We start from the raw sequence: 71,214 nt of genomic DNA, 5'->3' as shown, positions 1-71,214 counted from the left end.
ATCTTTGCGCATAAATCTCTGCTTTTTCTTAGGATACATTCTTAAAATGGGAATTCCCGGGGAGAAAGATTTTTTTAAGGGGAACTCTGATCTCCAATAAAAAATACAAAAGAGTTGACAGTGACTCCATCTCCATTTGAACATTTTAGACTTTTCTCCTTAAGTTCAGACTGCCATATTTAGTACCTCAAAACTATTGGGGGCGCCTGGCTGCCTCAGTCGGTAGAGCGTGTGACTTGATCTTGGGGTTGTAAGTTCGAGTCCCATGTTGGGTGTAGAGATTACGTAAAAATGAAATCCTAAAAAAACCTCCCACAAAACTATTATTGGCCTAGGTCCTCCTACTACGGTGACATCAAGAGCCATCATAAGTGATCATAGAGAACATGTTCAGTTTTGGTCACTCAATGATATAAAGTGAACTCCTCTCCTTATTACCAGTTGTCTAATTATTACAGACTGATTGCTAGAAAAACAATATGAGAAGCTAAATTGCTTTCCCTGGCTTAAATCCATGGGGAATAGAGGCTAATTTTAGTGCAATTTTTGGCAAAAGCAGGAAGTAGTGTTCAGTGGTTTCATCTGCTACCGTTTCATACCACCTTCCCATCTTGCTGACATGAGCTAGAGAAATGCAGCAATAACAAGAGTTATAAGAATAATGATAGCTGCTATTGACTGGTAACTATAAGGTCCTTTTCTGGACAGAAAAGAATCTATCTTCTTGGTTAATTGCGCTGAATGCTAAGAAAGAAATTCACCGAGAAGGACCGTGAAGGAAAAAGCTTGTATTTCCTACCCGTTCTCTAGACCCATCCTCAATCCAAGCCCTTCTTCCAACACCAAAGGTTTAGATGTAGCTGGGTGAACTGATTGATGGTGCTTGATTTAGTAATTTCTAGGACATTAGCAAGAGAAGAGGCTCCCTGCTGTAATGGGAAGTTTATTGGGCTAAGAACAAGAATCCTGGATTTCTGTCCTAACTCTGCCATTTATCTGTTAAATGACATTTGGTAAATTGCACACCTTTTGGGGATGTCAGTTTCCTGTGTCTGGTTGATTTCTTTCTTTTTGTGTGTGTGTGTCTAGTTGATTTCTAAGGGACTTTCCAACTTGGACATGCTACAGATTTAAGGAAATAATAGAATTAGAAGTCTTCTATTAAGCAGTAGGTCAGGGAACAGATTTGGGAGTCGAGATTAGAAGAGAGAAACTGAGTCACATCAAAACCTATTACGATCTAGGATATTTTACATTAGATTCTTAAGGCCGTTATAAAAAATATATTTGAGATTTCACAACTCTGCCTTTACTAAAAGAACCATAGGCACACGATGGTGGATTTTGTAACATGCAGACTCTACTTCAATAAAGCCTTCAAAATATACATTTGATTGGCATTTTATCTCCAAATAATCATGGGTAGGGTGTATGAAATCGTGTGAACGGAGAATCTGCTCATTTACTTGCATGCATGAAAATGAGTGAGAGCAAAGGGACATGTTAATAATCTTGGGAGTTTTGTTGGCTCAGAGAAGCTGCCGGGCTCTGGGGAGATTGATGGAACTAAAATGTCATTGTCACAAGGGAGGCAACTATTGATTTCACTGACAAACCCTGTAATTATGGAACACAATGCCTAGTTACATTAATTAGGAGGGATGAGAGAGTGGAGCTGGAGGCCCTGCTGGCAGGAGAGAGGGCAAGTGTGGATCAGTCTTCTCTAGGTGTGGCTGCTGCATGCAGGGAGTGGGGAAGGGGCAACCAAAAAGTAGGTTGAAGGCAGGGCCCAGCTTGAAGGGCTCTGTGAGAAAGCTGTAAGACTTACTACCTTGGGCAGCCTGTGTATTCAGGAAGATCACATATGTAACAATACTTTAAAAATGACAAAACACTAATATAATTAAAAATACTTGTAACAGGCAATCCAGGCACATGGTAAAAATTCAGATGAGAGGGGCTCCTGGGTGGCTCAGTCGGTTGTGTCAGACTCTTGACTTCAGCTCAGGTCATGATCTCAGGGTCGTGGGATCGAGCCCCGCGTTGGCTCCCTACTGGAGTCTGCTTGCCCCTCTCTCTCTGCTCCTCCCCCCTTTCTTTCTCTCTCTCTCCCTCAAACAAACAAGCAAATAAAATCTTAAAAAATTCAGATGATAGAGGGGTGCCTGGCTAGTTCAGTCAGAGCTCATGACTCTTGATCTTGGGGTTGTGAGTTTGACTCCACATTGGATGTAGAGATTACTTAAAATCTTAAAAAAAATTCAGATAGTATAAAGAAATGGTATAAAGGGATAGAAAGTGAAAAATAAGTCTCCTGGGGCGCCTGGGTGGCACAGCAGTTAAGCGTCTGCCTTCGGCTCAGGGCGTGATCCCGGTGTGATGGGATCGAGCCCCACATCAGGCTCTTCCGCTATGAGCCTGCTTCTTCCTCTCCCACTCCCCCTGCTTGTGTTCCCTCTCGCTGGCTGTCTCTATCTCTGTCAAATAAATAAATAAAATCTTTAAAAAAAAAAAAAAGAAGAAAAATAAGTCTCCTTTCCACCTTTGTCATCCATTTGTCCTCCCCAGGAACATCTACTATCTCAATTTCTTGCGTATCCCTCCAGAGATATTCTATTATTCTATGCATGTACAAATATATGTACACATATATGTATATATACAAATACACACACATATATATGTGTCACAGATGGTAGGATACTATTCACATTGCTTTTTGTCTGTATTTGTTTTCACTTAACAATGTAACTTGGAAATCACTTCTTATATTGATCTGCCTTAACTCTTTTTTAACATCTATGTAGTATTTTCTTGTCCTGCAACTAATTTAAACTCTCCCCTTTGAAGGATATTTGATTTGTTTCAATGGCATCTGGTCTATCTTGTTAAAATTTACCACTGAACAGCAAAAATAGTCCCCAACATGGTGTTACTGATGAAGGTCTTGGATTTTTTTATTTTTTATTTTTTTGCTTAATGTAACTATTTATATTTGTATTTTTTTTGGTAAGAGTAACAATCTCAGTATCTCCAAGACTTTCTTTAAACTATATTTTTTATTAAGTTTTCATTTTAATTCCAGGATAGTTAACATACAGTGTTATATTAGTTTCAGGTGTACAATAGAGTGATTCAGCACTTCCATACATCACTGGTGTTCAACACAAGTACACTCCTTAATCCTCATCACCTATTTCCCCCATCCCTCCCTCCTCCTCCCCTCTGGTAACCATCAGTGTGTTCTCTAGAGTTAAGAGTCTGTTTCTTGGGGGTGCCTGGCTGGCTCGGTGGGTAGAACATGAGACTCTTAATCTCAGGGTCATGAGGTCAAGCCCCATGTGTGGCATAGAGTTTACTTAAAAGAAAAAGTCTGTTTCTTGGTTTGTCTCTCTCTCTCTCTGTTTTTCCTTTGCTCATTTGTTTAGTTTCTTAAATTCCACATAAGAATGAAATCTTCCTCTGATTGACTTATTTTGCTTAGCATTATACCCTCTAGCTCCATCCATATTGCTGCAAATGGCAAGATTTTGTTCTTTTTTATGGCTGAATAATATTCCATTATATATTATATATATATATGTATATATATAAACCATTATATATAATCACATCTTTTTAAAAATTTGTCACAATTGTTATTCATTTATTTATTTTAAAGATTTTATTTATTTGAGAGAGAAAGAGAGCACAAACGGGGGGGGGGGCAAAGGGAAAGGGAGAGGGAGAAGCAGACTCCCACCAAGCAGGGTGCCTGATGTGGGGCTGGATCCCAGGACCATGGGATCATGACCGGAGCCAAAGGCAGACGCTTCACTGACTGAGCCACCCAGGCGCCCCTATAATCACATCTTCTGGATCTATTCATCTATGGATGGACACTGGGGCTGCTTCCATAGTTTGGCTATTGTAAACAATGCTGCAGTAAACATAGGGGTGCATGTATCCCTGGGAATTTGTGTTTTGTTTATTTTTCAAGTAAACACCCAGTAGTGCAATTACTGGATTGTAGGGTAGCTCTATTTTTAACTTTTTGAGCAGCCTCCATACTGTTTTCCACACTGGTTACACCAGTTTGCATTCCCACCACCAGTGCACAAGGGTTCTATTTTCTCCAAGTCCTTGCCAGCACTTGTTGCTTCTCATGTTGTTGATTTTAGCCATTCTGACAGCTGTGAGGTGATAGCTTATCGTGGTTTTGATTTGCGTTTCCCTGATGATGAGTGATGGTGAGCATCTTTTCATGTGTCTGTTGGCCATATGGATGTCTTCTTTGGAGAAATGTCTGTTCTTGTCTTCTGCCCATTGTTCAATTGGATTACTTGTTTTTTCAGTGTTGAGTTGTATCAGTTCTTTCTATAGTTTGGATACAAACCCTTTATCGGATACGTCATTTGCAAATATCCCCTGCCATTCAGTAGGCTGGCTTTTAGTTTTGTTGATTGTTTCCTTCACTGGGCAGAAGCTTTTTATTTTGCCATAGTCCCAATACTTTATTTTTGCTTTTATTTCCCTTGCCTCAGGAGACATATCTAGAAAAATATAGCTACAGCTGATGTCACAGGAATTACTGTCTGTGTTCTCTTCTAGGATTTTTATGGTTTCAGGTTTCACATTTAGGTCCTTAATCCATTTTGAGTTTATTTTTGTGTATGGTGTAAGAAAGTGGTCTGGTTTCATTCTTTTGAATGTTGCTGTGCAGTCTTCCCAAAACCATTTGTTGAAGAGACTTTTTCCCATTGCATGTTCTTGCTTCCTTCGTTGAAGATTAATTGGCCATATAATTGTGGGTTTATTTCTGGGCTTTCTCTTCTGTTCTATTGATTGAGGTGTCTATTTTTGTGCCAGTAGTATGCTGTTTTGATCACTACAGCTTTGTAGTATAACTTGAAGTCTGGAATTTCAATATGTCCACTTTTGTCTTTCTTTTTTGGGATTGTTTTGGCTATTCGGGGTCTTTTGTGGTTCCATACAAATTTTAGGATTGTTTGTTCTAGTTCAGTGAAAAATGCTGTTTGTATTTTGATAGAAATTGCATTAAATGTGTAGATTGTTTTGGGTAGTAAAGACATTTTAACAGTATTTGTTCTTCCAATCCATAAGCATAGAATGTCTTTCCATTTCTTTGTGTCATCTTTAATTTCTTTCATCAGTGTTTTATAGTTTTCAGAGTACAGGTCTTTCACCCCTTTGGTTAAGTTTATTCCTAGGTACCTTATTATTTTTAGTGTAATTGTAAATGGGATTGTTTTCTTAATTTCTCTTTCTGCTGCTTCATTATTAGTGTATAGAAATGCAACAGATTTTTGTACATTGATTTTGTATCCTGTGACTTTACTGAATTCATTGATCAAATCTAGTTTTTTTTGGTGGAGCCTTTAGGGTTTTCTATATATAGTATCATGTCATCTGCAAACAGTGACAGTTTTACTTCTTCCTTACCAATTTGGATACCTTTAATTTCTTTTTGTTGTCTGATTGCTGTGGCTAGGAATTTTGGTACTATACTGAAAAAAGTGGTGAGAGTAGACATCCTTGTCTTGTTCCTGACCTTAGGGGAAATCTCAAGTTTTCCCCATTGAGGATAGTGTTAGCTGCAGGTTTTTCATATATGGCCTTTATTATGTCAAGGTATGTTCCTTCTAAACCTACTTTGTTCAGATGTTTTATCATGAGCGGATGTTTTACTTTGTTGAAGGCTTTTTCTGCGTCTATTGAAATGATCATATGGTTTTTATTCTTTCTCTTATTGACATGACCTATCACGTTGATTCGTGAATATTGAACCACCCTTGCATTCCTGAAATAAATCCCACTTAATCATGGTGTATGATCTTTTAATGTACGGTTGGATTTGGTTTGCCAGTATTTTATTGAGGATTTTTGGATGTATGTTCATCGGAGATATTGGTCTGTAATTCTCTTTTTTGGTGGTGTCTACCTGCTTTTGGTATCAGGGTAATGCTGGCCTCATAGAATGAATTTGGAAGTTTTCCTTCCTATTCTATTTTTGGGAAAAGTTTAAGAGGAATATGTATTAACTCTTCTTTATATGTTTGGCAGAATTTGTCTGTGAAGCCTTCTGGTCCTGGACTTTTGTTTGTTGGGAGTTTTTTGATTACTGATTCAATTTCATTGCTGGTTATCAGTCTGTTCAGATTTTCTATTTCTTCCTGCTTCAGTTTTGAGAGATTATATGTTTCTAGGAATTTATCCATTTCTTCTAGGAAGTCCAATTTGTTGGCATATAATTGTTCATAATATTCTCTTACCATTGTTTGTATTTCTGTGGTGTCAGTTGTTGTTTCTCCTCTTTCATTTGCAATTTTGTTTTTTGAGTCCCCCCTCTCTCTCTCTTTTTGATGAGTCTGGCTAGAGGTTCATCAATTTGGTAGATCTTTTCAAAGAACTAGCTCCTGGTTTCATTGATCTGTTCTATTGTTTTTTTACTTATCATTTATTTCTGCTCTTATCTTTATTATTTCTTTCCTTCTGCTGGTTTGGGGTTTTGTTTGTTGTTCTTTTTCTAGCTCCTTTAGGTGTAAGTTTAGGTTGTTTGAGATTTCCTTATATCTTGAGGGAGGCTTGTATTGCTACAAACTTCCCTCTTAGGACGGCTTTTGCTGAATCCCAGAGACTCTGGACCATTGTATTTTCATTTTCATTTGTGTCCCTGTAATTCCTCCTTTGATTTCTTGGTTGACCCATTCATTATTTAGTAGCATGTTATCCAACCTCCATGTATTTGTGTTCCTTCCAGATGTTTTCTTGTGGTTGATCTCTGGTTTCACAGTGTTGTGGTCAGAAAAGATGCATGGTATGACTTTGGTCTTTATGAATTTGTTGAGACTTATTTTGAGGCCTCATATGTGATCTATTCTGGAGAATATTCTATGGGTACTTGAAGAGAATGTGTACTCTGCTGTTTTAGGATGGAATGTTCTGAATATAGCTGTTAAGTGCATCTGGTCCAGTGTGTCATTCAGAGCCACAGTTTCCTTGTTGATTTTCTGTTCGGCTGATGTTTGTTATTAACTGTTTTATGTAGTTGGGGGCTCCCATGTTGGGTGCATAAATATTTACTATTGCTATGTCTTGTTGGGTTGTCCTATTTATTATTATATAGTGTCTTTCTTGGTCTCTTGTTACAGTCCTTGATCAACTGATTGATTTTAGAGAGGGAGAGAACACGCGTGTGTGCGAGAGTGGGAGGGGGAGGGGCAGAAGGAGAGGGAAAGAAAGAATCTCAAGCCTACTCCTTGTCAAGAGGGAGTCTGATGAGGAGCTCGATCTCACAACCCTGAGATCATGACTTGAGCAGAAACCAAGAACCGGATGCTTCACTGACTGAGCCACCCAGGCTCCCCTGCAGTCTTTGTTTTAAAGTCTATTTTGTCTGATATAAGTATTGCTGCTCTGGCTTTCTATACGACTGTATTTTAGTGATGCAATAAAGAGCTGCAGGGGTAATCCAAGTACAAATCACTTCTCAAAGATGGATTTGGCCTGGCCAAATAGAGTCTACCAGGCTCGACAGAGGTTTCTTTATGCCCAGGCTCCTGTTGGGAAAGGCAGCTTAAACCTTCAAGAATATGTTGTTAAAGGAGAACCCAGAGAGGTAGCACAATGGAGTGGGAAGATTTCGGGGTCTGGAGTCCGAAGGCTTGTGTTCCAGCCCCAGGTTTTTCACTGACTAGCTGTGTGGCCGCCTTGGGTAGGTCACAGCCCTGGAGGTTCAGTTTTGTCTCGTGTGTTAAATAGGGGCAGCAATGTCAAACTCATCATGCTCTTGTGAGGACTAGATGAATTAACAGCCTTTTGTAAAGTGCTTCCCGATGTTAATTATAAGTATTACCTTAGGGCCTCCGGGGTGGCTCAGTCGGTTAGGTGTCTATCTTCGGCTCAGGTCATGATCCCAGGGTCCTGGGATCGAGCCCCGTGTCGGGCTCCCCGCTCCGCAGGGGGTCGGCTTCTCCCTCTCCCTCTGCTGCTCCCCCTGCTTGTGCTCACCTGCTCTCTCTCGTTCTCTGTCTAATAAATAAATAAAATCTTAAAAAAAAATAAGCAGTACTTTACCCTGAGGGATGAAGACATAAAACCAGAATAGCTAGAGCTTCAGGTAGAGTAAATACGCAAATATGCACACATTTCAACTTGAAAACAAAGAGAGAGGCTGAGAAAGAAATAGCCCCTTCTTGGCTAGATACATATTAATTCAGAACTTAACAAGGGGCCAGGTAAGGCTTTTTAAAAAAGTTCCTGTAGGTCTACAATTTAAATGTCCATCTTTGTCACAAACTGTTGGAAGGCATACTGCTCTTCTTCAGATACAAATAACTTTTTCCCCTGTACAGTTGCCTGCATTACAACCCACTGAGCAAGGAGAGAAGCCCATTAACTGTCAGTGAGAGTGAGAGTGAGAGAAAGGATTTGCATTTTCAGGGGAAAACTGATCTCTGCTTAGATATACCAGCACAGAGAAACCCAGCAGATGTTTTTGAGAAGAATTGGACCATTTGACATTTCACTGGAATGAAACTTAGAAACAGTGCTAGGCAGGAAAAGCCAACCAGCACTGTGTGAAGCAAGGAAAGGAGCGAGACCAGAGTGTAAACTGATGTAAGATTTTTGGAGAATAATTCGGTAATATATACATTGAACATAAAAATGCACATACTCTACCCTTCTGCCTCACCTTCCTGAAAAATTCAGTCCCCAAAGCCTTTAGGTGAAGAGGCACCTGGGTGGCTGAGTGAGTTAAGCATCTGACTCTTGATCTCAGCTCAGGTCTTGATCTCAGGGTCGTGGGTTCAAGCCCTGAGAGTCTACTTAAAAAAAAAAAGAAAAGAAAGCCCTTAGGTGAAGCAGAACAAGGTAGCCATCCGTGATGGGGAGTGTGGGGGCTCCCCATGGGTGCATTGGATACTAAGCACAGTGAGAAGGGCATCCCCGTGGAGGCAGCCTGGTGGGAAGGACCAGAGTCCAGGCAGGAGGATGCAGGGATCCTCAGGGAAGGACGGCCTGGTGTGGGAAGCAGAGCCTGAGAGGACTGACAAGGGCATCGGATGATGGAGTGGCAGGAAGTGTTAGAGGCTGAGTGAGGTGAGGAGGGTGTCTATGTTGGGGAGAGCTGATCTGGAGAGTCAGAGCCTGAGGGGGCTGACAGGGGCATCCCCTTGATGGAGCGGCATGATGGGGGTGTCAGCCTGAGCAGGATGAGGAGGGAATCTATGTAGGGGAGTAGCCAGGGATGGGGAACGAGAGGCCTGAAACACGGTGAGCAGACATGGCGTCAGGGAGGGAGGCCGTGGAAATGGGGGATGGCTTATTATATTAGTTATCTCTTTGTGTGTAACAGTTTACCCCCAAACTCAGTGGCTTAGAAAAACAAACATATATTAAATCAGTTTTTGTGTGTCAGGAATCTGGGCACAGCCTAGCTGGGTGTCTCGGGCTCAGAGTCTCTCACAAAGCTCCAATGTGAAGGCTCAGCCGGGAGAGCGTCTACTTCCCCGCACAGTCAGGTGGTTGTTAGCAGGATTTAGTTCCTCGTGAGCTGTGGACCGAGGGCCTCAGTTCCTGCATGGCTGTAGGCCAGGGGCCTCCCTCAGCTCCTTGCTACATGGGACTCTCCAGAGGGCAGCTAGCTTCCCTGAGAGCAAGTGAAGGGGGAGGACAGAGAGGTGGGTGGGTGGGGGGAGAGTGCAAGTGAGCAAGCGTGAGTCAATTACACAGAAGCCAGAATCTTCTTGTAACCTTGGAAGTGAGTGACAGCCTATAAATTTTGCTGAATTCTATCGTTAGAAGTGATCCACTGGATGAAGCTCACAGTCAAGTGCAAGTGATCACACAAGTGAGAGAACACCACTAGGCAGGGATCATTGAGGGACACCTTCGAAAAAGGGTCCACACTATCCGAAGTGATCTACAGGTTCAAGGCAATCCCTGTGCAAATCCCAATGGCAGAGTTTATAGAAATAGAAACAGTAATCCTAAAATTCATATAGAACCACAAAAGACTGTGAATAGCCAAACCAATCTCGAGAAAGAAGAAAAAAGCTGGAGGCAACACACTTCCTGACTTCAAAATATATTACAGAGTGCCAGTAATTAAAACAGTATGGTACTGGCATAAAAACGGACACATAGCCCAATGGAACAGAATAAAGAACTTGGGAATAAAGCCAGGCATGTACGGGAAACAGCCAACCAGCGTGTCAAGAACACACGATGAGGAAAGGAGAGTCTCTTCAAAATGGTGTTGAGAAAACTAGATAGCCACATACAAAAGAATGAAATTGGACCCTTATCTTGCAGGATACACAAAAATCAACTCAGAATATATTAAAGATTTGAATGTAAGACCAGAAACAGTAGAACTCATGGAAGACAACAGGGGAAAAGCTTCACGACATTGATCTTGGCAATTTCATGCCTATGACACCTGTGGTATTACACAGGCAACAAAGCAAAAACAGACAAATAAGACTACATCAAAGTAAAAAGCTTCTGCACAGCAAAGGAAGCAACAGGGTGAAAAGGCAACCTATAGAATGGGAGAAAATATTTGCCAAACATATATCTGGTAAGGGGTTAATACCCAAAATATATAAGAAACTCTTACAACCATTTACATAGTAAAAACCCAAATAACTTGATTTTAAAAATAGGCAAAAGAATTAAATAGACATTTCTTCAATGAAGACACAAACATGGCCAATGGGTTTAAGAAAAAGTAATCGACATCACTAGTCGTAAAGGAAATGCAAATCAAAATCACCCCATATCAGTTAAGATGGCCGTTGTCAAAAAAGGCATCAGATAAGCGTTGGAGAAGATGAGAAATTAGAACTGTTGATAAGATGTAAAATGGTGCGGCCACTATGGAAAAACAGTATGGAGTTTCCTCAAAAAAATTAAAAAGAGAACTATGATATGATCCAGCAATCCCACTTTTGGGCATATAGCCAAAAGAACTGAAATCAGGATCTCAGAGAGATGTCTGGATTCCCAGGTTCACTGCAGCATTATTCACGATAGCCACGGTGTGGAAATGACCTACGTGTCCATCAGCAGATGAATGGATAAAGAAAATATGGTATATACATTCAATGGGTTATTATTATTCAGCCTTAAAAAAGAATGAGATCCTGCCGTAAACAACAACATGGGTGGACCTTGAGGACATAATGCTAAGTGAAATCGGCCAATCACAGAAGGACAAATACTGCATGAGTCCACTTAGATGAGGTATCTAAAATAGCCAAATTCATGGAATTGGTGAGAAGAATGGTGGTTGGCAGGGGTTTGGGGAAGGGGGGAATGCAGAGTTGCAGTTCAAGGGTATAAAGTTTCATCGTGTAAGATGGATACATTCTAGTGAAAGGCTGTACAACACTGTTAAGAGGGTAGAGCTCACATGAAGTGTTCTTGCCACAGTAAAAAAGAAAGAATAGCACAGTGCTTAGGAAGCCATTTCGATCTTTGTGTAAGCCGCGCTCCGTTTGAACTAGCTATCCTACTTGGAGCAACTTAGTCCCCGTATGCTTCAATTTCCTCTCTGAAACCGGGATACTCATGCCTACATCACAGGGGATACTGAGAATTCAATGAAATTTTCCAGGTAAAGCAGGTAGAACAGTTCTCGGCACATGATAAGCAGTCAATAAATGGTAGTTACTGTTAAAAAAGAAAAGAGGGCCGCCTGGCTGGCTCAGTTGGTGGAGCGTGTGACTCTTGAACTTGGGGTTGTGAGTTCGAGACCCATGCTGGCGTTAGAGATTACATACATACGTACGTACATATATACATACATACAATGCACGAATGCATGTATGCATGAATGAATGAATGAGTAAATAAATAAAAGAAAAAAGAAAAGAAAAGACACTCCCCAGTACACTTACATACAGGGGGATTGATAAAATGAGTAACTATCTTAAAAATAATAGAAACTAGTTATCTCATCGTCTTAACTTGTTACAAATACAGAATACGATCAAATGGGAATGAGCCCTGTGGTGTTGGATGGGATATATCAGAGCGAATTCATGGTTAGATAGGTAGATATAGAGATAGCTATAGCTATAGATGCAGTTCTAGATATAAAATCTGTGAGTGTGTGAGTGTGTGTGCACGCGTGTGTGTGTAAGCATGTGAGTAAAGGTATGTGAGTGAAGCCTCTGAGAGGCCCAGGGAGCAGCAACACACTGATAGCAATATCTATAACTAGCATCCAGATTTGGATCCTAAATGTTATTTTCCATTAAAGGGAACCAGAGCTTCCCAGAAAGGTGGCTAATGTCAGGACTGAGTAAGTAAAAGCACAAGGTGAGCCTGGACTATCTCAGGCCAGAAAGGAAGGAAGCCCTCAAGGAATGGTGGGGACATGTCAAAGGGACACAGAAGCCAGCTCAAAGGAGCCCCCAGTGGCCAAATCTAGGACAACTTGAGCTCCAAAGTAGACAATGAAAGTAATGGATTACAACCCATTGAATAAAATAAGAAACGATAAGGCTATCCTGATATAAATAAATAAATGAATACACTGAAAGTTTGATGAGAAATGGAAGATTTACACAGTCCCAAAGCACTTTCCCATAATATATTTATGAATTACAAAGCATAACATCCTGGTGGAGAAGCCTGGCACATACCACTTGAGTCAAGTGACCATCAACTGAACGTCATCAGTAATGGCACACATAGAAATCGCGCTCCACCCTGATGGGATGCAGATTACAGTGTCCCTTCTGTCACAGTCCTGCCAAAGATGTGTAACCTGAGCCTAATCATGAGGAAACATCAGACAAACCCAAACTGAGGGACATTCTCCAAAATAACTGGCCTGTAGTCTTTAAAAGTGCCATTGACTTTGAAAGTCAATGAAGGACCAAGGAACTGTTCCAGACTCAAGGAGGTGAAAAAGATGTGACAATGAAAAGCACCATATGGTTCCGAGCAGGATCCTTTTGCTGTAACGGACCATTTGGGGACAACCGATGAAGCTTGAATGGGACCTGAGGATTAGATGTTAATAATCCATTAATGTTAATTCCTTGATTTTGAGGGCTGTGTCATAACTAGGAAGATATCTTTGTTGGCCACAAAACCCACACTGAATTATTCAGGGGTGATGGGGCACCAGGTTGGTTACTTACACTCAAATAGTTCAGGAAGAAAAACCCAGGACGTTCTGGACTGTACCTCCAACTTTTCTGTAAGTTTGCGATTGCTTCATCATCGTCATCATCACAAAGGGCACCTGGCTGGCTCAGTCGGTGGAGCACGTGACTCTTGATCTCGGTCAGGGTTGTGAGTTCGAGCCCCACACCGGGTGTAGAGATTACTTAAAAATAAAATCTGAAAAAATATAAATAATAAATAATGAAAAGAATGGCATGGTCTGAATGGCAGAGACACTCTGAGGGACTGTTTCAGATTAAGGGAGGCTAGATGGAAATGACAAATGTCATGTCTGATCCTGAATTACATCCCAGAACCTCACATGCCCAAATTCTTTTTGCTGCAAAGAATATTATTTGTACAGCTGAAGAACTATGAATATGGCCTACAGGTTCGATAACAGCATTTTATCAATATTAATTTCCTGATTTTAATACTTGCGCTGTCCTTATGTTAGAGAAATATTTTGTTCTGAGAGATACATGCTGAAGTATTTAGGTTTAAAGGAACACTGTGGGTAAATTTATTCCCAAATAGTTCAGGAAAAAAAGGAATATCATATTATCGAAAAGAAACGATAAAGCAAATGAACAATTGTTAACATGGATGTTCTTGCAACTGTTCTGTAAGTCTGAAATTATTTTATAAGAAACAGTGACTAGGGGGCGCCTGGCTGGCTCAGTTGGTAGAGCATGCGACTCTTGATCTCAGGGTTGTGAGTTCGAGCCCCACGTTGGGTGTAGAAATTACTTAAAAAAAAAAGTTCTCAGGGCATAACATCTTTGATCTGCTCTAGAGATAGGGCTGTGATTGTCAAACATTTCCTCCTGGGCTGCCTTCCAGCATGCATTCCCCAGTCTCTGTGGCCATAAGAGCAGGTCTTACAAAAGGTGGGGCCATAGACATCTACTCGTCTTGCAGCCGCCCAAGACAGGCTTCTGGGCTTAAGTCCCCTTAATAAAACATTTCTGGTCAAGCTGGAAAAAATAAGTTACCAAAACTGCACACACTATTTGTCCTGGCAGTTCCTCTGCTAAAAAGTGCCCAGTATGTATGTAAAGATATTCATACATGAGTGTTGACTGCAGCATTATTTGAAAGAGCTGGAGACCCATCTCTATCGCACTGCCCTCTGACAGAGGTTTTTTCCCATACCGTGAAACACCATGTAGATGTTAAAAATAAGGAGTAAATTACCTCACACCTGTTAGGATGACTACTCTAAAACAAAACAAGACAAACCAGAAAATAACAAGTGATGGCGAGGATGTGGAGAAATTGGAGCTCTTGCGCCCTGCTGGTGGGAATGTACAATGTTGCAGCTGCTGTGGAAAACAGCATAAAGCTTCCTTTAAAAAAATTAAAAATAGAACTACCATATGACCCAGCAACCCCACTTCTGGGTATATACCCAAAATAATTGAAAGTCAGGTCTTAAGATATTTGGAGACCCATGCTCATAGCATCACTATTCACAATAGCCAAGAAGTGGAAGCAGCCCAGATGGCCACTGACAAATGAATGGATAAATAAAATGTCATGTGTCCGTACAATGGAATACTATTCAGCCTTAAAAAGGAAGGAAATCCTGTTGCGTGCCACAACGTGGATGAAACTTGTGGACTGGGGACATTATGCTAAGTGAAATAAGCCAGTCACAGAAGGACAAATACTGTATGAGTCCACATATATGAGATATCTAACCTAGTCGGATTCATAGGAACAGCACAATGGTGGTACCAGGGGCTGGGGGACAGGGAAAACGGTGGTGAAATGGGTACAGAGTTTCAGATTTGCAAGACTAAAAAGGTCTGGAGATCGGTTTTACAACAGTGTGACTATACTTAACACTACTGAACTGTACACTTAAAGATGATAACAAGGGTAAATTTTAAGTGCTGTGTTTTTTACCACAATAAAGAAATGAGTAAATCTAGATGTTTGCTAGGGAGAGATTCCCAAGGGAGATCATTAAGTGAAAAAACAAGGTGTAAAATGGTGTGTATGCTATGATTCTGTGTTTGCACGTAAGTGTGTGTTTAAAAGATACATGTTTGAATTTGTCCTTAAAAATTCTGGAAGGATAACGTAAGAAGCTGTTGACAATGATTAGTTCTAGAAGTAAGGCTGGGGGTTCAAAAGGGGAAAACTATTTTTACTTTCTCATTTTACTTTTTATTTTAATGTCTTCTGTACTATTTTTTTTTTACCACATGCATACATTTATAATAAATGTTTAACCTTTTAAATTATGGCTAATATTGAGTGCTTACAATGTGCCAGCCATCGTTCTAAGCCCTTACGTGGAATAGCTCATTTAATCTGAAAATTACTCTATGAGGGAGGTTCTTTAAGAGTATTATCTGCTATCTTATAGATGGGAAACAGTCTCAGAGGGATTAAGTAACTTGGCCAAGGTCACACAAGGTCACTCAAGGTGGTAAGTCCTCCTTGAGTCCAAATCAGGCAATCTGATGCTAAATCCTACCATTTTAAATATTACTCTATGCTGTCTATAAAAAGGATTCACTCTTCCTTCTGTTAAAGATAAATATATATATTCTTATTATAAACCCAACGCATGCTCATTAAGGGTAAGAACCCAAAGCTAAAGTGAAGGGGAAAATCTAACCCTCAGTTCTGCCAGCTAAAGACCAGCCTGTTAACCTTTTGGTCGATGGCCATCCAACCTGTGGTAGGTCCACCATTTTTCAGCCTGGTTGAGATTATATGAACATACAATTTTTTGTTCTGCTTTTCTTCCTCTCCGTATAATGGCATTTTCCTTTTAAAATACCAGTTCTTGGGGCACCTGGGTGGCTCAGTCAGTTAAGCGTCTGACTCTTGGTTTGGGCTCAGGTCATGATCGCAGGGTCTTGGGATAGAGCCCCACGCAGGGCTCTGCATTCAGAGGGGAGTCTGCTTCTTCCCTCTGCCTTACCCCCACTCACGTGTTCACTCACTCTTTCTAAAATAAAATAAATAAATATTTAAAAATAAATAAATAAATAAACAAACTACCTTTTCTCAAGTCCTCTTATAAATAGTCATAGTGTTTTCAGAGCTGGCAATGAGGGCCCTACATTCATTTCAGAGAAGAGGCAGAGTAATAAAATCTTTGGGAAAGAAAAACATGGGAAGAAAGGTGGGAAGAGGAAAGTATGGGTCAGTAATTTCTAAGGAGTGGCTTCCCTAGCTCATGAGTGTGGAAGTCTAGATTTTATTTTTTCCCTTCTTTCTGTATTTTTATCGTTATTTTCCTCTATTCATATTAGGACAGTTTTGTTGGGTTCAGTATACCTAAGGGACTGTGTCTGGGAAGCAGCAGGACGTTGTGGAAATTTGTTCAGGAATCCAATTTGAGGAAAACCAAAAGTGGATGATTGCTGTTTTAAGCTACTAAAAATAAAAAATAAAAAATAAAAAATAAAAGTATATGTATAATGTTGGGGAATCCTAGAGTGATAGATATGTTAGACCAAAAATAGAGAGATATTCTAGCCCAATCCCCCCCATCTTACAGATGGAGAAACTGAGCCCCAGGGACGGAAAATAAATCACTTTAGGCCGCCCAGCTCCTGAAGGCTGAGTCTGGACTAAACCTGGGTCTCCTGATTCCTTGGCCGCTGTTTTATAAAACTTCTGAAACCCTTTAAAACCAATTAATTAATCGTCATAAGAACTCAGTGAAGTAGGTTAGTGTTATTTATTCTGACTTTAGAGCCATTTACTGAAAAAATGATTAGACGTCCATAATTGAAAACTGATTCTACTGTAATTAAACATGTTTTTAAACACTCCAAAAAGAACGGACTATTAAGTAGGCTTACCATCTTAGGAATTAGCTTTCAGTTTCTTGCGCAACCAGTTTAAAGATCACCACTTCTCACCTGGCGTCTTAAATTCCTTTTACATTAGGCATAAAGCCTGTCTTGGCTTAGTAAGATGAAGCAAACACGGAGTCATTAGATTAGCCGCGTCTCAGCGCTCTCAGCAAATGAATGAGTGGGGGAGGGGTAGTGGGGCACCCCGCGACTTGCATAAATTATTAGAATGCGTCCATTTGCCTGTTGGTTTTCCTTCCAAATGACTTCCTTAGGCTGAAGTTTCTTATCTGCCCTTTTGTTACATGGAATAAGCAGGGGAATGCACAATAGGCTTATGGAATTGAGTGTGGTAATTTTTATCTGAGTATGTAAAACAGTTTGCCAAGGCAGACTTTAATTAAGCTTTACATAGAAGATTCTTTCACCATTAGAGCAAATGAGTTGGAATTTTTAGTTCAAAATTTGAATTGAAGTGGTTGCATTGGAGACCTAAGGAATAGGTAAGTGTAATTATTCCTGCCACCATAAAAACGCCCAGGGCCCCAGTGTCCTGATCTCAGCTAGCAGGAGTGGAGAGGTTATAGACAGAGGTGAAAGAAACCTTGGAAAACAACTCATTTGATTTTATTGATGGGGAAACTGAGGCCTAGAGTGACCTGGTCCCTTGCCCAAGGTTAAGAGCAGAGCTGGGATTTGAATACCCCGAGGAATCCTTGAACGGAGATGAGTCTTAGCTTCCTCCCCCGTACAATGGAAATCAAGAGATTTTACACAGGTCACTCTGAGGATCAAATATGACAACATAAGTGAAACCACTTTGAAAACTGCAGTTTGGTACAGGCACCTTAAAATGTTTCTTTCTATTAAGCTATGCTGCTTTCCTTACGCTAAATGTTAATAATTAAAAAATGTTAGCATGTGGCTCTTCCAAGTAGGGTTTGCATTTTGAAAGGGGAGATCCTAAGGACACGTCTCACCCTAGAGGAAAACAGTGGACAGAGAAGCATTCTGGTTGCCCCTCAAATGCCTTCGTCGTGCGGAGGCAATATATATATGTATATATTTTTTAAGATTTCATTTTTTCGACAGAGAGACACAGCGAGAGAGGGAACACAAGCAGAGGGAAAGGGAGAAGCAGGCTTCCCGCTGAGCAGGGAGCCCAGTGCAGCTGGATCCCAGGACCCTGGGATCTTGACCTGAGCAGAAGGCAGACGCTTCACGACAGGCGGCCCCGGAGGCAATATTTCAACAGTAAGAGCACAGCCTGCTTTTGGAGGTCAAGGAACTAAGAACTTTGTAAAAAACCTGAAAAACTGCCCACATAGTAGTTTCTAGCCTCTAGGGTGGGGTTTGATTAAATTAACTTAAAAGTCCCTTCTAACACTGAAGTTCTGTAATTACATGATTCCAATGGATTCATTTTTTAAAGATTTATCTACTTATTTGAGGGGGGAGGGGCAGAGCGAGAGGGAGAGAAAGTCCCAAGCAGAGTCCTTGCTGAGCACGGAGCCCGACATGGGGCTCAATCCCACAACCCCAAGATCACAACCTGAGCTGAAACCAAGAGTCGGACGCTTAACTGACTGTGCCACCCAGACGTCCCCAGATTCATTTTTATAACATACAGTCAGTCCTGCTCATGTGCTTTCTCTTCAGATCCAGAAACATCAGTGCCTATGCTATGTTACAAATTGCTATCCCGATCTGTTTAGCTAATTGTTTGAGAAATAACTGACGTATAACATTGTGTAAGTTTAAAGTGTACAGCGTGTTGGTTTGATTTATCCTGATCTTAAAAAAGAAAAAGAACCCAATATACGCAATAAGCACATACTCTCTCACATACAGAACATCTTAACGAGTTGGGATTTTGTAAGTTTAAGTGAAGGAAATGAAGGAAAAGGGCCGTGGCCTCTGGCCTTCAAACTGCGGACCTTAATGGAATGGGTCTGAATATTATTTAATGATACTCCGCAAGGAAGACACGCCCAGTCTCAGCGGCCTGGCGGAATCTGAAGTCCCATCTTTACAAGTAGCTGCCTCGTGTCTGTGAGGCAGTGCAAACGGAAGCAGAATCATTACGCTCTACTCAGAAGCACCTGATGAAGGGATCAAGTCAGATTTTTAAAAATCACATTGTGATACCTCCACGCTTGACACATGTAGGTGCTCCGGACGTGTATTCAATGAATGAACAAAATACAGCAATAGGTCAGGATTAGGAGGGTAGGGAGCAGGTTATTCCAGACTTTGTATCAAAGGCGCAGGAGTGGTTGGAGACTGGCTCATTTGAGACGCAGCCGGAAGTTCAGTCGATCTGAAGTACTGAGTGCTCTGTGATGGAGGTAAAACAGCTAGGAATGAGGCTGGGCAGGTGAGGCCAGATCACCAAGGGTTTCACCTGCTCTGTGGGGCTTCTGGATCTCATCCTGGAGGCAAAGGGGGGGGAGGTGGAAAAGGAGTAGGAAAGGATTTGAAGCTGGGGGTGGGCTTTCAGGTTGGGTGGGGTGACAGGGTTATCTTTGTGTGTTGGAGACCACTGTGGCTTCTGGTGTCAGGTGGATGAGGACAGCAGCCCTGGCGGGCCACCCGGGAGGGTATAAGCCTAGAGGTAAGGTGCTCTGTGAGGAGACTCTTTGGCAGTTGTGCACACAGGATGAGGGCCTGAGCTTGGCGGTGGGAGCAAGACAAATGGAGAGAGATTAAGTACAGAATGAGCTGGCAAAGAGGTCTTGATAGAAAACAGTGAAATTAGCAACCCCCCTCCCAAACCCCATGACATTTACCAGCTAATCAAGTAGAAAACAGAGCCTTGTGTCAGCAGCAGCAGTGAGAAATAGCCCCGGGGGTTAGTTGACAGTAAATCTAATATTTGTCAGCTGTGATACGGCAGTCAAGAAAGCAAATGCCATCCTAGGGAGCTGGAGTAGAAAAATCTACTGTCTAGACAAGGGACGTGACTGTCCCGGTCTGCTCTATGCAGAAGGGTCTGTGCCCTGGGGCTGGCGGTTAGGGGAGAGGAGAGACTTATTTCCTACCTTCCACGTTTGAAAGATAATAAAGGAATCGGTGTAAACTCAAAGAAGAGCCCGGAACTCAGTGCTTTGGAGCAACAGAGCCTGGAAGAACTGAGGGGCCAGATTTGTCTTCAAATTGTTGGGCCCTTGTGGGAAGAGGGGCAAAGCTGGCTTTGTGTGGCTTCGAGGGGGCAGAAGTTACCAGGGGGCCGGTTTCACTCAGCCTCGTGCTACCCAAGGGGCTGTTCACGGTGCCAGCGAGTCCTTGTCACTGGAAGTCGTCCAGCCAAGAGGGCAGAGCCCCATGTACACAGGACAAACAACAACGGAACACAAACAAAACACGCAGCATTGCGGGCATAGAGTCAGTGGATGACCTTCGAGATTCTTGCCGACCCTGTGAGGTGCAAGTTCTGGCCAGGAGGGTGTACATTTCGCGGCAGCCCTGCTCGGGGATGAGGTGGACAACAGTCCCTCTCTCATTAGCTTTTTAAATACTCACTTATTCAAAAGAATAGGTCGCGTGGGGGTCGGCAGACCAGGTGAGCTGCAGCCTCGAAATCCCTGTAACTTCGTGCGGGGGATTGGGGGTGGGGGGAGCCTGGGCACAGCCTCGCCATCGTCAGGAGCAACCGCGCAGTGGGATAAACTTTGGCTGCAGCTTTGCCGCACGAGAGGGGCGGGGTTACTTGAACGGGTCCTCAGGAGAAGGCGATTGGCCCCGGGGGAATCGAGGGGGCGGGACTAGCCCATTGTTGCCATTGGTCCTGCGGGCCAGTTGAGGGATGGCAGCGAGGGGGCGGAGCCGGCCAGGGGAGGCAATTGGTTTGGCGAGAGCCCACCGAGGGGAGCAGGCGGGCGGGCGGGCGAGCGAGCCCGCAGCCGGGAGCCGGGAGCCCGGGGCCCGGAAGCAGCCGCGGCGAGCTCGCCAGGGCCGCAGCGGGGCCAGGGGCGCACGGGGCGTTGGCACCGGGGCGCGCGCGTGCGTCGCCGACTTGGATGCGGCGGGGACGCTTCTGCGCCGGGTGCGCTCGACGCGAGCCATTCAACAGCTGGCCTCGCGGGCCACAGTCGCAGGGAGCGACTGGGAGCGTTGGCGGTTGCGACTGCGGCGGCTGGAGAGAGGCGGCGGCGGTGGAGGCGGCGGCAGTCCCGCTACCCCAGCGGAGACCCGAGTGGAGACGCAGCGGCTCCTTAGACTCCCGGTAAATGCCCTCCGCTCTGCTCGCAGGCAGGCAGCCACGTCTCGCTGCGTCTCGGCCCGCTGGCCGCCCCGGCCTGGGGGAGTTCCGGTACCTTGCACACAGGGCCACGCGGGACCCTCGGTGGGGACCAGGGAGGGGATGCGCGGGAGACCCGGGCCACCCCACCTGGCCCTGCAGAGTCAGGTTTTGCAGAGATGCACCTGGGCTCTTCCCCTGGTCGTTTGCCTTCTCTCTGGACCGTGCCGCACCTCCTCGGGCCCTGGCGCCGCACTAGGGGGCGCTCTGGCACCCGCTCCGGGGCTCCCTCCGGGGCCACTGTTCCAGCAGAGGTCACTCGAGGCACTCCCCTGGGGTACGCTGGCAGTGGCATCCCGCTTATGGGAACTGAAGGTGCCCTCTCCTGTTCGATCCTCACACCAAGAGCCGGGGCTTCCTCCCCCTGCTCCGCCTGCACGCTTCCAATTAGTCATTAGCAGGGCTCCACCGCCTCCGCCCCACTGACGACCGGGTCCTTGGCTTCAGGGACTTGTCGAAGAGTCTCGCTTGAGGTTTCTGGTACGGGTGGAATAATACCATTCCCAGTCTGACTGGGAGAGCAGGACTCACCCACCAGGCACGAAGCATCGGGTCCTGAGCTTGGCTTAGGGGTCAGCGGGGCGAGGGGAAGAAGCAAGTTGGAGAGGCCCAAGCTGTAGGAGAAACTGGCGTTCCCGACCTCGGGGAGGGGGCGGGAATCGGGGGCTAGTCTTGGTCCTTGGGACCCGCGTCTTCGCGTTTGTTCTCCTGCCTTTTCTGCGATTTTTTTGAAGCCAGCCATTACCGGAGAACTTCGGAGCGCCGCTAACACTGAGGCGTGACTGACTTGTATTGGAACACCGGCTTCTTCCCTTTTGGGTCTCTTCATTTTCTCTGTGGCTTTTCTAGTTTGAGAAGAAGGTCTCAAAGATCAGGCCCGTGTTGAGCTTTTTTTCCTGCCTGCCTCTGCTACTGACTTTGCAACTTCATGCTGTCCAAGTAGTGTAAACGTGTACAGCCTGATCGGTGGGACTCAGTCCTCAGGCTGAGAAAACCACTCCTTGGGATCATCTAGTTGGGACCTCTCAAGGTTTTTTGGTTTTTTTTTTTTTTTGGTTTTGTTTTTAGGTTGACTTTTTAAAGAATATGGCGTTCCAGGAGTCACATTTTTCTGTGCCCTGTTTTTGTTTGTTTGGGAGGGAGTCGCTCAGAGCACTGGAAGTAACTGGAAGCAGGGGGTAAATTGCACGAAGGTGTTTTTACTCTGATTCTTGTTAAGGGCAGAGAAAAGTGAAAGTGACAAGCAGGATAAGCCCACTGGCAGCGCAGCCCAGGGGATCCCAGCCGTGGTGCTTGTCGGAGGATGAATGGGCCTGACTTGAGGTGGAGTACCACTGGGGGGACAGGGCCTTCGGAAGCCATCTTGGCTCCTGTTGTGAGGCACGGGCTTTCCATTTAATCCCAGCCAAAATGACGCTTGCTGTGTGGCCCATTGTCCAGGTTCCCCCCATCATACACTTGTGTGAAGAGCGTGGACCCCGACCCGCCTCGTGTAGCATCTCTAGCATCATCTCTAGCATTGGAAGGAAAGTCGAGGCGCAGAGAGCAGGGAACGTGAAGGTGGCCTTGTGGGGAAGGGGGAGGGGGAGGGATTGTTTCTCTCTGTCACTGGCTCTGGCTGCGTGTGTATCTTCCCAGCATGCATTTCCGCTGCTGCTTGAGAGAGGGACTCTTACGGAGTTGTTTAGAGGCAGGGTTGTGTTACTTGGGCAACTCTCAGATTTTAGTGTCCACTTGGGTCTCTGGGGGTTCTAGATTATATCCAACATGCTCCTGGAACTTTAAGATGCGTTCAAGCCAAGCTGGGAGCTGAGGTAGACCAACGCCCGGAACTCAGTCTGAGCAAATGTGGGCCTCGTGGAATCCGTTGGTGCTTTGCCCAAAAGAGACAGTGTAAGGCTAGAACACTTATAGGAGGAGAGGGAGGTCAACCATAATAGGAATAAGAGCTCACATTAATTGAGCACTCACTGGGAGTTAAGTATTTTATTTGTATCATTTCCCTTACTCCTTCATAATTTCTGTAAGGTAGGCACTATGACTGATCATCTTCTGAAGCTCGAACAAGTTTGGTAAATCGTCCAGCTCCTCGATGACAGAGGTGGGATTTGAACCCAGGTCTCTTTGACACGAGCCCTTGAGCTCACAAGCATTTTCCTGTTTACTGTCCCAAAGGCGTCCTAAAGGAGGTGGGAGGTGAGCCAGGCTTTGAAGGGTGGGTGGGATTTACCTACGGAGAGAGGATGTTTGGCTGAGGGGATCACTGGTTCAATTTGAAGGAGCTCAAGGAAGGCTGGCCAACTAGAGCGGGGAAGGGACACAGGAACACGACGAAATATAAGGCTGTTGAGGTGGGGTGGGCTCACGTTTTAGAGAGCCTGGACAGGAGCTTGGGATTTGATGTCGTAGGAATTAGGGAGATGCTGGGAATTTTTCAGCAAGGAAGAACACAGCGAAACCAGTGTCAATCCCTTGGCGGGCCCTCCTTGGGTCCCCGAGCCTATCCCCTGTCCTGCTCTTTCTTGAGAACTGGTTGTCAGCATATTTAACTCTTGTTTTTTCATTTCCTGAACCCTCAGGGAGCACCAGTTGCCTGCAAGCAGATTCCGGGGTTCAGTGTAGAGAAGGAGCAAGCTAGGAGAGGGGCCCCAGGTCAGCATCAGAGGGGTGTGCCTCAGCCTGCACAGTATTTTTAAAAGCCATCGAATGAGGGGTTAACATTGAAAAACCGAAAGATCTTGGGGTGCTTGGCTGGCTCAGTGGGTGGAGCATGCGACTCTTGATCTCGGCGTCGTGAGTTTGAGCCCCACTTGGGGGGCGTGTGTAGAGATTACTTAAAAAAAAAAAAAAGAAAAAAACCGAAAGATCTCAATAAAAACCGGGATTCCCAGTTTCTCTGGAAACGTCAGAAAGCCTGATCGGTGTTGGGCCTGTGGAGGGCAGAGCTGTGCATGGCGGACCCCCTCAGCTGGGGCCTGAGCGCGCCACCCCCGCCCAGTCCCGGACCTCCCTGCCGCTGTAGGCCCCAGACCAACGCTCTAGCGGAACAAGCCCCCGCTCGGGAAGACTGATTCAGGATTAGCTTTTGGTCTTACTAATTGCTGCACGCGCAGCAGAACCAACTCTGAGATGGGAATAAAGCGACCACATAGGGATGTCGCTGTCATTGGGGATGGTCTGATGGCCAGGGACTGAGCATTACCCACAGGTGGTGGCTTTCCTCGGGGCTGGGGTTTCGAAGCCCACGAGGCTAGTGCCCCAAGGAGACATTTTGGTGAGCCTTGCTGTTCCCCTTCATCCTTCGCTTGGACTCGGGGGTTTCTTTCTGCTGTGTACTTGGTGGGCATGGCAGGTGGGTGGAAATGGTAAAAAGAGTGCAGGGGGACAAAAACAACCTGGAAACGACTACCTAGTGACTTGCATGTTAAGCACGTTAATCCAGAAGTCCCCGAAGGCACTCCACGTGTTCTAGATGGACCGGGATGAGCCGTTTCTGCGTTGGCACTTGGGGCGCCGAGGCCGTGTAGCACCTCTGGCCCCCTGCTGACCACATGGCAGCGGTGTCCTTCCCCACGCCAGCTCCCGCTGTTGCTACACGCGTCCCAGCGCTCTTGAAGGGAGCAGTACTAGCACGTTGGAAAAGCCCAGAAGCATGTTCCCAGGGCCTCTAACGCTCATTTTGTGTGAAAGGGTGTTCAGAGCCTTTTCGCTCATTTGTGGCCCAGAAGGATCCTCTGCTCCTCGTGGCACTCGCCATTTTATTCCTCAGCTCCCAGTTTAATTGTCTGCATTCCTTTTTTTCTCTAGACTCAGTTCTTTGAGGGTGACTCCTCGCTGTAGCCCCCCAAGTGTCTTAAACAGAGCAGTTGCTTGGTTAGGTACCCTTGATGGATCTTGACATGTGTTCCCTGATTAACATTAATAGCTCTAGAAGCCCGAAGGAGCACTTCGCTGTTCAGCTCTGGGCGCTATTAGCAGGATTTTCAACATGGAAGTCACACCCTGGAAACGGAGCTGACGTTCATCATCTCCGAGGTAACGTTTAGCATTAGGAGGCTCCTGCGATGTGCCAGACATCATTCTAGGCTCTGAAGATACACGGGTGACCCCGACAGATGCCGTCCCTGCCCTCATGGAAATTCCAGACTGGGGGTGGGGGCGGGGCAGGTAAAAGCCACGTGAACAAACGCACACGATCCTGGAGCCTGTCAGCGTTACCATGGAAATAAAACGGGTGCTAGGCTCCAACACGACGGGGTTGGTGGGGGGCGTGCTATTGAAGATAGTGTTCGGGGAAGCCTTCTCTGAGGAGGTGGCATTTAAGCCAAATCTGAGAAATGAGAAGGAGCCAGCCACGAGAAGATCTTAGGGGAGAGAGCACTGGAGCCAGAGGGAACCGCGAGTGCAAAGGCCCTGCGGAGGGACTTTGGTGCCTTTGAGGAGCAGCACACAGGCTGGGCTGGAGAGAGAGCCCGAGCAGTAGGGAGGAGGATACAAAATGAGTTGAACCAAGGGAGCAGGGGCTGGCTTTTGAGGGTAAGCAGTTTTGAATTTTGTTCAGAGACTGATAAGCCACTGGAAGCCTTTGAACAGAGTAAATCAATGATCTGATTGAAGGTTTAAAAAAAAATCATTTTGCCTGTCACTTAGCATAGACCGTACGGGGGCAAGGACAGCAAGAGAGAGTAGTTGGGAGGCTGCGGCAGTAATCCAGGTTCCGGATGGCGCTGGCTTGGGCCTGGGGGGCAGCAGGAATGGTGGACCTGGCCTTGGAATGTGGTAAAGAGGAGGACTCAGGAGGACTCGGCTCAAGGGTCGAATGTGAGGGGAAGGGAGGGGCAGCTCCCGGTTTCGAGCCTAAGCGCCTGGGAGGAGGGTGGCTCTGGTTAGGGAGATGGCACTCACTGGGGGGGGGGGTAACTGGAGGCAGACAGCAGGTTGGGGGGACATGGAACTCAGCAGTTCTGGTGCACTTGTTAGCTTGGGACGTGAATAGGACCTTTAGCCTGGAGATATCGAACAGGCTGTGCAGTATCAATGCGGGCTGGAGCCAACCTTTAATTTTTGTTTAATTTCATAAAAAACGAAATGCAAGCTTGATCGCTTCAGGTGGGCCCTTTAATACTGCTGCTGTCATGATAGCTTGTCATCATCTTCCACAAGAGCAGTTTTCCAATATGTCATGAGCTGTATAATCCCATTCCTGCCCTTTGACATGGTAACATGTTTTGAGGCAATGACGTGTTAAAAGACGTGTATACAGATGTTCGTAGTGGTGCTCTTTCCCGTACCAGTAGTACAGAGAAGCAGCAGTACTTCTTTGGAAAGAGTGCCCTTTCAGTCAAAAAGAATAATTGGCAAATACGTAGTCGATCTCTCCAGCTTCTATATGGAGTTTTTCTCTATATAGAATCTCTACGGAAATTTGCGGCAGCCAGGAAAAATGAGAAGTGTGTTGACCACGTCGATATCTGGAATCGCTATTGAACAGGTATAAAAACCAGATCGTGATGGTCTGTAAGTACAACTGTGTAAATCTCAGTACTGTTTGTGCCCCAAGTCGTAAATATACAGGTGCCTTATTTTTTCAAACCATTTCATCCGCTTTTGACTTTGTACCCCTTTCTCTCTGACAGCGTTCTGTGGTCCAGATGCCACGACAGAGCAGGCTCCCGTGACAAGTTCACATGAACTGTGGCTTCTCCAATCTTTCCTTCCTTGATCACGGTTTCGCCATAAGGTATTGGGGAATATCCTCTTCTGTAGGACTTGTATTCAGATAAGTTCACCTTGGGATTATAAAAAGGCTGGGAAATAACTGCTGCTCTGAGAAACTGCTTAGTTGTGCAAAGCCCGGTGCCATGTAAGGGTTGCTTTTCCCCTGTAGGTGGCGACGGGCGGGCAGGGATTTTGCTGGTCATTTTCAGATGGGAAGGTAACACTGAGAAGGAAAACACTGGTGACGTCATGAGAGGCACTTCCCACAAATCATGCCCTGACTGTTCAGTGAATGAGGCAAAAAGGAAGATTCCCAGCCACATCCCTTTAAGTCCCTGGTAGCTTTTATTTTGTAACGTGAAGAAGAGAAAGCAACGAGTCTGCTTTAGTCGCGTTATAATAAATTAATCCGAGATATGAAGGAATGTTCCTGGCTGGGAAGGTGTTCTACAACAAGACTGTTTCTGGTGCTGAAGAAGGGGCAAAAGACCAAAGGGCCGGTCAGCTGGGTCTGCTTACTATCCTGTTCATATTTTAAAAAATAGCTCAGGGGCTCCTGGGTGGCACAGCGGTTAAGCGTCTGCCTTAGGCTCAGGGCGTGATCCCGGCGATCTGGGATCGAGCCCCACATCAGGCTCTTCTGCTATGAGCCTGCTTCTTCCTCTCCCACTCCCCCTGCTTGTGTTCCCTCTCTCGCTGGCTGTCTCTATCTCTGTCAAATAAATAAAATCTTTAAAAAAAAATAGCTCAAAAAAAGTAACTCCCTCCCATTCCCCTGTCCTCACCAACACGGAGCATTATGTAAATGCCTGTGCATGGAAAAGCCTAACACAAACCTTTCCTTAGGTTAATTTATTTTTATTGGTTTTATTTTTATTTATTTATATATATTTATTTTTTTAGGATAGAGAGGGAGAACGCACGCACACAAGTGGGGGAGGGGCAGAGGCAGAGGGAGAGAGAATCTCAGCTCGGGGCTCGATCTCATGACCCTGAGATCATGACCTGAGCCAAAATCAAGAGTCAAATGCTGAGCCACCCAGGTGCCCTGATTTATTTTTACTGCTTTTAGAAAGCCTTTGCTTTTACACACATTATCACACCAAGGAACCATTAGTATGATCTTTTGAAATAGGAAAATGAAAACCAGAAATTAAGTTGCCCAAAGAGATGAATTAACATGAATCCAGGTTTCTTCAGTTCGGGCTTCAGAATTTCCTGTACTATTAGGGAAATGCCAATCAAAAGCACCACGAGCTATCACCTCACACCTCACCTGTCAGAATGGCTAGTGGAAAAGACAAGAAATCACAAGTGTTGGCCAGGATGTGGAGAAAAGGGAGCCCTTGTGCACTGCCGGTGGGAATGTAAGTTGGTGCAGCCACTATGGAAAAGTGTAGAGATTCCCTCAAAAAACTTAAGAACAGAACTACCATATACAATCCAGCCAGTCCACTACTGGGCATTTATCCGAATACGGAAACACTAACTTAAGAAGATATCTGTGCACCTCTGTGTTTATTGTAGCATCGTTATAGTAACTGAGGTAGGGAAACAACGTGAATGTCCGTCGAGGGGCGAATGGGTAAAGAAGATATGTACACACACACACACACACACACACACACACACACACACACACAGGAATACTACTCAGCCATAAAAAAGAATGAGATCTTGCCATTTGTAACAACGTGGATGGACCTGGAGGATATTACACTAAGTGAAATAAGTCGGAAGGAGACAGACAAATACCTTCTGATGTCACTCATATGTAGAATCCAAAAACCAAGCCACACGAAGACAAGCAAGACAAAACAAAGCAAAAACAAAGTCATAGATACGGAGAACAGATCGGTGGTTACCAGAGGGGAAGGGGGATGGGAGATGAGCAAACGGGGTGTAGGGAGTCAATTGTAGGGTGATGGATGGTAATTAGACTTTTGGGAGCGATCACTTTGTAGTGCAAACAGATGTCAAATTACAGTGTTATACACCTGAAACTTAATAATAGAAAAAAAAAAAACGTTAGAACTAAACTCTACCTTAGAGCAGATTTTCTTTGAGTGCTGGTAGAAGAGATTCTCCCTCAGCAGGATTCTGGTATTCCATGGTCACTAATTTATCATTGCTGCGTGGCTGTGGGTCTCCAGAAGTCCCTTTCTGTCTGTCCCCAAAGCCCCCAGTGCCCCAGGAAGCCCTCTGGGACCATCTTGATTTGTAGTCATTTGATGGGTCCCGTATCGGCTCTATTCCTGTAACTGCGACACTGAATGTCACTCATTTCAATGATGTGATTTTTAATTTTGTCAAGATCAGAGCCTATGGTCAGCCTCAGTTTGAAAATTGTTGTTTGGGTTAACGATGTGTCAAACACATGAACGTTTACCCATGACCTTTTGACTGGAGAGCCAGGGAATATTTCTCTTTGGTCAAGAGTCCCTGGGGTTCTATCCTGGCCAGGAATCTGGAGGTTGGCTAGGTGGCTTTGACCCGAATACATTTTGGCTGCCCCACTGACTATAAATGTGTTGATATATAATCGTATCCATCTTAAATGCTTTCAAAATAACTAACTTTAAGGTTCAAAGGCCTGGAAGGAAACAGAAAGGCAGCAAAGAACTACTTTGAAAGAGGATATGCAGTTGTGCAGATGGTCCCATTTTTTTTCACTGTTTAAAAAAACAAACAAACATGCTTCATTGACATGGCCTTGCTAGCACTCTGATAGCAAAAGAGGATGAATGACACATACTTTGCTTATGATTGAAATGCTTTTAAGGTTGTAAAGTTATACTTCTGATCTAAAAGCCCCGAGACATAGCAGAGGACTCTCTCTAAGTATCTTCTGAAATGAAAGAAGGTATCGGAGAGGCTTTTGATGCAGACCTGGCAGAATTTCTGGAATTTTCACTGCTGGTCAAAAGAGCTGTTTTACACTTGTGAGAACATCTCAAGACTGGTTTGTTTTCTCTGTTCTCTTATCCCACTGCTATTTGGTCAGCTTCGCCACGATGTATAGAGACAAGGAAGGCAAGGCGGACAGAAGACTAGAGAAAGCAGTCTTTTTCTCTGCGAATCTGCTAGAAACGTTCTGGCTTTGGGAGCAGGCTGAGTGAAATGCCTGTGTACACAAGAGACCGCTGGAATGCACGCTTGTAAACATTATTGAATGACTATCATTTTTGAAGGTTGGAGGCGCTCTCGTTTGCCTCTACAAAGGTGTTCAGAATAAATTTTCTCAGAAGTGTTGCTTTTAATCACAAGACTAGAAGAAAGATGTGGGCATATGGGGGGGGCGCCTGGGGAGGTCATGGTGGAACATAAGAGAACATGAGAAGAGTTAAAATTTTTATTAAAATTCAGCTTTTTATAATTTATGGAAGCATAATTATGGCATTCCTTGCCATCCGGGCCTGGTTGAGGTGAGGATCTCAAACCTTTGTCGAATAAGGTGATCTGTGCCGCTGACAGTGATGGGTGAAAATGACGGGAAAATTGTCAGTGAATTCTACCACCACTGTCAATTGAAGCACAGATATAAGAAAAGGGAATTCAAAGGGCAAATTAGGTTGTGCTGGAGAATCAATTTCGTCATGGCCTAATAACTTGATCTCAGCGATGCCGTCTATTTCAGTGTAGTTTTATTCCTATGTGTAAATATGCATAAAGTATATAACTGTATCTACTAAATAATATATCATTTAGAACAGATTGTTTTTTGAATGTTAGGTTGGTTTAAACAGGGGTAAAAACAGGGATTATATGGGGGAAAGCATAAACCTTTTTGGATCTCGTTTTCAAGAGCAAAGTAGGGCCCTAGAGAGCTTTTTAAAAGATTTTTAAATTTAAATTCAATTTAGTTAACGTATAGTGTATTATTAGTTTCAGGGCTAGAATTTAGTGATTCGTCAGTTGCATAATCACACCCAGTGCTCATCTCATCACGTGCCCTCCTTAATACCCATCACCCAGTCACCCCATCCCCCCACCACCCACGGGCCCTATACAGCTTTAACTAGAGTCAAGGATTGGCACATTTAAACTTGGAGTTGAGAAACTATCCTGACTTAGAAGAAAGCACCTGTTAGTTGAGTACTAGAGGTAACTATGAGTATTTTCCAGAAACATCTGTGTGCTTTTGCTATAGAATAAATCAGTTGTAACTTACATGTTCTGCGGGCAGATGAGTGGTTGCTGGGGGCGGGGCAAGGATTACGAAGGGGCACGAGGGAACTTTCAGGGACGGTGAGCATTTTCACTGTCTTGATTGTGGTGATGGTTTCGTAGGTTTGTGTCCAAAAGTCAAAAGTCATCAAAATGTTTTGATACACGTGTAGTTTGCTATGTTATGAAATGTGGCTGAGGGCTTCCTCATTATCTGAAGTTCTCATCTCTCAGGCTTCGGTCATGACCCACACAGACTTAGGTTCTGGGTGCGGGTAGATGCCTGCGGGCCTTTCCAGGGAGGGCGGACAGAGGGGTGTCTCCGACTGGGGAAGGGAGGTGCTAGTCTATGACTGTTTTGATCCTTTCTGGGCAACTTTAGATCAGCAGTTGTGAACTGCTTCCTTTTAATCGTTTATCACCATGCGAATTTCCTCTTTTTCATAAACAATTTTAATACAGGGGTGCCTGGCTGGCTCATTCCGTAAAACATGTGACTCTTAATCTCAGGGTCGTGAGTTCAAGCCCCACGTGGGATGGGGAGCCTACTTAAAATAAAAAACTAAAAACAAAACACAAAACAATTTAAATACAAAATTAACACATACTTATTGTAAATATTCCAAAATCAAAGCTGTAAGAGTACAAAGTAAAAAGGGCAAGCCCGTTCCTCTCTTATACTTTCAGTTGATTTCCCAGGGGAAATGGTGTTCACAATTTGATGTTCATCTTTGCAGACGTTATATGTAGAGGGGCATGTGTGTGCACGTGCGTACCCATGTATGTGTACTTATATTTTACTTTATTATATTACTTTTACAAAAACAAGATCACATTGTACATTATTATCCTGCAACTTGGGCTTTTTTAAAAAACGATTTTATTTATTTATTTGAGAGAAACTGAGCACGAGCAGGGGAAGGGGCAGAGACAGAGGGAGAAGCAGGCTCCCCTCTGAGCAGGGAGCCCAATGTGGGACTTGATCCCAGGACCCCAGGATCATGACCTGAGCCAAAGGCAGACGCTTCACCGACTGAGCCACCCAGGTGCCCAGTCTTGTAACTTGCTTTTCATTTTTCCCTATAATAAATATCACTGGCGTCCTTCCACCCTCCCTCCCTTTTTTCCTTTCTTCTTTCTTGCCTCTTCCTCTCTCTTCTCCTCCTTCCTCCTCTCTCTGTCCCTGCTACCTGTCTTCATGGTAGTAATCCTCCTCTTCTCCCTTTGTTTTTTGTTAGTGGCTGAGGTCTCCTTAAGGAAAAAGCATCACAACAGGAATTACTGTACACCTATAAGCCAGGCACTATCTCTAGTTAATTTTTAGTGATCTGGCAGAACGTGCCAGTGACATTGCTGTAGCATTGAAGCCATGACGTACGTAAAAAGCCTACTTCTTGGTACAGACTAAGTCCTATATATAAATATAAATATAAATATTTTAGAGAGGGAGGGTGGTGCAGAGGGAGAGGGAGAGAGAGAATCTCAAGCAGACACCACACCCAGCGTGGATCCCAATACGGGGCTCAATACGGGGCTCGATCTCACGACCCTGAAATCATGACCTGAGCACTGAAATCAAGAGTCGGACACTTAACTGACTGTGCCACCTGGGCACACACCCCCATATATATTATACAAGTTTTTAATTGAAGTGTAATTAACAGACAGTGCTATATTAGCTCAGGGTATACAACATACTGATTTACCAATTCTATACGTTACTCAGTGCTCACCACAATAAGTGTTGTCACCAAAGAACACTATTACCATCTTATTGACCATATTCCCTGTGCTTCAGTATTTTTATTTTAGTATTTTTTATCCTTTTTTATGGAAGCATAATTAACATAGAGTGTTATATTAGTTTCAGGTATACAATATAATGATTCAACAATTCTTTTTTTTTTTAAGATTTTATTTATTTATTTGACAGAGATAGAGACAGCCAGCGAGAGAGGGAACACAGGCAGGGGGAGTGGGAGAGGAAGAAGCAGGCTCATAGCAGAAGAGCCTGATGTGGGGCTCGATCCCACAACGCCGGGATCACGCCCTGAGCCGAAGGCAGACGCTTAACCGCTGTGCCACCCAGGCGCCCCTGATTCAACAATTCTATACATGACTCAGCGCTCATCACCGTGGGGATACTCTCAGTCCCCTTCATCTATTTCACCACCCCCCCCAGCAACCACCAGTTTGTTCTCTGAATTTAAGAGTCTGTTTTTTGTGTTTGTCTCCTTTTTCCTTTATTTGCTTTGTTCCTTAAATTCCACGTATTTCCATCCTGAAATTTTATCCTAGGGCAATAGTTCAACAGAAGTTTGACTCTAGATTCACAAAGATACATATTAATGATAATAATAGCCCATATTTATTACGTGCTTACCATGTGCCAGGCACCAGTTTAAGCACGTTAGAATTATTTACTCATTTAGTCTTTGCATCAGTTAAATTACATGCTGTGATGACATTTACACTAAAATGAGCAAACCAAAGTATAGAGGACTTACACAATTTGCCCAAAATTACAGAGCTAGTAAGTGATAAGAGTCGGGATTTAAACCCAGGCAGTGCGGTTCTGGAACCCACAATCTTATCCCTATACTGTATACTGTCTCTACGATAAAGGCATCATCCACAATAGAAACAAAGTGAAAATAACCCAGACCCTCCACTAGAGGAATGGTTCTATAAATTATGGTAAGAGGCTTCATAAACAAAACATTTCTAAAACAATCCAGCATGAGTTTAAGGTTATTCAAATTCTTGGCATCATCCCCCGAAATTCTGATTTTGGCCTAAGATGAGACCTTGGAATATGTATTTAAGACAAGCCCATCCGGATGTAGGTGATTCACACGACTATACTTTGAGAAACACAGCAACAGACCGTAAAGTGCTCGAGGTCAGGGAATCCAGACATACCTTCTTAGAATGCCAGCACCGAAGGACAGCACATAGAGCAGAAGAAGTGCTCACCTGTCTCTTGAGCTGAACACCTCTCAGAGTCTCTTCTTCCTCTACTCTCTAAATGAGGGTGTTCCCCAGGGTTGTGTCCTTAGCCATCTTCTTTCTGGATTTCTCTTTACACATATGTAGCAAGTTATAATTTCCAAATCACTTACTCATACATTATATCCCTTGATCCTTAAAACCTCAACTGACCCTATAACATGCTCCTTATATTTCCCCCTTTCTCTCTTTCTTTTTTTTCTTTTTCTTTTCTTTTCTTTTTTTTTTTTAGTGAGCTCTATGCCCAATGTGGGGCTCGAACTCACAACTTCGAGACCAAGAGTCCCATGCTCTACTGACTGAGCCAGCCAGGCACCCCTGCTCATTTCTTAAAATCATAATCCACACAGTATCTCTGCTTCTCTACTTATTTTTAACTCTTCAACTTACTATAATTTGGGTTTTGCCCTCAATATCTTCTATGCTGCAAAATTCAGTGGATACTTCTTGGGGTGCCTGGCTGGCTCAGTTGGGAGAGCATGTGGCTCTTGATCTCAGGGTTGTGAGTTTGAGCCCCATGTTGGGTGTAGGGATTACTTAAAAATAAAATCTAAAAAAAAATTGGTGGCTGTTTTTCTATTCTCATCTTACTTGACCCCTTAGGAATAGTCAATATCACTGACTAACCCTCTTTCTTCACTCCTACATGCCTGGCTGCTCCTTCTGTCTTGCTGAGCTCTCCTCCTCTAGGTGACTGCCAAATGTTGACTTTCCATGGGGATTGGTTCTTTGTTTTCTCATCCCAAGAAGAGCTCATCTACACCTGTCATTTTAAACATGATTTATTTGCTGAAGACATATTACATATAGGAAAAAAAACCCAAAGGCACAACCAAAGTTAAGAGAAAACCAAAGGCAAAAACCAAGGCACAACAAATAGTTGAGGGAAAGGTAGATGAACAGGAACCCACAAAGAAGACGAGGAGGATCAACTGGAAAAGTGAGAGGAAGGCCAGAAGAGTGTGTTGGCCTGGAAGCCAAGGGGAAAGCAAGCTTCAGAAAGGAACAAGTGTCAGCTCCTATCTGTATTCACTGATGCACAGCAGGAAGACTGTAAAGAGCCGCTGAAACTTTATAAAGAAGGAAGTCATTGGCTAGTCAAAGAGATATGCAGTATAGTGGATCAATAATACAAAGAGATACAGAGATGAGAAATCATATGGTCCCTGAGACCGATGAAAAAGTAGCAGCTTCAGTCCCTTAGCAGCTTTAAGAAGAAAAGTGAACTTGGCAACAGTACAAAAAACTCCAGTGCCTTGGTGGACCATAAGTTCATTATGAACTGACATGTGTCTCAATATTTTTTAAAAATAAGATTGGAAAATTAGCTCGTTATTCTGGAAGAGTATTTTAAGATAAAATATTCATAAACATTTAATTTTAAAGCCTGTGAACAACAGGGGAAGAAATGAGAACAACTGTTTCATTTGTTGTTGTTATTGTTTTGGGGAAACAGGAATTTGCATTGGGGATTTTACTTTATTTTATTTTTTTTAAATGTATGTATGTATGTATATAATCTCTACACCCAACCTGGGGCTTGAACCTATCACCCCAAGATCAAGAGTTGCATGTTTCTCTGCCTTGAGCCAGCCAGGCTCCCCTGTGTTGGGGATTTTAATGGAGGCCGGGTTTTTGATTTTTAAGAACAATCGGGTCCTCTTGGGAAAGTCAGAAAATAACTCAGATGCTTCCTAATCCAGGTATAGAATCCTACCCCTGGAGAAACAGCTGAGAAGAGATCCTCTAGAGCAGAGAGGTCAAGGACTGGCAAGCCAGTGAGTCACGCAGATATGTTTATTTGCACTCTGCAGTGCTTTTAAGTTGTTTAAATTGATTGCCAACATCTGAAAATCAGATTTCACATAAGGACCTAGACTTTTGGTCTGTTTGGAGTAATAGGCGTATCTGGCCGTCCCAGGCCCTTCTTCCGTCATTGCAGCGGGAGCTGAGGAGTGACTGCCCCTTTAGATCATCCGGTTCCTCGGTCTCTGCTCAGTATTCTTTGCTCACTGAGACCATCTTGCTGTTTGCTGTAGTTATCTGAGTTTTGTCCTCGGCTATAGAATTTACTGCCTATTTTTGCTTCACTGTGAGATGGAAGTGATAGGCAGTTTTTTGAAAACTGTAAAAATTCAGTACATCAAGCACCATAAAATAGTATTTGACTCATTTCTCTCCAAATTTGGTAAGAGCCTTTTTGACACTTCAGGAAAATGGAGAGATCTGGCTAAAATATAGACACTCGTTTTCTTATGTAGAAATCACCCTTGTGAGAGATATGGGGCATATAGTGAATCTCAAAAAGTTGATGATTTTTAGTAGTCTTTGTGAATTTAATTTTAAGTAGAAGAAATTTTGAAATAAGATCCATTTATAATTTTAAACGAGTGACTAAAAATGCATCTATCGAAAGTTTGATTAAATTAGTAGTAACATTTTTATTAAAACTACTTTACAAAAAGTTATAACTCAATTTCTGGACTTTATTCCTGTGCATACATGGCTTGGACACAACTGTATCCAAATGACACTGTAAAAAAGCAGCTTTGAGCATTTTTTTTTTAAAAAGTAGGCTCCATGCCCAACGTGGGGCTTGAACTCACAACCCTGAGATCAAGAGTCACACACACTACCTAGTAAGCCAGCCAGGCGCCCTATATTTTTTCTTCTTTTTGATTATTTCTGTAGGATAAGTTTCTAGAGAAGGTTACTTGATCAAAGGAGATGAGCCTTTTTATGATTCTTGCTTTGGTTTGCTAAATTATTCTAGAAAAAAATGATGTACATTATTTCTGGGAAGATATGAAGGTACCTGTGTTTTTTCTTCCCAAAACTCTCCCAGGAATTGGTTTTTATCATTTTTATTCTTTTGTGTAAAAACTATTAAATGGAATTGTAGATCTTGAAACTAATTAAGAGCTAGAAGTTTGTATCAGTTAGCTATCATCATGTAACAAACCATCCCCAACCTTAGTGGCTTAAACAACGGCAGTTTATTTTTTCTCTCAAGTCTGTAGGTTGGCAGGACTGTTGTGCTTGCTCACGGGTCCGGGGCCAGTTGGTGGGTTAGCCGGGGACTGGCTGGTTTAGGATGGCTCACCTACCACAAGGGGGCTCTTTTTCATGTGGTCTGGCAGCCTCCAGCACGCTAACTCGGGCGTGTCCTCATGGCACGGTTCCAGGAGAGTAAAGGCCATTGAGACCTAGGCCTAGAACTGGCACTCTGTCACTTTTGCCACACTCTAGTGGCTGGCGGGGAAAAAAGGCCAGTTCACATTCAAAAATGGGGGGGAAACAGACTGTATCTCTTGAGAGCGATGACTCAAAGTCACATTGCAGAGTGTGGCTATGGCGCTGGGTGGAGACCTGGGATTATTTTTGCAGCTGTTGTACCATGGCATTCAAATGAATGTTGTCCTTCAAAGTTGTCATCTTTCAAAGCTCTATACTCATTCCCACGATGTACAAACAAATGAAAAAAGAAAGAATTAGAGCTCTTATTGGAATCTCCTTTTAAGGAGGAGGTGGTCATAAGCCAATTAAGAAAATCAGTTTTTTAAAGATTTTATTTATTTATTTGAGAGAGAGTGAGAGAAAGCACAAGAGGGGGAAGGTCAGAGGGAGAAGGAGACTTCCTGCTAAGCGGGGAGCCTGATGCTAGACTTGATCCTGAGACCCCAGGATCATAACCTGAGCTCAAGGCAGACGCTTAACCGACTGAGCCACCCAGGCGCCCAAGAAAATCAGTTTGTTTTTCATAGTCACCCATTTTATGCAACATTCTTGATTCTAGGTAATTTTTGATAATTTCTAAATATCAAATCCATGAGAAAAGAATTTCAAAACTGACCTCCATCGAGACTACTTTAAAGAATGTAACCCAGACTTTGAAATCAATCCAAAAGGAAGTATTCTAAAATGTTTAACACAAAGGCAGTATCACTGGAATAAGTGGGAAGAGCATGACAAACTTGATTACTTTGAAGTGATTAACTACTTTGTGTGTATTTCTTTCTGGAATGTTTTTTAAGAGCTGTTGCTTTAAGAGCACCTGGGTGGCTCAATCGGTTAAGCGTCTGCCTTGGGCTCAGATCATGATCCCGGGGTCCCAGGATCAAGTCCTCCAGCAGGAAGTCGGCTTCTCCCTCTGACCCTCCCCCATCTTGTGCTCTCTCTCTCTCAAATAAATAAATAAAATCTTTTGAAATAAAGAGCTGTTGCTTTAAATTAGGTTGTATAAACAAATGCCTACTGCCTGTAGATAAATTTTGGAGTTCACTGTATCTTAGTTGAATATCAAATTAATTTTTCTCCTAAAGGAGCTTAGTGTTGACTCTTACTTAGGTTGCAAATTGCAGCAAACGAACTGGATTTTCTTCTTCATTTTGCTATTTAGATACTGTTTTTGGAGAAAGAGAACATGCTTGTTTTCATAACATCCCAGTTCAGTGTTGCTATTAGAAGAATTCTTAGTACCTTAGCCTCTTAGATATAGCCTTTGGAGGCCTTTTAAAAAAACAGCTTATGCAAACTCAAGGAAATTGATTTAGATTGTCCTTTATGGACAGTTATTTTGTAAATGGGTATTATATGCAACTGATGAATCACTAAATTCTACCCCTGAAACTAATAATGCACTATATATCAACTAAATTGAGTTTCGATAAAAAATAAAAAAAGAATTATGTACCTATAAAGTTAACCAAGATTTAATAGTAAATTTTGTGTTAGAATTTCCATCAGCTAGCTATATATGTTTGAGTCTAAACCTTCCTGAAGTTGACATTAGTGAGAAACTCAGGTTATGTGGACTCTGAATATATACACTTCAGAAAGAACTCCTTTATTGGGAAGTGCTCTTTGAAGTCAGCAAATAGGAGCAGAAATCCTTCATTCCCAGTATTAGCGATCTTATTCACCTTGGGGCAGCTTAAAAGAATTTGTTACTATGAAATGCCAGCAAGCACTCATGTTTGGGGGGTTTTCCAGTCCCAGAGTAGAGGGCAAATTCATCTGGTTACTCATTAGAGGAAGTTATCTCCTCTGTACTTGAACTTAGAGTTCAGTTTAGTTCATGGCAATAGACTAGAGGCATCCGAGCAAGTATGTCCACGTACGATGTAGTATGCTAATAAGTCAGGGGCGTGCTCATGAATGTGCTACGGGTATTTCACCCTTTTCCTACTTCTGTAGCACCCCAAGCCAGTTTTTATGGGATTCGGCCTTTGAGATCAATCACTCAAGAGATTGGAGATTTGGAATCTTGGGGGTCTCAATGTGGGCAGGTCATTTCATTTTCCTGAGTCCGTCTGAATTTCCCCATCTGTAAAACAGGCGTGAGAATGCCTGCTCACAGGTTGCTTCATGAATCAGATGAGATAAAGTAAGACTATTGCCACTAATAAATAATCATCATGGCTTGTGTTTATTGAGAACTTCCTGTGTGCCAGGCACGATCCTAAGGATTTCACACGTACTTGCTCATTGAATCCTCTTGGAAATCCTAGAATCTCTATTTTTCAGTGAAGGAAGCTGAAACACAGTATAGCTGACCCTTGAACAGCATGGGTTTGAACTGCATGGGTCTACTTATATGTGGCTTTTTTCCCCAATAAATACAGCACTGTAAGTATATTTTCCCTTATGATTTTTTAAAAAAAGTAATCTCTTCCCCCCAATGTGGGGTTTGAACTCATGACACCGAGATCAAGAGTCACGTGCTCCACGGACAGAGCCAGCCAGATGCCCCCATTTTTTTCCCTTCCTTATGATTGTCTTTTTCTTTCTTTTTTTTTTTTTTGAAGATTTTATTTATTTATTTGACAGAGAGAGACAGCCAGCAAGAGAGGGAACACAAGCTGGGGGAGTGGGAGAGGAAGAAGCAGGCTCCCAGCAGAGCAGGGAGCCCGATGCGGGGCTCGATCCCAGGACCCTGAGATCATGCCCTGGGCCGAAGGCAGCCACTTAAGGACTGAGCCACCCAGGCGCCCCTCCTTATGATTTTCTTAATAACATTTTCTTTTCTCTAGCTTACTTCATTGTAAGAATACGGCATATCACATATATAACATACACATTGTTACTCGATTGTTTCTGTTATTGATAAGGCTTCCAGGCCACAGTAAGCTATCAGGAGTTGCGTTTTGGGGGAGTCACAAGTTCTACGCGGATTTTCGACTGCACAGGGGTGGGGGGGTTTGCACCCCTTGCTCCCATACTGTTAAAGAGTCCACTGTATATGGAAACTCTTTGAAAGCTCTGAAACACATTAAACAGATGTAAGCTATCGTCTCAATTCTCCCCAAAGTACACTTTGCCTGAAATATTGAGCCGAAGTCCGGGAATGTTAGCACTATTCAAAATCCAAATCCGTATTTTGCTCCATCTGTATGAAAATGCTCTCTTTCACCCTCTAAGGTTTCCAGGGGCTACCATGACGGTCACCGTGGTGTATGATAACTCTGAGGCAACGGAGCTCTGTGCCGCTCAGCACCTCTACCTCAAGCCCATAGCAAAACTGATGATCAATGTCTTGCTCCCAGAGAGCTCAGAACCGATGAGGCCCTTCTCCAACTGGGAAGTGCTTGACCAGCTGAAGAGCCTGATTTGCCCTGACCAGTTCACCACCGTTCGGCTCTCCAAGAGCACGAAGGACTTCATCCGATTCGAGGGCGAGGCTGAAACGCGCAGTTTGGTTCAGATCTTGAAGGCCAAGTTACATGGGAAGATCATCAAGCTAAATGGTTTGAAGACAGACTTAAAAGTCGTGGCTACAGATGCCCAGGGAGAGTGGGAACGTTTCCCCAGGGAAAAGGAGGCCTCAGGGAGCGATGGGGCCGAAGAGCAGGACCAGGATAAGAGCCCAGATTCTATCTATTTCGAAGGCTTGCCTTGCAAATGGTTTGCGCCCAAAGGTTCCAGCGGGGAGAAGCCCTGTGAAGAGATCCTTCGGGTGGTCTTTGAAAGCTTTGGGAAGATCAAGAATGTGGACATCCCTATGCTGGACCCCTACAGAGAAGTGATGACTGGTGGAAACTTCGGGGGTTTTAGCTTTGGCTTGCAGACCTTCGAGGCTTTTATACAGTACCAGGAGTCAACTGACTTTGAGAAAGCCATGGAGTCCCTTCGAGGGATGAAGCTGATGCTGAAAGGAGATGATGGGAAAGCTCTGGCCTGTAACATCAAGGTAAGAAGGAGCCAGAATTTCTTTCATTTCCCACCATTCAGGTGGTCCTGAGCAAAAGCTGGAAGGAAGCATCTAGAATAAATTTCCTTAGACCCCCATTAGGCTCTGATCAATAGCTGATGTAGAGATTTGTGTTGTCACTCATAAACGGATGTTTAGGAAGAAAACTAATCCTGATGTGGACATTCTTCTGCCAGCCGTGGTTTGGAAGGGATGGTTCTTATAAATCTGGGGTTCAGCCCCGACTTCTTGAGGGCACTGAAGAATTCTTCTGGCCCTTATGGAACTATCTCACATGCTTGTTCCATTACACGAGTTGCTGAGAGAAAGGATCCATGCAGTTTGAAAGCACAGGAGAGCAGTTTGCTCCCTGTTATTCTTGGGGGCAACAACCTACATTTTCAGGATGTCTGTCAGGTAAATTGCTGGAACATACTCTCAACAAACTGGGATCCTTTCCTTCCAAGATCATGCTGCCTATCCAGCCATGCCACCTCATCGATGTCTCAATACTTGGCCATCTCCTTTTTGACCTCTTAATCCAGCAGAGGAAAAGATGCTACTAAACACTCCTTATTCTCTCAGTTAGCCTTGAGCATGCATTTGGACTTTCAGCTTAAGTAGCTTCCTATGTATGAGTGTGTGTGTGTGTGTGTGTGTGTGTGTGTGTGTGTGTGTGAAGCTACTTACATTAAAATACATCTTTTAAAATTATGAGCTATTAAGCCAGACAAAAGATAAAACACATACTATAATGGCCACCCATGTACCCGTTGCCCATCGTAAAAAAAGAACACATCACCCATGAGATGAGACGCCATCCCCCTCCCTCCCCTCAAAGGTGGCCACAATCGCGAATTTGGTGTTTAGCATTCTTGTGTACATTTAAAGGGCTGTTTTTGCCTCCTTTTCATTTTCAAGCAAATTTGTAGTGCCTTGATTGGACTTTTGCTTTGTTCGAGGGATTTGCAAAGTAGCTTAATAATCACTACAGTCCAATCTTGTATCCCATTAGGTCAGTTCTCTTGCATCTGTGCTTCCCCAATCCTTCCTCCACCCCCTACACATTATTATTATTATTTTTTGCCTATTTTTGTCTCTGGCAACTCAAATACCTGAACTCAGTTGATCTTTATAACAAGCCAGAGGTAATAAACTCACATCCCTCAGAGCCTGTGCCCATAATGACACTGTAATGCCATCTAAGGCCATATGAGAGCTCCTCAAGGGTTCTCCCAAAGGCAGTTCTAGAACCCAAGGGGCTGTTGGGCAGGTGATCAAGGAACAGGGGAACAGTATGGGGACGGGAATGCGGAGAGGACATCTTGAATTTATCGAATTTTGAATTGTTCTGTACATACTGGTTTCATCTCATGGGCCTGGGACACACCCAGCCGGCTGGCAGACTTTTCTAATGAAACTCTGAATTGTCTGTGGGCAGGTTATGTTTGATACAACCAAGCATTTCAGCGAAGGGGCTATAAGGAGGAGAAATCAAGAAAGGCTAAAGTTACAAGAGCTGGAGGAAGAAAGGAAAAAAGTAAAGAGAGACGAGGAAGAGGCTGCAAGGTGAGGAGACCAACGTTAACAAGGAGGGAGTTTTCACTTTTGAGGTGTGGGTTTACCCCTTCCGGGTGAATGGCCACACTCGATAGGTCACATTGAGGTGGGGGTGGCAGGAATTGGTACAGATCAGAGAACTCTGCAGAAGCCTACAGTCTTCCAGCTGTGCTGTTACGAAACCAAAATGGCCAGACTATTGAAAATGAGAAACTTAAAAAGAAAGTTCTCAGGGAGAACAAGTAATGAGTTAGATTAAGATATTTGGGAAGATATGATTAAAAAAAAAAAAGGATCCCGGCTTTTACAGTGAAAATCCTAGCCCACCAAATTAAAAAGTTGACCAGTTTACCCCCAATTTACCAAAGTATACCTTGCCTACTAATTTAAGATTAAAAAAACCAAATTCTTCTTAGGTTTGGGAGAGATTTTCTTCCATGAAATGGTCAACAGTCAAACCAACCCCTCGACAGGAAGGCATGGATTTCTTGGCCTTCTATTTCTTGTTGGCTTAAGTTCTTTTGGTGAATTTGAGGAACCTCCATGTTTATTTCTTTGAGCTTATCCTTGTTTTCTAATTTAGGGACTTGAGCCTAGAAAGGGCTATTGGATTGCCAAAGGTTTGCCAAGAGATACAAACGGGCTCTCAAAACCAGTTTTGCCTCTTGGCCCCTCCCCTCACGTGTTTATTCTTTCAGTCTTTCTTGTAAATTACAGTCATTCAAAAAAAGGAGACAGAGAGTCCCCTTCCATGTGCCTTTCAGTTTTTTGGCTGGCGGGGTGATAGCAGTTGCTTGAGATCATGTCTGTGAAACTCGGCCGGAGTTTGAGCCCAGCCAGGGCAACTATTCCCCCAAATTTCCAGACTAAACATGCAGTTGAGATAATCTTCCAGCTTTTGGCTAAGTCCTCACTCAGGTAATTGTCCCTTCTTTCCCCTTCCCCATGGTTCCATAAGGGCCCAAGCAAAACAGTTCAGTTTTTTGGAAAACAGCAGTAAACCAAGGCCATATTCTTCTAAGCCAGGATGTTTTATGATAGTGTTCTGTGTTAAGTGATAGGTACCAAGGATGAGTTCTCAGCCACAAGAGTTTCCGAGTGCCTTGACTTCCCTTATAAGCCTCCGTGAAGCCAGCTCCATGGAAAGTTTTGATCTCAAGAGAAATGAAATCACCACTGTGATGGCTAGCTCCCCAACCTGGACTGCTTGTGGTTTGAGAAAGTAGGGACTTCTAGAAGCCCCTTCTTTGAATTCTGTAGCCTTCTTTCTGTATACCCTCTCCTGTACATGCTTCTGACCAGCTCAGTTTTGTGTCCTTCCCCTTTGACTGATGCGCCAATGGTGTCTTATTCCCTCAGTTGTCTATGTCAAACCCTGGGGTTAGCACTGCGTGATTCTGGGAAACCGAAATGATCCATCCTCCCCCCAGCAGTGGGGAAGGAGCTGGAAGGAGAGCCAATGCCTTAATCCATGCCTTCTGAATGATTGAATCTTAATCGTTGTCCAGAAAAAGAAAAGAGGAGGAGAGGAGAGCCCAGGAAAAGAGGAAGAAGGCCAGGGTCAGGAGACGAGGCCCAAAGGAGAGAGACAGACGCCGGCGCAGGAAACCGAAGGCCCGAGCCCCCGCTGACGGCGCCAGGGAGCCCGACTCTTCGGAGGAGTGGGAGGACAGGAAGTACCTGCTGGCCCAGAGGCGGGTGGAGGCACTGCGGTTGCTACGGGTCCTCTTGAGGAAAACTGCAGTAAGGCTCTTTCTCAATCCGTCTTCGCTTTTGGTAGGTACTTGGTCCTTCGGAGCCGCACTTTGACACTGACGCGGTGGCCCATTTAAAATCAATTCCGTGGAAGACTCTTTGTCTTCCTCGGGGTTTGTTTTCAATAGGCCGATCTCCAGTAACCCCAACTGTGGATTTTCACAAGGGAGGGCGCCCAAGGGCTCCGACACCGTTGTGTCTCACCCCTGCGGTCTGCCACACCCACACTTTGTGTTCTCGAACTCCGGGACTGTGCGACCCAGAGCAGGATAGCTGGTGAATCTCCTCGAGGCTCCTAATGCCAGGGGGAGGGGATGGAAGGCATGGATGTTAGGCCGGTAGTAGCGTTCCAGTAACTTCACTTGTCCATTCACCTGCAGTGGGTTTGGATGGGAAGGAAGAGCCTTGGACAGAGACCTTTGCGTAGCGAGCTCCTGTTAGTCTAGTCTTAAACTCTTTGCTAGGGAATTTCTGACAGCAGAGCAATTTGTTTTGTTTGGAGTTTCCATTTTGGAGTTTCACAATTTTTTTTGTTTTTTGTTTTTTTGCCCCACTTTACTGACCTCCTAAAAAAAAAAAAACAACAGACTCTGCAGATGGCCCGGAGTTAAGGCCAGAAAGGTTCCCAGATTGTTTATTTAAAAACGCATCTTCAGTGTTTTTAAATATGCGGAGTGAATGGCATCAGGGTCAGATACTCTGATGGATATTTGGATTCCCAGCCTTTCTCTCTTTAGTGTGGACAACCAACCTTGAAAATCCGGATCAGAAAAATCTCACATTTACATTTATAATAAGTCTCGCTGAATCTCTTAATTTACTGTAATGACCTCCAGGGGTGATTCCTTTCTAAGAATTTGTCTCTCTAAATGTATGTGGTGCCTAACTCTTGGCCCCATGGGTGGGGCCTCACACTGATGACGCAGTCCCCAGGTTCTAATCCCAGGTAATGGGTAGGCACTGTCCTGAGGTGTGGCTCGTGTCAGCGAGAGCACAGTGCGATCTCTCCCAGCAGGGTGGGGTCCGTGGGCAGCACCTTTCACCTGCCCTGTGGTTGTGCAGAGCCGACAGCACAGACAGACCCATTGCCACGGCCACACTTTCTACCTGCCGCCTTGCTTCTGACTGAAGCAGGCGAGGGGGGACAGCTCGGGGACATCTTCACCAGCAACCCATGGGAGGAGGCGGGATGACAAACAGAGAGACAGGTTCTCTTTTAAGCCAGTTGATTCCCTTTTAGAACACATTTCACCCATGAGTGTTTTCCTATTCTAGGATCTTCTGGGAAGGCTGTAGAGCATTTCTTATTCCTCTTACTACCCCCAGCCCCTAGCCTAAGACTTGGAACTGTAAGTCCTCACCAGTTTGTGAACAAATAAAAAAAAAAAAAAGGTTTCGTATGCTTTGAAGGTATGTGAATCATGGCGCACGGCTCACATTCGCCCAAGACATGGAATCCCGTGCCTCCTCTTTCCTCCGTTCCATATTGTTCTGAATTTGAATCTACCTTACACGTTAGAAACCTCTTCAGAACCACACCAGAAAGCCCAGTTTTCTTTGAGATTTTTACACTGTGAATTTTTTCATGTGAGACTTTTAACCTTTTTCTTTAAAGGGACCCACACAGTTTAACCCACAGGGGGTAGATGATGCAAGCCCCAAAGTGAATCAGGCTCCAAGGAACACGTTGGAAAGTCTGAAGAAAGAAGAGTTAAACACTCAGTATCTTCAACATCAGGAGGGAATGCCAAAATATCAGGTTGCCAAGTCAGACAATAAACGAAAACAAAAAATGAAGAAAAGAACTAGGGCTCACTTACGTAAATCTTCCCACCACCTTGGGAGAAAAAAAATAAGATATTCAGCTAGAAAAGAGAGAACTGGAAAATTATTGACCGAGGGATACAATCACAGTTTGGTCTCTGACCAGAATTCTTTGCTGAAGGCGATGATTCAAGATCAGTCTCGTGAGAAAGAAGACCACTCCAGTTCTAATAAATCCAATTCTTCCCGATTATCTGAACCAGACCATGGCAGGAAACAGAAGATCTATGAAACAGATGAATTTATTGATTACCTGTTAAACTATTATCAAACTCCGAAGTATGCCCGTATCTGCCTAGAACCAAGCCACATAGCAAGCCCAAGTCAGTGGCAGAGGGCTGTCCGTGCTAAGGGAAATGGATTTCAAATCAATTTGAGAAAACGTAAGCATCACTCCACCGGTCAGAGCCAAATGCAAAGCCCAGCAACGAGAGAACGGGTTCCAGAAGATGACTACCCGTCAGAGATTTATACTCAGGATCCCGAACAAAAACCCCAAAAGAGAGGAAAAGTGGATTACGCCAAAGAACATACCGAGGAGTTAAAAAATCAGTGCACGGACCCAGCCAGTGAAGCTGACAATCACCTGTCCCCAGCTGATGGAAAGAGCCATCTGTTGGAAAAGACGCAAGCCTACCAGGTCAAAGATTCCAAATCCACAAGTCAAAGCCAAGTTTCCTCACCCAGTAGGTCCGCAGACTTAGATTTGGAGTTGACAGATTTCTTAGAGGAGATCAGTAGTGATTCCGAATGCTTCAGTGAAACCCTTAGCATAAACAAAGAAGAGAAAGAGAGGTCTGTGGCCACATATGAGAGCTCCCCAGAAAAAAGATCTCTTGATGATGACGAGATCACCACTAGCGACCGAGAAATTAGGTCAAGTCCGCAGACCTTGTATTCAAAGTGGAACCGTGATGGGGAAGACAGCTTCTCTAAACCCAAGCTGAGGACACCAGGTGAGAGGGCCAAGTATGAACTGAGATGTTCATGGCTCGAGGGCGAAAACAGCTCCATTAGAGGTGAGAAGAGCACCAGCAAAAGGAGGGCAACGCTGGCCCCCAAATACTTGTTCGACGACGGCTACTACCACGAGTCCGGTCCTAGCAGTCTGTTAGGCCACATCGCGAGGAAGAAAAGGAGGTTCGGCGATAGCCCATGTGGCCAGCAAGCGAACTACAGGCCTGCTCATGTGCCAACAGCACCATCAAAAAGTGCTCATGTTTTCTATTTGGGGGATTTGCCCCAAAGAAGAGAGGCTCCATGGAAGTCGGAATATAACCAGGAGGCCAGAAGGTTTAAAAGACACGAGCATTCTAGAGATTCTGTGCTGAATTCTGGTAATTATTATATTAGACATAACAGTCAGGAGCATCTGGACTGTGGAAGCTATTTTGGAAATGGCTACGCTAGTCCCCTATATTTTCAAATGTTTTGAAGGTCTCTTAGATCAGAAACACCCTCATTCTTAGCAAAAAATGTGCAGGAAGAACATTTAAAACCAAATATAGCTATGTAGTTAGCAACTACAGAGCAAGAGAGCGGCACTGAAAAGCTTGAGCAAGGTCAAATGCAAAACCTTGTTTGTCTCGCCAAAGTATAAAGCATAAATGACTGCAGGTGTGTCGGCAAACTTTGGAAATAAGAGACATCCGGATTCCAAAGGCTGGTGGAACACCGTGCCTGTACGACTTGATCCAAGGACAGACTTTTCTACAGTTCGGCTGAAACCTGGTGCCAGCGAGGAAGCAAAGGAACACTGGGAGGCGTTGACAGCCCTCTGCATGGCTCTCTAGCTGTTAGAATATCAGCATTTGGTGTCAGTTATCTTCAAAGTGGACAACGGTGAGTGAAATAGGCTCTTTTTACACGTGCTTGGAGTTGGTCAGGAACGCCAGGTGTAGCCACAAAACTTTCCTGACTTTTATCTAGAAATAACTACAGGTAGAAGACGAGATTACAGCTCGGACACACCATAGACTTCTTCGTGACATTGGAAGGGTTTGTGACCACCCACCAGAAGGAAATTAATCCATTAATATGTTCATAGTACTCAAAAGAGTTGTCCTTTGAGAAACAAAACTTGAAAGAATCAACGAAAAGGGGCTCGGATTGTCCTTTGAGGCTTAAATGGTTGGTGGACCATTCGCAGAGCTGTTTTTGGAAGAACCCCATGTCATTCCATCCTAGGAAAGCAAGAAAATTGAAGTAAAATAACCAGTGGGATTTGCAAAAGGCAATATGGAAAGATCCCAGGGCACCACTAACGGCACTTGGGAAGATAGGACATGGCAGTATTCCATTTCAGGTTATGTAATCCTTTCACTCAGGGTTGGGTGACATCAGTTTGTAAAAAGCCACTGACTATCCCCAAACTGACTTTTATAAAACATTAACAAGTGCCTCCTCAATCCTCAATAATGCCATGGAGTTAGGAGGAGTCAAGGGCAAAGCCCTAGTTTTCTGGCTGGGGAAAAATGGTATGTGTGCAGGATTTGTAAACTCTTAACAGAAGCAATTTATCTTTTTACCTACTGGTTTTGGACTTCTTGAATATGTTTTTAAATGGAGATATTTTATAGATTCGTAAAGACATCTTAACACAGTGCATGTTCTATTGAAAGCTCGGCTGATTCATTCTGCCTTATATAGGATTTAGGACCTCAGGGGCAGTAGATGACCTTTTTTTTTTTTCCCCAACAAAGCTATACCTGCCTCGGCAGTGGAAGACATCAATGAGATCAGACTGGCTGCAGCAGGAAAAAGGAGATTTCCCTTCACGGAAGTAGCGGAAGGCAATATTTCCATAGGGCACAATTCATTTCAGTCTTAACTTGCCATTCTGTAGAAAAGTACCAGCCGGTAGGGCCAAGGGTAGGATGCCAGTCAGTGTGGTTGCCCTGAATGACGAGGCACGTACTGTGCTCAGAACCAGCCCCTTGAGCAGCCTGATATCTGAAGCGGCTACACGATCTTCTAATTCACCTAAAGTAAGAACCGCACATTGTTTCATTGATCTCTTCTAATCACATTTAATAGAGATATGCTAGTTCATGCAAAAGCTCAAAAATGAATGTAACATAGCAGGTCATGCTTGGTATTAGTGAGACGATAACCAACGAATGATTTGTGGGCTCTCTTGTATTCAGTTCCACTTTCAAGCAAGTGACTCTGCCATCGAAACTAGGTTTGGCTTGTCACATCTGAAAAATCGCTCATGGGGTGAGTGCCTTTTCTCCTCTGAGGACTAGCGAGGACTATTAATGTTCAAAGTACTGTTGTCCAGAGTAGCCTTTTAAAGTGCTAAGAGCTTGTATTTTGTCAGACAACTTTTGGTAACTAGGTATTTTTCTCCTCCTATGAGACCCTGCCTCCTTATTTTTGTCCATGTTTCATGCCATTGAAACAAAGAACATTATGGGTTTGTAATGGAAAGCAGTTACGCTTGTTTTGAAAACAAATCTTCATTTCTTCTGCCATTAGATAATTTTTCTTTGCAGAGATTTTTAGGCATGAAAACAATTTGCTGCTCAGTAACCAGACATAAACAATAAATTGCAAAATACAGCATGTGCAATTTTCGGGGGTATAATAGAACTGGTGCTAAGTCACTTCTATCTAACATTCTGTCTGGTTTCGTTTGTTTGCTAAATACCATCCTGGGGCCTAGAAGTAAGTAAAAATACTGGTTTCATGTTTACTTTCTGTACAACCTTGAATTTTTATATGTCTTGTGGTAATGCGTTTTAGACTTGAATAAACCTTTTTTTGGTGTGTGTGTGTGTAGGCCTTAAATGAGGAAGAGAACAATTTATCCTGTGCTTTTCAGTGGAATGAATGGCTCAGTAAGGAATGAAATAGAACCGAAAATATTGTGATCACTTTCTATTAATTAACATTGTTCTTCTTCGTCGTGCTGTTATTTAAGTGGTGCAAAAGTATTTTCTCATATCTTTTTTCTATGACCTATTAAGTAAGTAAGGGCCTGAACTTAAAACTCTGTCTTTTTAAATAGGTGTTTTCATGTGTTTCCCTTGTATGTGCTGCTGATAGCGCTTTAAGAAAACTAAAAATCCGTCAATGTCTTTTTGTTCAATTTGTTTGAATTTCTCAGGTAGAAAGCCACATAACCTGGTAATTTTGAAAGTAAGAACCAAATAAATGTATTTTTATTTGTTGCCAGACTGTTTAAAATGTTTTAAATAAATGCTAATAATTCCACTGGGGGGGGATGAGTTTCTACTTGTAGTAAGCTGCTTTGCACTCCTGTTGCCCACCCTTTGTGTCATTTGCATTGTTAGAGAAATAGTACATATTTAATTTTCAGATACATTAAAAATAAAATGGTCATGGTGACTAGAGTCTGTTCATTTACCACGCGCACTGGCTAGGATGTCACACATCTCCAGCATTTTCTGCGAAATTATACACACCCATCCGGTTTTGATATTGCTTCTACGCAACTTTTCCCTGCATGATGCTGATGTTTGGGCACGGACTATGTCAGAGCTCACGCAACTGAAGGTCACAGTATTATCTTCATTTTGGATAAACTGAAATAACAGTATTCGACCGAAGACGACCCTCCCTTCCTCAAAGGTTTTGTCGATAACCTTAGAATGTGGCGAAAGGGACCCGTGGCCTTTCCCCTCACCCCTTCGGCACCTGGTGGCAGTGTTCGAGTTCTACAACCTCTTGACATCAGTGAGGGTGTGGGCCAGGCGGTTCTACTCGGAGGGACGAGGGGCTTCACTAGTCAGTCTTTGATCAGTCAGGAGTCACCTGCATTTTGATGGGAAGCATAGAGCAAACCGCCCGCGAGTGTTCTGTAACAAAGACCATACCTTAGTACCCATCTGGGTACTTTACAGCTGAAAAGGTCCTTGTTGGGGTGGGGGTGGGGTTGTCAAAGAGCGCTCTCTGCAACAGCAAGGGCAGTCTGGATGCTTGTTCCAGATCTTGGATTAGCCTCTTGGGCGCTCTGAGGTAAGGTGACTGTGTCATCATGCAAAGCCAGAGATCTGGAGGGGTATGGAAGCCACGGAAAGAACACTTAGGACCCAGAGGTGCTAGTCCTGAGAACACAGTGCCTCTGCGGGGGAGCTGGATAAAAGCAGGGGAACAAACCCGTGCGGTTCACCTGACACCGCCCCCACTGGCTGCGTGCCTGTAACCACCACGCCCCCATCTTAAATGGCGCCTTTTATGTAATGTGGTTTCTGAATGTGCGAGCTGGATTTGAGAAGTTTTTAGACCAAAGTCCTCCCTTATTGTAATATCCTTTTACGTGTAATCAATACAATGTTGATTTCATTCTGAATGGCGGGGAACCAGGCTCTGGACGGTTTCCTCTTGGCATCAGACAAACCCGTTTAACTCAGAAAAAGGAGTAGCCTAATCTTTGCATCTGAATGAGATTTCAGGCTGCAAGGTGGCCCAACTTCTCTCTCCCACCCCCTCCCCAAAGTACACGGTGTAACAGGGCGCTTGGCACGAAATGGGCAACTCGAATATTAGTTGAATGAAACCTAGTGTGGGGGACAGGGCTCATTTAAAGACCACAGAAACAGGCGATGGTTTGGGAACATAAAAAGCACAAAGCTTCGAGCCCTCTCCGGCTCGGAGTACATCCCTTTTAAGAAAACTCTGCCGATTTGAACGTTAAAATGGCAAAACACCAGTATTCGGAGAAAGAAGTTGTGTCGAACCGCATATGCAAGTCTGATCTTTTGACAGGAGGTGAATTAACTTGGCTAGCATGTAAGATTCCCAATGCTTTCCTGATCAGCTGGCATCTGAAAACAGAACCAACCCTGCTGAGACACTTTTAATGTCCTTAGTAAAGTTAGCCCTTAATAACCTTGCTACGGACCTCAAGGCAGAGGTGCCTTTGAGTTTAGAAAGTTCGGATTTAAAGAGGCAGAATTTGACAAGTCACAAAAAATAAATTCACTAACTTCTTAAAAATGTCAGTTTGTACATTTTCATTAGGGCAGTTTAGCTAATCTCAATTCAGTTTTTTTTTCAAATTAATTAACTAATTTGAGAGTGGGGGGGTGGGAGGGGCAGAGGGAGACTCAGCCTCCTGGTCAAGCAGGGAGCCTGGAGCCAGGCTTGATTCCAGGACCCTGAGATCATGACCTGAGCTGAAGGCAGGGCCTAAGCGACTGAGCCATCCAGGTGCCCCTCAATTCACTGTTTCTTAACAGGACAAGCTGGTATTTGGTTTGTGGTGTGAGGCCTCTGAAGTGTTGCCCCTTGGTTTCTTTTGGAATACACACACACACACACACACACAAAGGGAAACTGAATGTTAAGCTAAAGTAAAATGATCCAATCTGGTTTCTTAGATTAAGGTTTAAAAACCCACCACGCTATACTGGGTAAAACCATTTTTATTAACTGACCAAAGCACTTCATTTTGTTTTCTGATTTGAGGTAAAACCATTAAACACGGTTCACAAGAAAATACAAGGACTATTCAACTACAATTACAAGAGTTTGAAACCTCACTAGTTGTTCATATAATACTTTTACGAATTCATACGACTGTACAGTCTACTTAAGCGAAGTTTATTGTTAACCAAAAGACCAATATCAAAGACCTAGACGCTTGGCCTACTACGCTTGCAGTGGCTATGGTTTCGTAACAACAGAAGAGTAACTGTTACCTTAAGGAATACACTTTAAAAACCACTTGACTAGTGATGTGTACTTTCTTCATTCCTCAGGGGTGTGTGTGCGTGAAGGCTCTCCGGAGAGCGGAGGCCTGCTCCTGTTCCGCGTGTCCCCCCCACAGCGAACTGTGTGAAATCACTGTGGTCCCACCGTGAACGTGGGGATGGGGGAGATAGTTCTATGTTTTCATCATATATTTAGGTTTTTCAGCAAGCCAGTGGATTTCTTCTGAAGTTTTTTTTTTTGAGTGTTCAGATCCTGTTTTAAGCCTTAGTGTACCTTGCTGTGTTGGCGGGGGCATCTGAGTGTCCAGAGGACGAAAGAATGATGCAGTCTACAAACACAGTGAATGTATTTTTCCCGACCAAGCCCAGCTGTGAGACTTTTTTTTTTTTTAAACTGGGCAGCTCTCTTTCATCAATACCAAAGGCGGCTTTGGAACACTGCAGATTCGCTTTAGAGGTAGATAAAACAGAAATCATGCAGTTAAGTCAATTGAGAAATAAGGGATTTGCTACCTTGGGGACATGGGGGCTAGAAGCTGATCCTTTGTTCTCGGGGCTAGAAGGACTTCTGCACAGTTCACGTTTTTTTTTTTTTTACCTGTTTGGGGGAAACACCCACATCTTACCTGTCTCGCTCTGGAAACAACGAATTTAAAGGCAGCCTGCACTAACTACAGACAGAAGGGGAGAGTCCTAACATTTGGATTACAGCACTGCGGTTCACGGTCCGGATCCGTGGCACACAAACACGCCATGCACTTGAAGACAGGAGAGTTCATTGGCTCCGTGTCACTAGTGACGTTAATTACAAAAACTTAACAGCAAGTTCGAAACTGCTCTAAATATTGAAATCACCATGTTTTAAAGACAGACTGGAATGTTACAAATGATTCTGCAAAATACAAAAATAGATATGCTTCCACTGGATGCTTTAATCATTTTTCCGAGCGTTCTCATCTTTTGGTTCTTCCTCATCAGAGTACACGGTGGGCTCCTCCCCCTCCTTCAGCAGTTTGCCCACATGATGATACTTGACTGGAGGGAGAGAAGAAGACACAGATGAGCGCGCTCATGCTTCACAGAGGACCCCCACCTGTCACCTGACAGCGTTCGGCGGAGGCCTACGCAGTGTGCTGGGCTTCCCGAAAGTCGTCAGCCGCCCAGGACTCGCCCCGCGGTCCTCGCCCACAGGGATTTAAGAGTTTTGTTCGCAAGAAATACAAAACAGGTAGCGATGTCGGGCACGGAGTGTGCAAGGGAAGGTCAAAGTGAGTCGTGCCTGGGTGCGGGAGGGGGTGAGACGAGCAGGGGCTCGTGAGGAGTTCGTCACAAGGATTTCTTTTTTTTTTTTTAAGATTTTTATTTATTCATTTGACAGAGATAGAGACAGCCAGTGAGAGAGGGAACACAAGCAGGGGGAGTGGGAGAGGAAGAAGCAGGCTCCCAGCGGAGGAGCCTGATGTGGGGCTCGATCCCAGAACTCCGGGATCACGCCCTGAGCCGAAGGCAGACGCTTAAGGACTGAGCCACCCAGGCGCCCCTGTCACAAGGATTTCTGAACACCTGATGAAGAAGGCTATGCTTTGGGAAACGGTGTGGAAGGATTTGAGGCGAGAGGGGTTTCCAGAAAATGACGGCAGCTGTGTACCAAGGCACGCAGGTGAGATGGAACAGATGTGGGGAGCAACAGAGAGACCCAGCTGACAGCGACGGAGTGGGAGTGAGGTTAAGCGAAGCGGTGTGGCCAAGATACTGTGAAGGCTGTGGAAAGCCAGCCTGAAGCGTCTGGACTTAATCCTGTAGGTGGCAAAGGTTTGTGACAAAGGCAACCAGTGCTCTGGCACACGTGGGGTGGTGGTGGCATACCGGGTGGATTACAGCAAGGACACCGGGTGAGGGCTGCCCAGGAGGCCAGCGGGCATGTCTGTGTGAAGGAACAAGAGCCAGGGGTAGGATGTCCATGGGAACGGAAAGGCCAGGGTATGAGCTACTTTAAAGGAAGACTGGAAACATGGGTTAATGAAGTTAAAACTGGAGCTCCCATGGACCGAACTGGCGATCTCATGGGAGATGTTGGAGAAAACAGATTTAAGAGTGCAAACGAGAAACCCAGCCATCAGAAAGAATGAAATCTTGCCATTTGCAGCAACATGGATGGATCTAGAGGGTATTATGCTAAGTGAAATAAGTCAGTCGGAGAAAGACAAATACCATACGATCTCATATGTGGAATTTAAGAAACAAAACAGAGGAACATAGGGGAAGGGCGGGAAAAATAAAAGAAGACGAAAACAGGGAGGCAAACCGTAAGAGACTCTTAACTGTAGAGAACAAATTGAGGGTCGCTGGAGGGGGGTGCAGGGACGGGGTCACTGCGTGACAGGCATGAAAGAGGACACGTGACAGAACGAGCACTGGGTGTGATATGCACCTGCTGAGGCACTAAACTCTACCTCTGAAACTAATCATACCGTATAGATTAACTATAAATTTAAAACACTTTTGAAAAAAGACATGAGAAGGGATAGAGTCGGCAGACCACCATCCCGCTGGCCGCACTCTTGCGGCCCAGCTAACACAGGGTTAATCCTATGGGTGTCAGAGGCCGAGAGAGCCTCCTCTTTCTGCATGTGGGTGGGAATTAGAGGAGTAACCAACCTGTCTAACCAGATAGCCAGACATGCTTTTGTGTGCAATGATCGCTGGGAACAATGGGAACTTCCGTATTTGAACACGTTATAAAGGTCCCTCGGTGTGCTCAGGACCGCAGAACAAACAGGTGCTGGGTGGCGCCCGGGTAACCTGCTTTAAGGGGCACCCCCCCTCCCCGTCTTGAGTGGAGCTCAAGTGTCACCACAGAATTTGGGGCTGGTCTTAGTTTAAGGGGGGAACGTTTTTACACAGTTTTTGCCACCTTGGGGCAGGCAAGCCCTAGAAGACAGAGCTCTGTAAGTCCGAAATTACAACTCACTGGGTCCACATAGAAGAATCTATGTTTACAAAGGCATCCTTAGGACACCAAAAAAATCAGGGCCGATGTGAGATAGCTGAATTATGTTCTGAAAATACAAAGACCTGCCTCTAGACTTCAAAGTATACTTCGATCTGCTTAGGACCTGCAGGTGGGGCCACGGCTGGCTAATAATTAACCCAGAACTCTGAAGTCAGCGTTATTTTCAAAGAAAATGGTTGCGTTTAGCCAAAAGAGTCAGTAATATTTAACTGGCTATAGAGAACAGCAAATAGACAGGATACATTTTAAAATAAAAAAATCTTTAAGCACGGGCCATGGTCTTTATATACGGTTGCAAAGCTGGGAAGGGTTAGTCAAATTCTTAGCAGTGCAACGTTGCTAAAGTGATCATTAGATACTCGGGTTTGACAAAAGCCAATTCCTCAATTCTGGAAATCTGAACTTAACCTCCCCCCATGCTTACTCCCCCCTCCTCCCAAAGACCTCAGCCTTATAGCATAAGCCAGGAAACAAACAGCTCCTTTTTTTCTCTCTTTTTAAAAATGCAGACACCATTGTTGCTGGGCAGATTATAAGCATCATTTGTAGATGAGGCCTATAGTTAGGCTCAATTAGATTCAAAGAGAAGCTGTTTTGTAGAACACAAGTCTCCCATTCTTCAACAGAAATGTGGGCTGCTTTTAAACAGCAAGACTGACTAGTGAGGACTTTTGAAAGTCCCTCTCTCTGTAGCCTACAGATCCTTTCCCCTACACACCAAGCACCAAATCCTAGTGTGGAATCTATGCGAACCTGTCAAAGATTTAAATAACAGAAACCCATGTTTCCATAGAGAACTAGCTAAAAATTGGATGCCATCAGAGCAAGTGACTCAGCATTGCTGCAATTACTTCAAGCCATGAACTTGATCCGTCCAAGATTCAGGAGCCTATCAAAATGCTCCCCAGTTTCTGGCTGCTTAGTAATAACCATTGTACTGCTGCGAACCCCATTACTGGTAGAAATTTGACCCAGACACAATTTTTAAAAAATGCTTACAAGTGAACTGAGAGTCCCAGTCACTCAGGGTCTCCTGCTGGGCAGGAGTGAGGTCAGAAAGGTCATCGTACTCGTCCTTCAGTGCTTCCTTATCCAGGCAGAATGTGGCAAGGCCCCGGGATGCATCTCTTCCAGCAAAGACCCCGTACGGCCCCTCTTAAAAAACAAACAAAGCCAAAGACCAATTCTTTATTAGACAGTCAATTTCTCTGTGGTTTTTTCATAAGGAAGAAAATGGCTTCCTTACCCATCACCAAAGACAGCCCCCCTTTTGCAGTATCAAATTCCATTTGGAAACCAGAAGTGATGTTGATACTTTCATCATTCTGTGGTGGATCCCGAAGGACCCGCTGTCATCGAACTTTTACGAATCAATATGCTATACATTATCATCCATTTCCTGTGACTCTCAAATAGCTAATAAAAAAAGCCATGAATGATTATCTCCTGGGGCGGGATGGGTGGTGGTGGTGGGAAGTCATCCAAGACAATACTGAATCCAAGGGTCAGAATTCAACTTTAGGACGTGGAACGCACAGCGTGTCTCTGTTCTAGGCACTTGGGGGTATACCAGTGAAAGCTATGGCTCCTTAAGGGAGTAAGTACTGAGGCATAAATGAAAATATTTCCTTATGAAATGTATCTGATACGTTTTAATGAGTCAAAAGGATCTTACGGTGATCTCTCATTGTGAGACTGTACTAAACGTGTGGCATCTGCAGCAGAAATCATTGGTTAAGACTATCAGTGGTCCAGAAATCTAGCCACATGTTACATAATCTACTGTTAGTAAAGAAGAGGCGGCAGAGGAGATCAGCTCCGTCAACTCTGGTGAGCTCGGAGACTCAAAATACTGAGACGTTCATGGAATAAAAAAAAAAGACTGAATCAATATCCCCAAATAATTATATAAAACATCAGAATGCTATTATATATAATATTATACTGAACTTTTGTCTAAGAGTGGTGAATTATTCTGTAGGTACTTAAAGCAGATGTTTAGGCTTATTTAAGTATTGCACAAATAAAGGAAAAGAAGCCAGTGTACTTTAAACTATGTGTGGCTTCCCCAGGTAGACTGGATAGCAACTCTGACATTAGAGTTTGTAGGTAACCACTATGCCAAGTATGAGAAGAGATCAAATTTCAATATGGCCTGGTCACCAGAAACCTCAATCCCTAGGAATTTTTTTTTTTTTTTTACAATTAGACAAAATTTATGATCAACTTTTAAAAGCAAATAAGGTTCTAAAGAAAACCGGTTGTTTGCGATCTTCATTATGTTATCATGCCTACTAACGAAGGTTAAAAAAAAAAGCCCATTACACCATTTTCACAAACGTGTGTGTGTGTGTGTGTGTGTGTGTGTGTGTGTTTGTGTATACTTCTAGGGGACATGGTAGCATCTGGTACTTGAAAATAGGCCAATTGTTCTGGTTTGGACCTCGCTACTTCAGAGATTATGGTCACAGAATACTTAAAAATGGTTCACGGGGAGCATTAAAAGTCTTTGGAGAATATAGATTATTCACCAGAATGTATCTTCCCTAGAATGTAAGCTCCATGAGCAGAGATGTGTGTCTGTCTTGCTCACAGCTGTATTTCCCAGTACCCACAGAAGCGCTGTGCGTGGAATAATGGGCACTGGAATGAGTAATTTTTAAGACTCCTCAATAACGGGAACGAACACATGATGTCACATATTCCTGGGCTCTCGGGATGATACCGCAGGGTAGAGCCTGAGGAGATCTCACAGTGGGCCACCCTTAGCATTTTTCAGAGGGACAACTAAGGCCCAGAGAGAACAATGCTTTGCACCAGGTGACACAGCTAGTCAGTAATCCAACCAAGATTAGAACTCAGGTGGCCTGACTCCCAGTTTTGTGTTTCTGTGTACAGGCCTGCATTCCTCTCAATGACTTTGCAAATTACAATCCTATGATGTTGCCCCATGGACCCGTTGGACTCCTTGATGGTGTAGCTCCGGAGGCACAGCTATTTACATGATTATGTAAAGTCGAAGTGACAGGGGAAGTGACAACAAAGGTGTGGTTCTCAAAATTCTTTGGACAGTTACATGGCCTACAGAAAGTAGGTCTTCTAAATCAGCCACCAGGAAAAACCGCTAAGGGGACCAGTTCCTGACGAACCTTAACCCATCTGATTTTGATTAGTTGGGCTGGGCCAGTAAAACAAAGCAGGAGTGGAGACGACGGAGATCTCCGCCTTCTATCCTCTTCCCTCTCTCCAGACTAGTGAGGAAGAGGGCCGTCAATGTGGACACACTCCCTGAGCTCCCTGTTTTTAGAAGCCCATATGAGAGGAGCTAAAATCTCTTCCTCCCCCTCTCCAGAATATTCTACAGGGCACGATTTTCTAAACCTGGAGGCCTCTCAAATGCGCCTGGGGGAGCCGCTTAAAATGCAGATTGCTGGACCTTCCCCCCCAGAGCCTCCTCCACAGTGGCTGCGATTAAGCCGGGAATCGGTGTTTTTCCTCAAGCGCATCAGGTGATTCTGATCCGCAACCGGGCTTAGAAAGCCTCATCCCTAAGGCCCTCCAAGCCTGCCCCCCTCCAACGGCTCAGCAGTCATCCACCCTCATTTCCCCTCTGGTTGGCTTTTCCTGAAATCCCCACACCCAGCAGCCCTCACAGCCCTACCCCTTTTGTTTCCCAGGATCCTCCCACTTCTCCCTCCCTCCATTTTTAATTTTTTTTTTTTGGCTTCTAGTCTTTTCTCTCCCGCTATAGACTAAAATGCTGTATTACCTTCTCATCTCGCCACGTTCCCATTGTCCGTTACGCTCAGCCTCCTTCCGCCCCCCATCAGCTCCCTCCCATCCCCCCCCCCAGCCTCTTCGTTCACCTTCCAGCTTTTCGGTGGGCCACACACAGCACGCGCACACACATACCAAACACATGCCACAAACATACCTGACACATGCCACATTCCGGGTGCGCGCGCGCATGCACGCTCGCGCCTGGCAAGCCACAGGCACGGACTACGCACTCACACATCACCCGCCCGCCCGCACTCGGCGGTTACCTGCCGCTCATCCCACCTCCGCTCTGCTGCCCCCACACCTTCACGGTCACCGCGGCCGCTCCCGGCCGCCGCTGCCTTCGCGTCTTCTCCCAGGCTGGACCTCCCCCCTCCGCTGTCCCCCCCCGCTTCCCTCGAGACACCCACGTTTCCCTTCTCCAGCCCGACACCGCCCCTCCTTCCAGGAACCCCCAAACCCCATGCCCTCGAAGCCCCCTTAACACTGCGCGCGGCCGTGCCCCCCCTTCCAGGCCGGTGAGCTCGCCCACCCCCCCAGACCCCCCGGCCCGGGCGCTCCAGCCTTCTCCCCGCACCCCCACCCCTATCCCGGCGCTGGCGGCGTCCCCCACCGGCCGCAGCCTTTCTAGAGCGCCCCTCGCCCGCTGCAGCCGGGGAGCCGCCCTGCCACGACCGCCGGGGAGCCGCCATTCCTCCCCTCGGGGGCGCCCCGCTCCCCCCTCGCCTCCCCCGGACCCAGCCCCGGGCCGGGCCCCTTCTTTTGTCTCCGCGTCCCCTGGGCGGCCGCCGTTACCGGGCCCGTAGAACTTGCGGCCTTTGGTCACGTCGAAGACCTTGCCGTTGATGGCCATGAGTATGCGCGGGTCCTGGACGCCGTCGAAGCGCCGCAGCTCGGCAGGGGTGAAGTCGCGCCGCTTAAGGCGGGGCAGCGGGGGCGGCTCGTCGTCGTCGCTATCGCCGCTGGCCGCCGGCTGGTCCCCGCGCACGATCTTGTACAGCAGGAAGACGCAGAGGCCGAGCAGCAGCAGGTTGAGCGGCGACGTGAAAATCTCGTGCAGCAGCCCGCCACCCTCCAGCTCGCTCGGGTCGGCGGCAGTCGCCGCCACATCCTCGGCAGCCATGATCTCTGGAGCAAAGGTTGGGCCGGGCTAGGGAGGGCTCCGGAACTGGCTGCTTTCTCCTCCCTCTCAGCGAGCTAGTGGCGCGCGGGGCTCCGCGGACACGGACTAGCCGGCGGAGGAGGCGGGGCGGGGCGGGGCCGAGGAGGGAGGAGCCTCCCGGCCCCGCCTCCTCCGCGGCTGCCCGGGCGCCGGGCCCCGCGCCTTGTCCAGCTCCGGCCCCCCACCTGGCCTCCGGACGGTCGCTCCCCTCCCCTCCCCTCCCCCCGGCCGGATCCCGCCTCCCCTGCGGCTGTGGGAGCGGCCCCCCCCACGACCCTACCTGCGAGGCCGCGGCCCCAGCCTCCCGCCATCTCCGCGGCAGCCTCTAGCTGAGTGCGACGCGGCGCGCAGCCCTCCTCCGCACCGTCGCCGGCTCCTTGCACCCCGACCCGCTCCGAGATCCCCGGCTTTGCAGAGCTCTGGCCGAGGCCCGCTCGGCCACCTGATGCGCGCCACACACGACTCCATTTCTCTTGCTTCAGCTTCTCCCTCGCCTTCCATTCTGAAGCGTCACCTTTCCCCGCCCATCCCCCTGGGACCGCGAGGCTCTCTTGGGGGACAGGAAGGAAACTCACTCCTCGAGCTCCTCTTTCCACCTTGGAGGCCCAGACTACCCATTTCCACCTTGGGAACTCCCTTTTACTCTCCTTAACGACCCTTCTCCAATCCTCCCCGCCAGAGGCTGTGTGGCTCCAGTCAGTGCACAGGCCCCTGCCTGACAACTCTCCCAATATCTGGGGGGAGACGGATCGGTTCGCCCGATTAAATCGGGTTCATTCTCGGAAATCTAAACCCTTTCGCAATCGCAGATTTGCTCAGTCCCAACGCATCAGCAAGCAACCTTCTGTTGTTGTGCCTTTTTTTTTTCTTGGCTCAGAATAATGACCCAAGTGTCTTTGTTGGCAGCGTTCTTTTATTTGAAGTCTGTCGAGCTGCCCTTGGCAGTCTCAATAACCCTGTGCTGTATCCCAGACGGAAGCGGGAGTTTGGGAAAATCCTAAATTTGGTCCCTTCCTTTCCTGGGTATTTCCACCGGCTATTGGGCTATTGATGGGCTAAGGACTAACCGTCTGCACCGGAGCAGGCCTTACAGAGGAAGGGCCGTCTCTATCCTTTAGAATCCTAATCCGGCCGCCCTCTTCATTGTCACTGGGCGGGGGGCGGAGCGGAGCGGAAGAAAGGATGGAGAGAACGGGGAAAATAATTAAAACCAAGCCCTGCGCACATCTGCAGCCCAGAGCAGTACTTTTCCATCAAGAGTTCTGTTCGCTTGCACATAATTTACTCCCCCTCTCAACACGCAAGAGATTTGAGAGAATTGGCGTCTTACCTCAGAATTCTAGAAATTTCTGGCACCAACTGCTTCCATCCCTGCCCTCACCCCATCTTCTTAAATCATTTAAAAGTGCGTATGAGCGGAATAGTCCTTAAATTGGGCCCACACTTTTTTTCCCCACAAAGCTAAATTTGGGGTTAGCTGAAATGGCCCTTCCAGATCTTTTGTCAAACGTCTTCCATATAATCAAGGGAAAACAGGCTTAAACTGAGGCCCCAAGGCCATAGTTAGACTCTAATTTTAATCTTTTGTTTTAAAAGTCTATGGCCAAGATATTTTTAAAAACCAACAGACTTGTGAAATAGATTTTCATTTACATGTCATGACAGAGAAAAGATTAATATCTTGTAAGAGCTCATTTTAATTGATAAGAAAATCCAGAAGATGCTAGTCAGTAAATGGGCAAAGATGGAAATAGTCCGCAGAAAAGGGGATACCAATGGTGAGTAAGCATATGAAAAATGTTCAGTCTTGCTGGCAATGGAAAATGGAGATACCGCTGTCACCTACCACCTTCCTGTCAGAAAGATACAACGAAAAAAAGGATGATCTACAAGGCTGGCTCGAGAGTGATGGGAGTACACTGTTGGAAGTAGAAATTGATATAATCTTTTGTCATTCATAAAAATACTTTCTGTCCATTAATCCACTTCTAGAAATCTACTCTTTGGTTCAGTACTTTGACCTCTCGGAATCCATGCCAAGGAAACACTTAGAAATGCAAACAAAGATTTCATTACTAAAATGTTTATCAGAAAACCTTTTTATTTTTTTTTAAGTATAAGCTCTATGCCCAATGTGGGGTTCGAACTCATAACCTCAAGATCAAGAGTTGCATGCTCTACCCACTGAGCCAGCCAGGCGCCCCAGAAAATCACTTTTAATATGAGAAAACTGGAAACAATCTAAATGTTAAGCTAAAGAAATAGCTAATTAATCCACTTGAAATGTGACAAAACCACAAAATATTATTATGACATGCATGACATGGGAAAATGCTTATGTCTTAATCTTAAGAGAGAAAAACAGGATACAAAACTATGCAGTATGGAAACTCAACTATGTAAAAAAAAATGCATTAAAAGGAAGCCTTAAAGGAAACATGCTAAAATGTTAACTGTTGTGATTGTTAGTTTCTTTGTACTTTTCTACATTTACCACAATGAGCACATGTTACTTTTAGCCTCAGGAGGAAAAAAAAATGATTTATTATTACTTTTGTGAAAAAAATGTAGAACGGTAATACGCGCTCATTGTAACAAACTTAAACAATATGTAAGTGCATAAAAGAAAAAATGATATTCATTCTCTCTCTCCCAGCTCCCCAGGCAATCTTTAAATGAGGCCCACACATTAGCAGTTTGGTTTATATACTTGCGGTTATGTGACACACACACACACACACACACACACACACACACACAGATTTTGTTTTACAAAACTGGGGAAAGTTATAAATGGTTTACCAGGGTTTTTTTTCTAATAAAGAGAGAGACAAAGTAATAAATAAGAATAAGTCATTAGCTCCCACTCAGATAACCCTTGTTGACATTTTTTAAAAGTCATACTTGTTTAAGGTCATAAAATTCAAACTATGGAAAGACACAAAAGGTAAATTAAAGCCCTTCTCTTCAGCCCTGATTCTCTCTCCTCAAAGATAAGTACTATTGAAAGTGGGGGAAATATCAGAAACAGAAAGACAATACTGTATATCTCATATACGTGGAATCTAAAAACAGACACTTAACTCAAAAAACTAAAAACCAGTGGAATGGTGGTGACCCAGGGCTGGGGGTGGGGGAAGGGTAGAGATGTTGTTTAAGGGTACATACTTGCGACTAGTAGATAAATAAGTCCTGAAGAGCTAAGGTACAGTACAGTGATTATAGACAACAAAACTGTATCTTAAACATTAAACTTGCTAAGAGACTAGCTCTTAATTGCGCCCACCACTAGAAGAAATGATAATTACGTGATGAGACAGAGGTGTTAGCTAATGCTACAACAGCAATTGTATTACAAATAAATGTATCAAATCAGTGTGTTGTACACCTGAAACTTACACAATGCTGTACATGATCTCACTTACGCCATATTTTATCTTTTTTTTTTGTATTTGGGAGAATGGGGGTGGAGAGCAGACAGAGAGGGAGAGAGAGAATCTCAAACAGACTCCCCGCTGAGCCTAGAGCCTGATGTGGGGCTACAATCCCATAACCCTGAGATCATGATCTGAGCTGAAATCAAGAGTCACTTAATCCACTGAGCCACCCAGGCACCCCTATATTTTATCGTAATAAAAAGTGGGGGAAATGCCTTTATGGAGGGCTGTGGGTTTATAATTTTCATTTATCACAGTACAGTGTCCTTCCTGTTACATCTCTGTATTCCCCGGGATAATAGATTGAGGGAAGTCTTGCCTCACACAGAGGGTAGAAAAGTGCAACTTAAAACTTCAAGCAGAGATACAACTTGATAATATAAATGCTTTCAAAGCAGATTTGTTATTAAGGTGGGCTCTTAAGAAACATTGGGATGTTGAGATTGTCGAGGAAAAGCATCACAGCCTGCCATTCTGGCTTATAGTTGCTGGAAAGGTCTTGTCCAGAGTTCTCAAATTCTGTGGAAATCAGAAGGGAGCTCTTGACTAACAAGCCTTCTCCAGAACATGAGAGTTGCATTATATGTGCTCTTTGGCTTCAGATCAATTTCTAAAGCTTGTACTTGACCCGAGGACTACTTATTTCCCAAGATATATATTAAGTCTGTTGATGTTGCCAAACTTCCTGCCTCCTTTAAATTATTTTCAAAAGTTTTCAAAAGCTTTTAAAGAAAAATAGGACAATTGGCTGATTAGCTAGAAAATGTGTGGGAAGTAATTCAACTTCACTAGTAATCAAATCCAGAAGAACATAAATAACAACATACCACTTTTCATCACTCAGATTATTGGAGCATTCTCTTTTGCCTTTTGTTTCTTGAAGCTTTTTAAGAATGGTAATACTTGGTGTTGGCAAGCATACAGCCAAGGCAAGCACTCTGACACAATGCTGGCAAGAGTGAAATTGCTAGAATGAAAGAGTCATTTTGTTCACCGGTGTATTTCAAGCCCCTAGACCATGACTGCCTCAAGAAAGTAGCAGGCACTCAATATTGTTGAACTAAATTATATTTTAAGTGAATATAGACTTTCTAGAAAGCCCTTTTGGCAATATGCAACAAGAGCCTCAAATTATTCCTAACCTATGACCAAGGAATTTAACCTCTAGAACTTTTTCTTAGGGAAGTGCTCAGAGATGCAAACAGATTTGTATAGAAAAATCACAGGGGTGTCTGGGTGGCTCAGTCGGTTAAGCATCTGCCTTCGGCTCAGGTCATGGTCTCCGGGTCCTGGGATAGAGCCCTGCGTTGGGCTCCTTGCTCAGCTGGGGAGTCTGCCTCTCTCTCTCCTCCCTGCTCATGCTCTCTCTCGATCTCTCTCTCTCAAATAAATAAAATCTTAAAAAAAAAACAGAAAAGAAAAATCACAAAGCATGATAGATGGTAGCAAAAACTGGAAACCACCTAAGTGTTCAAAGATGCTCACCATCTCACTCAGAGTAAAAACCCAAAGTCCTTGGGGCGCCTGGGTGGCGTAGCCGTTAAGCGTCTGCCTTCGGCTCAGGGCCTGATCCCAGGGTCCTGGGATCGAGCCCCACATCGGGCTCCTCCGCTATGAGCCTGCTTCTTCCTCTCCCACTCCCCCTGCTTGTGTTCCCTCTCTCGCTGGCTGTCTCTGTCAAATAAATAAAATCTTTAAAAAACAACAACAACAAACCCAAAGTCCTTACAGCAGCTTGCAAGGCCCCACAGGATTCACACCACCCACCCTACCCTTACCTTTAGGACGTTAGCACCTCATTTCCCAATTCCTTCCCTGGTTACTCAATTTCCAGCCCCAGTCATGTTCTTGCTGGCCCTGGAACAACCAGGCATGTTTCCAGTTCAGGGACTCTGTACTTGTGATTCCTTTTGCTGGAATGTTCTTGCCCTAATATCCTCACGGATCATTCCTTCACTGCTTTCAAATTTTTAAACATCTCCCCCCCCACCTCTCCATCCCCCTTCTTGGCTTTATTTTTCTCCATCGCATTTACTGCTTCCTAATATACAATACCCTTTATTCACTTTTTGGTTATCTCCTTCAACTTGAATGTGAGCCACACAAGAAGAGAAATTTTATTTCCTTCCCTACCGTATCCCTTGTACTTAGAATAGTGGCTGATGCATAGCAGGTGCTCAATAAATATTTGTGGACTTGAATTGATTTGAATATGGAAACCCACTGCGTGAAACATACATGGGCAGACAAGACATGAAGGAAATATACATAATAGTTAATGACAACTGCGCTTCTGCCACCGCCGTGGGCGCCTTGTGGTTTCCGGGGTGGCGGTGTCCCCGTCCACCTGTCTGCACTATGCCCAGCGACCTTCCGAAGGTGCACTGCGCAGTGACTCCAACGTGGAGCTGAGCCAGTACCGGGATCCACCCTTCCGGGGTGACAATGAAGAACAGGAAAAATTACTAAAAAAGAGCTGTAGGTTCGATGCCGGAAACCTTCCCTTTTACACCACTGAAGGACACATCTATGAATTCTTCAGCAAAAGTGGCGGCATAAAGAAAATCGTGATGGGCCCGGATAAGATGAAGAGAAACAGCATGTGGGTTCTGCTTTGTGGAGTCCCATTCAAGAGCAGGTGCAGAAAATGCTGTGGGGTACAGACATGGAACTCGTCTGGGTGACCGGATCATTTGCACAGACTGGGACCCAGGCTTTAAGGAGGACAAGCGGTATGGCCATGGGCGATCTGGGGACTAGGTAGGAGATGAGTATCAGCAGGACAATGATGCAGGGGGCGGGAGGGGGGGGTGGAGGCTATGCAAAACTGGCCCCAAACCAGTGATTGGCGAGAGCCCCATCATGAAAACTCACTCCTGCGGCCTGTTGAATTTGTCGGGCATTACCCAGGTTCTGCAAAGCTGCCCACTTTTACCATGCTTTTTAATTTTTTTCAAGAAATCTCTGCACTCAAGGTGGGGCTTGAACTCACGACCCCAAGATCAAGAGTTCCTAGCTCCATGGGCTAAGCCAGCCAGGCACCCCCACCATGCTTTGGTCGAGGTCTCTACTGAGCTGGAAGCCTTTTCATGGTTTTCCTATTAAGGGACAGAATCCAAAAGAAAGCCTTTAATTCTACAGTCTTAGAATCTTGGCCACGTGTCAGGTTACCAGAACGATTTTATGTTACCAGGTTGCGTTCCGTGGTAACAGATTTGATCTCTAATGTTGATCTATCAGCCCCAAAACACCACACTTCTTCTAGGAAAATGGAAAAATTAAAAAAAAAAATTGATAGTAGATTCATGGTCTACATTGGGGCCTGGAGTTACTATTTAAACATTTGTAAGTTTACAGAAGATACAATGTAATAAATGGGGTTTTGCTATGTTGTACAGCTTTGCTCTAAATTGGTAGCTGTTTGACAGCTGACTTTGCTTTCTGTGTTAAGTTCTCATCTCTAAAGGCAAACTTGGGAGTCAAGGGAACTTCCTAACTTGTTGGTGCAAAAGTAAGCCTCAGACTGTCCCGGGGAGACTGCCGGCTTATGTGTTTCATGTATTAGGACTTGAAAAGTATTGACTGTATGCATTTTTCAAAAGATGTGTTTTAATTAAAGCTACCAAAAAGGGGTTTATGCATCAGACTGATGCGTTTCCAGAGTGATCTTAGGAATGGACTGGGTTTCATTGAGGTTGAAGATCAAGAGAACACTTAACCAGAAGAATCAGAATTGCTTCCCTCAGGAAATGCGTTTCGGCCAATTCTCATATTGAAGCCTGTCTTGTCCGCCCCCGCCCCCCATTGTGCTTACCGAGTTCTAGAGCCTTGATAGTGAGCGGATGACCTCTACAGAGAAGGGGGTCTACAAAACTTATTTTGCCTTTGTAAGGCACGAGGCGATTTCTCTAATATACGTGAACTCTTGCTCATTTAAACTGGTAGCCTAATAGAATTCTCCCTGACACAAGTGACATTTTTTTCATCTAGTAGCAGAGCATCTCCTAACTTCCACGGTGGAAGCTGGGGCTGAGGTATGTATCTCCATGTGAGCCCCTTACGCATTACGGCAAGTACAGGCTCTCTCATTGAGTTCAAGCTGATTATTCGGATTTTGAAGAGCTGTGTCTAGTTGGCTTGGGACCCCTCCTCTACTTCTCCCATTCCCTCCACAGCGAATTTTTGCCCCAAGCCCTTTCTTGGGGGGAGTGGGGAGATGGTGTGTCATCCAAGGAGGGGGGATACAGGGGAAAGAGCAAACTTGCAGAAGGGACCTTGCATTCAGACGGGGGTTGTGTCTTAAAGGGTGATTCATGGACCAGCAGGGTACGCATCACCTGGGAGCTTGTTAGAAATGTCCCATCTTTGGGGCGCCTGGGGGGCTCAGTCAGGGAAGCATCTGCCTTCCGCGCAGGTCATGATCCTGGGGTCCTGGGATCAAGCCCTGCATCGTTGGGCTCCCTGCTCAGCTGGGGGGGAGGCTGTTCACCTTCTCCCTCTGCCCTTTCCCCACCCCCCTACCCCCCGCACCCCTGCTCGTGCTCCCTCACTCTCCCTTGTGCTCTCTCTCAAATAAATGAATAAAATCTTAAAAAAAAAAAAAAAAGGAAGAAAGAAATGCCCCATCTCTGGCGGTGGCCCAGAACTACTGAATCCGAGTTTCCAATTTTAACAAGACGCCCACATGAGTCACGTGTGCTTTAACGTTTAAAAAGCACAGGCATTGGGGCGCCTGGGTAGCGCAGTCGTTAAGCGTCTGCCTTTGGCTCAGGGCGTGATCCCGGCGTTCCGGGATCGGGATCGAGTCCCACATTGGGCTCCTCCGCTGGGAGCTTGCGTCTTCCTCTCCCTCTCCCCTGCTGTGTTCCCTCTCTTGCTGGCTGTCTCTGTCACATAAATAAATAAAATCTTTAAAAATAAATAAATAAATAAATAAATAAATAAATAAATAAAATAATAAAAAGCACAGGCATTAGGAATATCTTGGTGGAGACATCCAGCAATGAGTCCAGTTGGATATTTGGGCTTGGAGCTCAGGCTAGAGGTCTGCAATGGAGAGATAAAGAGAGGAGAAACCAGCCGGTGAGGGGATCACCAGGGAGACTGGAGAGCAGAGGTCTCACCAAGGCTCATTGTACACTGTGCTAAACCCAGGTTGAAACCTGTTGGCCCTGGTGATTAGAGCTGTCTTGGATGCACGTTTATTTGACCTTCACCTTATGTTAATTTTTAAAATACTAAATGGAAACATTTAAAAATATTAAATATAAACACCAAAAGATTTTTACGTAAACCCGTATTTCCGACTTCTTGTGAAGAGTGAGACGGTCGGAGCTGACTGGCAGCTTGCCTGCACTTTTCCTTTCTGTATTGCCCCCCCACGTTGAGACCAAATACCAGTTGTCTTTTATCATAGTTGCTGTGTTTCTATTAATAGTGAAGAAGAGAATCAAATGTTTTTGTACTCATGACTCTATCAAAAATGAAGAGAAGAGGGTTGTTTCCTTTTTTTAAAAAAGATTTTATTTATTTGTCAGAGAGAAAGAGAGAGCACAAGCAGGGGGTGGGCGGGGGGGAGGTGCAGAGGGAGAGGGAGAAGCAGACTCCCTGCTGAGCAGGGAGCCCCACGGAGTTGGGGGGGGTCATCCCAGGACCCTGGGATCAGGACCTGAGCTGAAGGCAGCCACTTAACCTACTGAGCCACCTAGGTGCCCTGAGGGTTACTGTTTCTTAAAAAAAGCGGGGGGGGGGGGTAGGGAAGGCATATTTCTTTGTGAATTGCAGCCATACTCCCCTGTCATGCACCCACCATCCTCCCATTACGCATCCATATTACTTGCCGGGCATCTATAGGGGGTTAGCCGGTTGTGGAGAGAAAAAGAGGACCAGGATCGAATGTGGGGGAAGATTACCACCGTAAGGATAGGTAGAGAAAGAGGAACCCACGAAAGAGATTGAGAAGAACAACTGGGAGAATGCGGTCCCACCGAAGCAAAAAGAGGAGAGGTTCACAACGTTGAGCACTGCTGAGCCAGCAAGGAAGCAGACTAAGGAGTAAATTGGCCAAGGCCATTAACAAACCCCAGGTCACCTCAGCCAGAGTCCTTTTAGTGTTGCTTCAGGAGGGAGGAAGCCCGGTTCCAGTGGCCTCAGGGGTGGGTGGGCTATGAGGGTCGGGGAGATCTCACTCTCAAATAATACGCTTTAGAAGCTTGCCTGCAGGGAGCGGGATGGAAGACGGGGGAAGTTGGATTTCTTGGTTTGATTTGTTTTCCCTAAAGCGTAATAGACTTAGGCCAGCAGCGCCCATGGCCAGCCGATGCGCAGAGGCTGAAAATACAGGAGGGGGGATATTCACCAATTGTGGGGCAGGAAGTGAGACAGGAGACCTTGAAATCAAAAGGACAGGCACAGGGATGTGCCTTGTCCTTTAAGAGGGGAGGGAGAGATGTGGGGACCTCAAGGTTGAGGGAATTTACACCTGATAGCCTCAGTGTTTTCCATGAAGTAGGAGGGCAAGGTCAGTTGGTGGGGGAGTCGAGGAGGGAGGGGGAGGGGAAGAGCAGGGACTTGAGTGCTGGCCAAGGTTAATATTTTCTCCATTCCCTCCA

At 44.8% G+C, this 71,214-nt stretch overlaps 2 protein-coding genes and 1 pseudogene across 2 annotated transcripts; 2 read left to right on the top strand and 1 right to left on the bottom strand.

The window, feature by feature from the left end:
* Nucleotides 1-26,683: 26,683 nt before the first annotated feature.
* LOC123002242 (A-kinase anchor protein 17B-like) lies at nucleotides 26,684-50,817 on the top strand. The gene is made up of 6 exons (XM_057313854.1): nucleotides 26,684-26,800; nucleotides 26,946-27,049; nucleotides 40,624-41,392; nucleotides 42,834-42,961; nucleotides 44,461-44,728; nucleotides 46,323-50,817. Exons 2-6 carry the CDS (start codon nucleotides 26,997-26,999, stop codon nucleotides 47,964-47,966), a joined length of 2,862 nt encoding a protein of 953 aa, XP_057169837.1. The 5' UTR covers nucleotides 26,684-26,800; nucleotides 26,946-26,996; the 3' UTR covers nucleotides 47,967-50,817.
* Nucleotides 50,818-52,905: 2,088 nt separating this feature from the next.
* Nucleotides 52,906-61,245, bottom strand: PGRMC1 (progesterone receptor membrane component 1). The gene is made up of 3 exons (XM_026478889.4): nucleotides 60,800-61,245; nucleotides 57,224-57,379; nucleotides 52,906-54,246 (listed from the first exon to the last, which is right to left on the bottom strand). Exons 1-3 carry the CDS (start codon nucleotides 61,125-61,127, stop codon nucleotides 54,143-54,145), a joined length of 588 nt encoding a protein of 195 aa, XP_026334674.1. The 5' UTR covers nucleotides 61,128-61,245; the 3' UTR covers nucleotides 52,906-54,142.
* A 1,665-nt stretch (nucleotides 61,246-62,910) lies between these two features.
* On the top strand, nucleotides 62,911-67,448 carry LOC125281261 (nuclear cap-binding protein subunit 2-like; annotated as a pseudogene).
* Nucleotides 67,449-71,214: the final 3,766 nt, after the last annotated feature.

This window comes from Ursus arctos, chromosome X, assembly GCF_023065955.2.
Source record: "Ursus arctos isolate Adak ecotype North America chromosome X, UrsArc2.0, whole genome shotgun sequence".
NCBI lineage: Eukaryota > Metazoa > Chordata > Mammalia > Carnivora > Ursidae > Ursus > Ursus arctos.
This window is presented reverse-complemented; position numbering and strand designations above follow the sequence as displayed.

Coding starts and splice junctions, on each gene's coding strand:
- PGRMC1 (XM_026478889.4), bottom strand. CDS start 61,127: ATGGCTGCCGAGGATGTGGCGGCGACTGCCGCCGACCCGAGCGAGCTG. Junction 57,380..60,799: donor CCGCAAGTTCTACGGGCCCG/GTAACGGCGGCC, acceptor TTGTTTTTTAAG/AGGGGCCGTACGGGGTCTTT. Junction 54,247..57,223: donor CTGGGACTCTCAGTTCACTT/GTAAGCATTTTT, acceptor CTCTCCCTCCAG/TCAAGTATCATCATGTGGGC.
- LOC123002242 (XM_057313854.1), top strand. CDS start 26,997: ATGAACTGTGGCTTCTCCAATCTTTCCTTCCTTGATCACGGTTTCGCC. Junction 27,050..40,623: donor GATCACGGTTTCGCCATAAG/GTATTGGGGAAT, acceptor TCACCCTCTAAG/GTTTCCAGGGGCTACCATGA. Junction 42,962..44,460: donor GACGAGGAAGAGGCTGCAAG/GTGAGGAGACCA, acceptor ATCGTTGTCCAG/AAAAAGAAAAGAGGAGGAGA.